This window comes from Bubalus kerabau, chromosome 5 (assembly GCF_029407905.1).
Source record: "Bubalus kerabau isolate K-KA32 ecotype Philippines breed swamp buffalo chromosome 5, PCC_UOA_SB_1v2, whole genome shotgun sequence".
NCBI classification, from domain to species: Eukaryota; Metazoa; Chordata; class Mammalia; order Artiodactyla; family Bovidae; genus Bubalus; species Bubalus kerabau.
In genome coordinates, this window is record NC_073628.1 from 93,507,338 (window position 1) to 93,568,217 (window position 60,880).

General features: G+C 40.6%; 1 protein-coding gene across 3 annotated transcripts; it reads left to right on the forward strand.

Annotated features, from left to right (window-relative positions):
- Window positions 1-686: 686 nt before the first annotated feature.
- On the forward strand, window positions 687-51,069 carry FMO1 (flavin containing dimethylaniline monoxygenase 1). Of its 3 annotated transcripts, XM_055582220.1 has the most exons (9): window positions 687-1,022; window positions 10,698-10,835; window positions 24,124-24,312; window positions 36,287-36,449; window positions 40,889-41,031; window positions 45,465-45,664; window positions 47,420-47,775; window positions 48,444-48,516; window positions 50,308-51,069. In XM_055582220.1, exons 2-9 carry the CDS (start codon window positions 10,704-10,706, stop codon window positions 50,648-50,650), a joined length of 1,599 nt encoding a protein of 532 aa, XP_055438195.1. In that variant the 5' UTR covers window positions 687-1,022; window positions 10,698-10,703; the 3' UTR covers window positions 50,651-51,069. The 3 variants fall into 3 exon arrangements, with proteins under 3 accessions (XP_055438195.1, XP_055438194.1, XP_055438196.1); XM_055582219.1 differs by lacking the exon at window positions 687-1,022 and having other exon boundaries at window positions 10,624-10,835; XM_055582221.1 differs by lacking the exons at window positions 687-1,022; window positions 24,124-24,312 and having other exon boundaries at window positions 10,624-10,835.
- Window positions 51,070-60,880: the final 9,811 nt, after the last annotated feature.

A 60,880-nucleotide genomic window follows, 5' to 3' on the forward strand; every position in this document is an offset into this window, starting at 1 on the left:
CCTTCCACACATTTGTAATATTTCCCAAGTGCTTTGGCAATGATCTGCATTCAAGTCTTTAAAGAGGAGAAGCTGGGATAGACATATACATACTACTACATATAAAACAGATAACTAATGGGGACTTCCTGTATAACAAAGGGAACTCTACTCAATACTCTGTACTGCCCTATATGGAAAAAGAATGTAAAAAAGGGTGGATATATGTAAACGTATAACTGATTCCCTTTGCTGTACACCTGAAACTGACACAACATTGTATATCAACTGTACTCCAGTAGAAATTAATTTTTTAAAAATAATAAAAACATATAAATAAATTAATTAACAGAAAAAACTGAATACTAATATGGGTGATGTATGATTTGGAAACAATAAGCATTTTCTCTAAATGAGAAATGGATCAAAATGTTTAAAAGTGACTCTTCAGTGTAGCAGCTGTTGTCAATTGCCTTATTTTATTTATCCCCTCCTCTTTTAAGAATGAAATCTAGGAACAATGAATATGCTGCTGTGACTCCCTAAAATAATTTCTCTTTTGCAGGGAAAAGAGTAAGTCTAAAGTACATATCACCAGTATTTATCTTAGCATTTCACTGTTGCAATTAATCAAGTTAAAATATAAATAATGGCTAAACTTAGACTGCAAATTCTGCATAACATTCTTTATCCTAGACAGGGTTCATCCGGTGTACCCAGGATGCGTAGGACAACATTGGCTCTGGATCATTCAGTTCCATTTCTGCAAACTGTGGCCAGGACTTGGCATCAGGAATTTCAAGTACATAAAGTAAATAACCAGATATAACCTCTGATTCTTTTGCTTTAGGGAGGTGGGGCCCAGATTTTTCCTGTTTTGTTGTTGTGCTTCAGGACAGAGTCAGTTCAGCAGAATGCCACTCCCTTGATCTGTGGAGAGGTATAAAGTCACTCCCCATCCCAAAGGACAAAGAGGGGTAAGTGCTTGAGCACTTGTATCAGGACGGTAAAGTCAGATAGTATCAAGTCTTCTGTGTACACTGGTAAGTACATTGCTGGGTAGACTACTAACTGGTTAATCAAGGGGAAAACATGTATTCCTAATGCAAAGGGCAATCAGGACTTTTTCTTAAGAGCTTTCATTAATAGCTTCTAACTTGGTGTTAGATAATGGTTTGGGGGTTTGTCTACCAAATACTGGCATGAGCTCGGAGACAGAGGCAATGACCCCTCCCTTTTGAATCTGACCAATTTATGTTGCATGTTGTCTTTTTTTCACTCCGTTAAATTCACAGGAGTATAAATTTTAAGAGTTGCAAAACTCTCTTGTAGATATCCAGTTGAATGCCATTTGATTAACAGATGGAAAGAATGTCTGTCCTTTGTTATTTGCTAGTTTCCCCCCCCCTCTGGAGAAGGCAATGGCACCCCACTCCAGTACTCTTGCCTGGAAAATCCCATGGATGGAGGAGCCTGGTGGGCTGCAGTCCATGGGGTCGCTAAGAGTCGGACACAACTGAGCGACTTCACTTTCACTTTTCACTTTCATGCATCAGAGAAGGAAATGGCAACCCACTCCAGTGTTCTTGCCTGGAGAATCCCAGGGACGGGGGAGCCTGGTGGGCTGCCATCTACGGGGTCGCACAGAGTCGAACACGACTGAAGTGACTTAGCAGCAGCAGCAGCAGTTTCCCCTCCAGCCAAGGGAATATCTGTGGCCTTGTAACTGGTATGGTGAATTTAGAACCTGGCAGAACTTTTCTTATCAAGTGGTTGTGTTTCAGAAGAAGCTGGAGGAGGGGGGAACAGCTGCTGGAGGTTAGAAATCCCAGAGCAGCAGGGCCAGGGCCATCCTCTGGGATTTCTAACCTCCAGCAGCTGTTCCCCGCTCCTCCAGCCTCTTCCGAAACACAACCACCTGATAAGAAATGTGTGTATAGGTCCATGTGTGAGAGAGAGGACAAGAGACACAACACAGGACAGAGAGACAGAAAGAGAGAAAGGGGAAGGGGCGGGTGGGTAATGTACAAATAAAGGAATGGTTACAAGCCTGTCTGGATTCCCTGGAGGCTCAGAGGCAAAGAATCTGCCTGCCAGTGCAGGAGATGAGAGTTTGATCCCTGGGTTGGGAAGATCCCTTGGAGAAGGCAATAGAAACCCTCTCCAGTATTCTTGCCTGGGAAATCCCATGGACAGAGGAGCCTGGCGGGCTACAGTCCACGGGGTCACAAAAGAGTCACGACTTAGCGACTAAACAAGAAGCCTGTCAGCACCAGGGAAGATGGCTTCCTTTGAAATACATAGATGAGTCACACCAGAAACCTTTTAACACTGGTTAACTGCTGGACTAGGTATAGGATCGGAGAAGGCAATGGCACCCCACTCCAGTACTCTTGCCTGGAAAATCCCATGGATGGAGGAGCCTGGTGGGCTGCAGTCCATGGGGTCGCAAAGAGTCGGACACAACTGAGCGACTTCACTTTCACTTTTCACTTTCATGCATCAGAGAAGGAAATGGCAACCCACTCCAGTGTTCTTGCCTGGAGAATCCCAGGGACGGGGGAGCCTGGTGGGCTGCCATCTACGGGGTCGCACAGAGTCGAACACGACTGAAGTGACTTAGCAGCAGCAGCAGCAGTTTCCCCTCCAGCCAAGGGAATATCTGTGGCCTTGTAACTGGTATGGTGAATTTAGAACCTGGCAGAACTTTTCTTATCAAGTGGTTGTGTTTCAGAAGAAGCTGGAGGAGGGGGGAACAGCTGCTGGAGGTTAGAAATCCCAGAGCAGCAGGGCCAGGGCCATCCTCTGGGATTTCTAACCTCCAGCAGCTGTTCCCCGCTCCTCCAGCCTCTTCCGAAACACAACCACCTGATAAGAAATGTGTGTATAGGTCCATGTGTGAGAGAGAGGACAAGAGACACAACACAGGACAGAGAGACAGAAAGAGAGAAAGGGGAAGGGGCGGGTGGGTAATGTACAAATAAAGGAATGGTTACAAGCCTGTCTGGATTCCCTGGAGGCTCAGAGGCAAAGAATCTGCCTGCCAGTGCAGGAGATGAGAGTTTGATCCCTGGGTTGGGAAGATCCCTTGGAGAAGGCAATAGAAACCCTCTCCAGTATTCTTGCCTGGGAAATCCCATGGACAGAGGAGCCTGGCGGGCTACAGTCCACGGGGTCACAAAAGAGTCACGACTTAGCGACTAAACAAGAAGCCTGTCAGCACCAGGGAAGATGGCTTCCTTTGAAATACATAGATGAGTCACACCAGAAACCTTTTAACACTGGTTAACTGCTGGACTAGGTATAGGATCGGAGAAGGCAATGGCACCCCACTCCAGTACTCTTGCCTGGAAAATCCCATGGATGGAGGAGCCTGGTGGGCTGCAGTCCATGGGGTCGCAAAGAGTCGGACACGACTGAGCGACTTCACTTTCACTTTTCACCTTCATGCATTGGAGAAGGAAATGGCAACCCACTCCAGTGTTCTTGCCTGGAGAATCCCAGGGATGGGGGAGCCTGGTGGGCTGCCGTCTCTGGGGTCACACAGAGTCGGACGCAACTGAAGCAACTTAGCAGCAGTAGCAGCAGCAGGTATAGGATAGTTTGCATTTCTTGACACCAATAGATAAGGTCTCCTGATCAATTAAAATATATTCAGAAGGGAAGACTATAACCCAAAGATTCCCAAACCTCCTAGGTTTAAGGGGCTCTTTAGTGTGCAAGTAATTTTGTCACAGGGCCCCCAAGCTATAGTTCCTCTTATTAAATAGTCACATCCAAACAACTTATGTATTTCTGTTCTTTGTATTTGTATTTTTATTCTGTTCTCTGTATTTATACTTTTGTTCTTTTTCAATCAACCTTGTAGTTGTTTGAAATAATAATACACAAACTTAAAGGAAAATGGTATTTTTATTTTATACCTGAATAATCGCAATTACTTAATAATGAGGTGCACACAGCACTGCTCAACTCTTGGAATCAGATCAAATATTCATTTCCTGTTCTACCTCAACTGTTCACTTTTTAACATTGCAACAGTCAGAAACCTAGCTTTGCAGAGATGTTACATCATGGAATAGAACACATCCCTATATGATAAAAAATTGTGGACTACCTCCAGCTAATACTTTGGTATTCAACAGACATGGAGTATTACTACGCTTTCCTCAAATTTTTTAAATAACTCAGTACCTCTGCACACAATTCTGGGAATGACAGCCCTAGCCTCATGTTCTAACCCCTATATCATCCTAATAAACCAACGGAGGCACTCAGTCTGACTATGGTACATTATATTTTCGCATCTTACTTCTTTTGAAGTAGAGGCAGTGATGTAAAATGCTTAGGAAAACACCAGTGGTTTGTTTGTAACCCAGTTGGTTAAAAATCGGTGACTTTGATATAACCAACAGTAATTTCTCAACTCATTTAGCAATTTTGTGTTGCTTAAGTTATTTTGCTTGATGTTTTTTATAAACTCACTTTCATCCAGTGGACACTTCAATTTGGTCATACTTTTTATTTTTATTACTTCTTTCATATTTAGTCAGCTTTGATGAGGCTTTCTTCATTGAAATAATGATGATGGTGATGATACGCTGCTTTTAAAACCTCCGGCAAAGGAATGGCCAAATTTTTATTGTGTATTCACATTAGAAGCAATAGTATTTTTAATATTCATTTTGCATTAGCATGTGAAATAACACTAATCAGTGGCATTAGAGTATTTTTCACCTTAATAAAATTTCCTACTCTGTTATCAATCACTTTGTCTAACCTACAGCAGTCACTGACTAGAAATGATTTTTAGTTAAAAGAAATAATAAAGGCAGACAATACTTTTTCTAAAAAGCACTTATTAATTTTTTTAATCACTTTGGTTTCATAGAAGTATCAATACTTGAAGAAATGGTTGGAAGCATTAATTTTCATTAGCATGTGAATGCAGTATTCACCTTGAGTGCATATGTGCTCATGTATTCTCATGTTCACTTTTCCAAACATGAGAACAATTCATGTGAGACTATGGACACACACCAAGTAGATCTGAAATGAAAACGTAAAGAAATAAAAAGAAAAGTCCTGAAGGGTGATTTGAAACCTGTTTTTTCTCCTTTTATCTTTTTCTCTCTTTCCCTTTCTCTCATCATCACTTCTTTTATTTCCCTACTCATTTCCTTTACTTGCTAGAACACAATCTTTAGCTATATATTTCTAGTTGCCCCAATACTCTTGTATTCCAAATAAATAAACCCAAAATTGTCAAGGCAGATATCTACAAAAATATCAGATTCAAGAAAATGCTCCTGAATATGTAAAAATAACATAGCAACTTCTATTCTGAGATAAGAATGTCCCAAGTACTGTGCTAAAGTGTTTTACACATCTGTTGATTCATTCCTACAACAGGTTCAACTTCTAGCTATATTTTTTATTTATTTTTATTGAAATATAATTGTTTTACAATGTTGTGTTAGTCTCTGCTGTACAGTGAAATGAATCAGCTATACGTATACATATATCACTTCCCTCTAGGGCCTCCCTCCCTGCTCTCCCAAACATCCCATCCATCTAGGTCACCACAAAGCGCCAAACTGAGTTCCCTGTGCTATACAGCCAGTTTTTGCTAGTTATGTATTTTGAGAAGGCAATGGCAACCCACTCCAGTACTCTTGCCTGGAAAATCCCATGGATGGAGGAGCCTGGTAGGCTGCAGTCCATGGGGTCTCTAAGAGTCGGACACGACTGAGCGACTTCACTTTCACTTTTCACTTTCATGCATTGGAGAAGGAAATGGCAACCCATTCCAGCGTTCTTACCTGGAGAATACCAGGGATGGGGGAGCCTGGTGGGCTGCCATCTATGGGGTCACGCAGAGTCAGACATGACTGAAGCGACTTAGCAGCAGCAGCAGTGTATATATGTTCTTGCCTGGGACAGAGGAGCCTGGAAGGCTACAGTCCATGGGGTCACAAAGAGTCAGAAAAAATCCGCCAAGCACACAGCAACACGCCAACCAAGTTTATATATGTCAGTCGCAACTAGCTTCATTTTAGAAGGAAACTGAGACACAGAAACAAATTACTTGTATAACATCATACTGCTGGCAATTAGCCAACACTAAACTTCCAGCTCAGGTCTGACTCCCAAGTACCCTGCTGCTGCTGCTGGTAAGTCACTCCAGTCGTGTCCGACTCTGTGTGACCCCATATATGGCAGCCCACCAGGCTCGCCCATCCCTGGGATTCTCCAAGCAAGACCCAAGTACCCTACTTTCCCATAAAAAATCCACAGCGATGTTTACTTCTCCAAAAAGGCTGGCTGCATCTGGCCCACACTGAGTAGCAGTGATGACCTGGGGAGGGACTTTCTATGGATTGTACATTTGATAGAAAGTCATTTTGAGGACAGACTGTCTGACCCAGGATATTAGCTCCCAGAAGATATTTACTCAATTATTTTTTTAATTAAAAAGATATAAGGTGATGAATTAATTCATTGTACCTGTCAGGAAATCAACCCATTGCCAAATATTTATGCAACTACTGTCCAGGCCAAGCATGCAGCTAGATGCTATGAGAAAATAAGAGACGAGTCACAGAAAATGGCCTTCTGTGAAGAAACATATAGGCTTATACAGAAAGAAGACTAAACACATACAATCCAGTAAATCAACACAGTAATGTAGTCATCTCATGTGGGGAACATGCTATTTCTTACAGGAGTCAAAAGAATAGCCCTCCTTAGAGTCAAGCCTCTGTAGAGTCAAATGGTCATGATGCCTCTATGGCCGATCTCTGGCCCTTACTCTCACTGCTACCTCTCTCTGGAGGGCATTTCCTCCACTCCTCTGCCCACTGGAGTTCTTTTCATCATTCAAAGCCAGGAGCAAACAGTACACTTCTGTGTTGCTTTCCTACCTCCCCAAAGTCAGTATTAGCACTTCTTTCATCATGCACTTACTGCAAAGCACACGTGAAACATATCTCTGTGTTAGCACTTGACACAGAATGTGGTACTTATTTTCAAATCTTACTTTCCCACTGAATGACAGCTAAAGAAGGCGTCATGCCTTATTGATTTTTTTGGTACCCCTGAATACCTTGCCTAGGGCTTAGCAGCATAGAAGCCCCTCATTGAGTGTTTGAAGGGTAATTAATGAGAAGGGTAATGAATCTGGCTTGATAAGACCCTATAGGGCATTAGATTCCACCCTCCACATTACCTACTAGTTTCCTTCTTATGAAATCTCCCCCAAAAACCATCCTACAGACTCTGTCTGAACAAAATAAATATCAGCTTGAAATGCTGGAAAGTGCTTATATTGACCTAAAATTTGCCTCCCTAAAACATCTTCAAATTCATAATTGGCCATAATTCTAATCTGTCCATGATGATTCTTCAAATGTTTAAAGGCAAATATTTAAAGTACTGTGTCAGGCCCTTGGAATAAGAGTCAGTACAGATACTCTCTTTTATAAAGTGAGCTCGAGGCAATTCCATAAGCAACTAGAGCATGACTTCCCCCAAAGGGAATCTACTAACTTTCCCCAGTAAATCAAATCCAGCTGAAGCAAATTGGCTCTATAACACTTTCACATGATACCTAAACAAATGGGCCTTTTCATTTCATTCAAGAAATATTTGTGGGGACTTCCTTGGCAGTGCAGTGGTTAAGACTGCACTTACACCGCACGGGGGCAAGGATTCGATCCCTGGTTGGAGATCTAAGACCCCACATGCACACGGAGTAGCCAAAAAAAATAAAATTTTTAAAAACACATATATGTATAAAAAGAAATATTTGGGGATACTAAGCATCAATTGCATTCATCTCACACACTAGTAAAGTAATGCTCAAAATTCTCCAAGCCAGACTTCAGCAATACATGAAGCATGAACTTTCAGATGTTCAAGCTGGTTTTAGAAAAGGCAGAGGAACCAGAGATCAAATTCCCAACATCTGCTGGATCATCAAAAAAGCAAGAGAGTTCCAGAAAAACATCTATTTCTGCTTTGCTGACTATGCCAAAGCCTTTGACTGTGTGGATCACAATAAACTGTGGGAAATGCTGAAAGAGATGGGAATACCAGACCACTTGACCTGCCTCTTGAGAAACCTACGTGCAGGTCAGGAAGCAACAGTTAGAACTGGACATGGAACAACAGACTGGTTCCAAATAGGAAAAGGAGTACATCAAGGCTATATATTATCACCCTGCTTATTTAACTTCTATGCAAAGTACATCATGAGAAACGCTGGGCTGGAAGAAGCACAAGCTGGAATCAAGATTGCCGGGAGAAATATCAATAACCTCAGATATGCAGATGACACCACCCTTATGGCAGAAACTGAAGAAGAACTGAAGAGCCTCTTGATGAAAGTGAAAGAGGAGAGTGAAAATTTTGGCTTAAAGCTCAACATTCAGAAAACTAAGACCATGGCATCTGGTCCCATCACTTCATGGGAAATAGATGGGGAAACAGTGGAAACAGTGCCAGACTTTATCTTTTTGGGCTCCAAAATCACTGCAGATGGTGACTGCAGCCATGAAATTAAAAGATGCTTACTCCTTGGAAGGAAAGTTACGACCAACCTAGATAGCATATTCAAAAGCAGAGACATTGCTTTGCCAACAAAGGTCCGTCTAGTCAAGGCTATGGTTTTTCCAGTGGTCATGTATGAATGTGAGAGTTGGACTGTGAAGAAAGCTGAACTGTGGTGTTGGAGAAGACTCTTGAGAGTCCCTTGTACTGCAAGGAGATCCAACCAGTCCATCCTAAAGGAGATCAGTCCTGGGATTTCTTTGGAAGGTACTTTGGCCACCTCATGTGGAGAGCTGACTCATTGGAAAAGACTCTGATGTTGGGAGGGATTGGGGGCAGGAGGAGAAGAGGATGACAGAGGATGAGATGGCTGGATGGCATCGCCGACTCGATGGACATGGGTTTGAGTGAACTCTGGGAGTTGGTGATGGACAGGGAGGCCTGGCGTGCTGCAATTTTTGGGGTCACAAAGAGTTGGACACGACTGAGTGACTGAACTGAACTGAACTGAAGCATCAATTACGTTATGTTCCAAGTGCAGCCCTAGACCCTGGGGTCAAAGCAGAGTACGAATCAGATGAAGTCTCTGTACTTGAACTACTACTCTGTGTCTCAATCCTGAAAAACAAAAGATGTATATTCAGTTTTGTGCAACAAGCTCCTCTGTGAGACAAGGAAATGCAAATGTTCAGGAAAATAGTATCTTTGAGGTAATTTTGCATCTACTCTTTGATCCATCTGGTTTAAAAATTTACTAACTTGGGGAAAGAAAAAGGTCACCAAAAAGTTGGGGAGAACAACAGCTAAAATCACATGATAAAGAGTTAAGCTTGTGTGTATTGACCAAAATGCTATAGGAATTTAAAGAACAGAGGCTCAGTAATGGGAAAGGCAAAGAGGAAGCTGATTTAGGGAAATGTTTTTATACTTAAAATAGCTTCTATTTATTGAGCATTTTCTATGTCCCAGGAGCACTTCTAAGCCAACTGTCATGTGTAATTGACTCACTTGATTCTAACAAAACCCTGCAAGGAAAACACTACTATTTTCTTCACTTTTTATGATACACAGAGGAGTAGAATAATTTGCCAAGGTCACAGACAATGTGGTCCAGAGTCTGGTTGCTTAACCCAGGGGTTTCCAACCCCCTGTGGCCTGTTAAGAACCCGGCCACACAGCAGGAGGTGAGCGGAGGGTGGGTGGGCAAGCAGGGGCAGCGACACTTCATCTGGCCCTGGCCATCGCTCCCCCATTACTTTCATTACCACCTGAACCATCCACACCTCCACCCTAATCCCTGGAAAAACTGTCTTCCACAAAATCATTCCCTGGTGCCATAAAAGTTGGAGACCACTGGCTTAACCAATACATTATATTGCCTCTCATCATTCTTACAAGTTCATGTTAACCCATGGCCAAGGTCAGATACCCCTCCATCAGTGCCGATGGTGACACGATGGTTTCCTAGAGGTGAATCAGGACCCTGTGGAGACAGGAGGAGGATTCTCCATGCCTACCTTTCCACCCGACACCTTCTCTTTCCCACTGATGACCATCCACTGGCAGCAGGTAGGAGAAGGATGACAGCGCAGCTGGAACGCTGGCAGTTTGCCAAGGACAGGGACCAGCCCAGGGCAGTGTTGTAACAGCGCCTGTGGCGGCCAGTGTCTTGGCTCTGCATCTCAACCCCACTCCACCAGCTTCTGGGGGACCTCGTATCACATCACACCAATCTGAGATTCGATTTCATGTGTTTATAAAAAACTGAGTTTGCCAAGGTGATCCTTTCCTGGGCTGCTGCTCTATTATTTCACTCAAGGGTTTGTGGAGGAAGGCTGGAGGCAGCAGCACAGTGCAGAACGCAAAATTCTGTGTACTCAAGGATCCAATTTCAACCATTCTGCCAAAAGCTACAGTCTTGACAACTGGACTGTTATTTAGCACCAGTTCTGAGAGAGGGGGTGGGAACATACGAAGCACAGGGTTAAACCAGTGACCTGAACATTGCCCTCCTCTCATGCACGACACCAGAAACCAGCTACAGAGGATTCAAAAGGAGCAAATCCCTTAATCTCTCCAATTCTTTTTCCTGGTTCGCTAGAGCAGCCAAGGATGGGGTGGGGCTTTCACTTATGAATAAATGGTTCTGCTTCATTGTCCCCACACAGGACAACATGGCCAAACGAGTTGCGATTGTGGGTGCTGGGGTCACTGGCCTGGCTTCCATCAAGTGCTGTCTGGAGGAAGGGCTAAAGCCCACCTGCTTCGAGAGGAGTGATGATCTTGGGGGGCTGTGGAGATTCACCGTAAGTAGAGTTTCTGTGACCTTGTTGTGTGTCTGTTGGAAAAGGGTTGACTGGTGCAAAAAGGGATTGAATTTCATCCACAAGGGCTGGCACCCATGAGGAGGAGCTAGAAACATCTGCTGAACAGGGAGACAAAAAGGGCCATTGAAAATTATTTTTTTAAAAAAAGCAGAAGGGCACCACCTGAATTTGGGTGGGAAGTGCCTCAGCTGCCTTATAAACTACACCCAAAGCCAAGAGGAAGAAAGATGCCCATGAAGGGTAGAAGAGGATGAAGTGGCTGAGACAAGCCAGGAAAGCTCAGGACAAGGGAGGATAAGAGCAGAACTCTGGGGGTCTGAAGCAAGAAACTGCAGTGTGGGGGCAATGGTATGAATACAGTGCAGGAATTTCTGCCTCTGCCTGCAAGACTGAGCTGCTTATACCAACTTCTTTTTCCAGCCCTGCTCTATCTGAAGTAAAGCAGCATAAGACTCAGTGTAGGGGGAGTTCTGTACTCAACGTCTTGTGGTCCAGGCAGTTCCAACCCATGCCAAGAACAATCACAAGTAAAGGATGTGAGTTTGGAGATTTTTGTTGCTGGAGGAAAATAAAAGTAATATTCTCAGGACTACAGTATGGATTGGAGAGGGGAGGAGGGAGGAGAGGCAACTATAAAGCCCACCCTTGACTGCCCTGGGACCCAGGAGAATCACAGGGGCCCTGCTGGAGGTCACTGAAACTCTGTGAACTCCACAGCTCAGCCAGAGAGATTTTTGCATCAGATTTCCTCAAATTTCTTGTTTTTCCTTCTTCTCAGAAGAACAAGAATATTTCCTATGAGCTTTAAATGTGCTAAGGAGAAAGATGTCAAAAGAATGAAAAGGAGCAAAGTCTCAGATATCCTGGCCTCAGAGCCCCTAAGAGATTAAGAGAAAGACTTAGCATTCTCTTATTATTGAAGGGTAGAACTTGGAACAGGAATAAAGCACTCATTTACTAATTCAGTGAGCAAAGCTCCAGAGAGGCCAAGGGTGCTAATTTCAATTCAGTTCAGTCACTCAGTCGTGTCCGACTCTTTGCGACCCCATGAATCGCAGCAAGCCAGGCCTCCCTGTCCATCACCAACTCCCGAAGTCTACCCAAACTCATCAAGTCAGTGATACCATCCAGCCATCTCATCCTCTGTTGTCCCCTTCTCCTCCTGCCCCCAATCCCTCCCAGCATCAGGGTCTTTTCCAATGAGTCAACTCTTCGCATGAGGTGGCGAAAGTACTGGAGTTTCAGCTTCAGCATCAGTCCTTCCAATGAATACCCAGGACTGATCTCCTTTAGGATGGACTGGTTGGATCTCCTTGCAGTCCAAGGGACTCTCAAGAGTCTTCTCCAACACCACAGTTCAAAAGCATCAATTCTTTGGCACTCAGCTTTCTTCACAGTCCAACTCTCACATCCATACATGACCACTGGAAAAACCATGTAGCCTTGACTAGACGGACCTTTGTTGGCAAAGTAATGTCTCTGCTTTTCAATATGCTATCTAGGTTGGTCATAAATTTTCTTCAAAGGAGTAAGCATCTTTTAATTTCATGGCTGCAGTCACCATCTGCAGTGATTTTGGAGCCCAAAAAAATAAAGTCTGACACTGTTTCCACTGTTTCCCCATCTATTTCCCATGAGGTGATGGGACCGGATGCCATGATCTTCGTTTTCTGAATGTTGAGCTTTAAGCCAACTTTTGCACTCTCCTCTTTCACTTTCATCAAGAGGCTTTTTAGTTCCTCTTCACTTTCTGCCATAAGGGTGGTGTCATCTGCATATCTGAAGTTATTGATATTTCTCCCAGCAATCTTGATTCCAGCTTGTCCTTCTTCCAGCCCAGCGTTTCTCATGATGTACTCTTCATAGAAGTTAAATAAGCAGGGTAATAATATATAGCCTTGATGTACTCCTTTTCCTACTTGGAATCAGTCTGTGGTTCCATGTCCAGTTCTAGCTGTTGCTTCCTGACCTGCATACAGGTTTCTCAAGAGGCAGATCAGGTGGTCTTCCCATCTCTTTCAGAATTTCCCACAGTTTATTGTGATCCACACAGTCAAAGGCTTTGGCATAGTCAGTAAAGCAGAAATAGATGTTTTTCTGGAACTCTCTTGCTTTTTCCATGATCCAGCGGATGTTGGCAATTTGATTTCTGGTTCCTCTGCCTTTTCTAAAACCAGCTTGAACATCAGGAAGTTCACGGTTCACATATTGCTGAAGCCTGGCTTGGAGAATTTTGAGCATTACTTTACTAGCATGTGAGATGAGTGCAATTGTGTGGTAGTTTGAGCATTCTTTGGCATTGCCTTTCTTTGGGATTGGAATGAAAACTGACCTTTTCCAGTCCTGTGGCCACTGCTGAGTTTTCCAAATGTGCTGGCATATTGAGTGCAGCACTTTCACAGCATCATCTTTCAGGATTTGAAATAGCTCAACTGGAATTCCGTCACCTCCACTAGCTTTGTTCGTAGTGGTGCTTTCTAAGGCCCGTTTGACTTCACATTCCAGGATGTCTGGCTCTAGGTGAGTGATCACACCATCGTGATTATCTGGGTCGTGAAAATCTTTTTTTTGTACAGTTCTGTGTATTCTTGCCACCTCTTCTTACTATCTCCTGCTTCTGTTAGGTCCATACCATTTCTGTCCTTTATCGAGCCCATCTTTGCATGAAATGTTCCCTTGGTATCTCTAATTTTCTTGAAGAGATCTCTAGTCTTTCCCATTCTGTTGCTTTCCTCTATTTCTTTGCATTGATCGCTGAGGAAAGCTTTCTTCTCTCTCCTTGCTATTCTTTGGAACTCTGCATTCAGATGCTTTTATCTTTCCTTTTCTCCTTTGCTTTTCCCTTCTCTTCTTTTCACAGCCATTTGTTTTTTTTAATATAAATTTATTTATTTTAATTGGAGGTTAATTACTTTACAATATTTTATTGGGTTTGCCATACATCAACATGAATCTACCACAGGTATACCCGTGTTTCCCATCCTGAACCCCCCCTCCTCCCTCCCCTTACCATCCCTCTGGGTCGTCCCAGTGCACCAGCCCCAAGCATCCAGTATCGTGCATCGAACCTGGACTGACGATTCGTTTCATATATGATATTATACATGTTTCGATGCCATTCTCCTAAATCATCCCACCCTCTCCCTCTCCCACAGAGTCCAAAAGACTGTTCTATACATCTGTGTCTCTTTTTCTATCTTGCTTACAGAGTTATCGTTACCATCTTTCTAAATTCCATATATATGTGTTAGTATACTGTATTGGTGTTTTTCTTTCTGGCTTACTTCACTCTGTATAATAGGCTCCAGTTTCATCCACCTCATTAGAACTGATTCAAATGTATTCTTTTTAATGGCTGAGTAATATGCCATTGTGTGTATATACCACGGCTTTTTTATCCATTCTTCTGCTGATGGACATCTAGGTTGCTTCCATGTTGGGGTACACGTGTCTCTTTCCCTTCTGGTTTCCTCAGTGTGTATGCCCAGCAGTGGGATTGCTGGGTCATATTGCAGTTCTATTTCCAGTTTTTTAAAAGATCTCCACACTGTTCTCCATAGTGGCTGTACTAGTTTGCATTCCCACCAACAGTGTAAGAGGGTTCCCTTTTCTCCACACCCTCTCCAGAATTTATTACTTGTAGACTTTTGGATCGCAGCCATTCTGACTGGCGTGAAATGGTACCTCATTGTGGTTTTGATTTGCATTTCTCTGATAATGAGTGATGTTGAGCATCTTTTCATGTGTTTTTTAACCATCTGTATGTCTTCTTTGGAGAAATGTCTATTTAGTTCTTGGGCCCATTTTTTGATTGGGTCATTTATTTTTCTGGAATTGAGCTGCAGGGTCTGCTTATATATTTTTGAGATGAGTTGTTTGTCAGTTGCATCATTTGCTATTATTTTCTCCCATTCTGAAGGCTGTCTCTTCACCTTGCTTATAGTTTCCTTTGTTGTGCAGAAGCTTTTAAGTTTAATTAGGTCCCATTTGTTTATTTTTGCTTTTATTTCCAATATTCTGGGAGGTGGGTCATAGAGGATCCTGCTGTGATGTATGTCAGAGAGTGTTTTGCCTATGTTCTCCTCTAAGAGTTTTATAGTTTCTGGTCTTACGTTTAGATCTTTAATCCATTTTGAGTTTATTTTTGTGTATGGTGTTAGAAAGTGCTCTAGTTTCATTCTTTTACAAGTGGTTTACCAGTTTTCCAAGCACCACTTTTTAAAGAGATTGTCTTTAATCCATTGTATATTCTTGCCTGCTTTGTCAAAGATAAGGTGTCCATAGGTGCGTGGATCCTCCTCAGACAGCCATTGTGCTTTTTTGCATTTCTTTTCCATAATGCTAGTTTAGTCCCAGCATAAACCAGCTTGGCTCACATAAAGAAAAACTGCATATCTTGAAATGTGTCCAACCACCAAATGTGACCATCAATGCACAGAGACCTCCCCAAGGGGCCTAGGGGAAAGAGAACTTCTGTTCCTATGATTCAAACCACATACATTCCAAAAGACAAGCAGAACCTGACATGTATGCCATAATGGCCTCTCATGGCCATTGAAGACACTGCTAATCAAACACTATTAGGACTCAGGGACTCATACTCAGACATTTGTGACTCTTTAGACTATAGCCTGCCAAGCTCCTCTGTTCATGGGATTTTCCAGGCAATACTGGAGTGGGTTGCTATTTCCTCCTCTAGAAGATCTTCCCAACTCAGGGATCAAACTCGTGTCTCCCATGTATCCCGCATTGCAGGACATTCTTTATCTCTGAGACATCAGGGAAACCCAGTCAAACACTATTCCCTTCACCTAATTAACCTCAGAATCCTTCTTAATACAACACCTCAGATTACCACTAATTAATCTGATGCGTTAGCATTAATCCATCAGAGTTGAGAGCTGGCTTGCAGAATAAATTTCCAGAATAGAGGGACAATTAGTAGAGTTGTTGGTTAAAGTAATCTCAGTCATAGCAAAATGTAAGCCCAGAGACCTTGGGATACCAGAGAAAAATGCCCCTTATGTCAATCACATATACCCAATTATTAACACACTAAAAAAAAAAAAAAAAAAACCATTGATGAAGAATCAAGAGAAATGTGTTCTAGATCCATCTGTGCCCAACTGGCTATGTAATTGGACAGATCAAACACCTATGCACAAAGCACTGTGAGGGACACAAAAATGAGAAACAGTCATCCTGCCCTGGGGAGCTACTACGAGACTGATAGAAAAGGGCAGGATCTTGCAAGTCGGGAGCAGTACTATGGGCATTTAAATGAAGTCAGGATAACATCCACTTAAGGGAAGCCAAGGAAGGCTTCATGGAGGAGATAGTGTGTGATGGACTCTGGAAGATTTCAACAGGCAAATGAGATTGAGTGGGAAATAACAGGGAGGAGATTGTAAAGAAAAAGTACTGTGCTTGTTGGAAAATAAAAATAGCTTATTGGTACATGGGGTATGTGTAAGAGAAAATATGGAAGAAGAGGACAGTGGTAGAATGTTTGAGCATTCACACTCCATTTAGAAGGAGCTTCCCTGGTGGCTCAGCTGGTAAAGAATCTGCCCGTAATGCAGGAGATGAAGGAGATGCTGATTCTATCCTCAGGTGGGGAAGATACCCTGGTGGAGGTCATGGAAACCCCCACAGTATTCTTACCTGGAGAATCCCATAGAGAGAGGAGCCTGGTGGGCTACAGTCCTTAGGGTCACAAAGAGTTGGACACAACTGAAGCAACTGAGCACACACACACACACTCCATTTAGAAAGCAATAGATAATAAGCAGAATTAATGTCTTTGTTGCTATTGTGTTTGTTTTGTTTGCATGATAGGAAGACCCATATATGTTTCTCTCAAGTAAAGAGAAAATACTCAGGATAACAGGAAATGACTGAATACATTAGCCCAAATTGAGACAAAATCCTAGCAGTAAAAGGAAGAAGTAGAATTGCAGATCCAAGTGGAAGGATTTGCCTTGGGAAAGTGCAGAGGCACACTTTCCTCAGAGACAGGCAAGGAAGGAAAAAGGGACATGGACAAGAGATATTGAGGTGGGGGAGAGAAGACACAGGAGCAAACACAATGAAGGCCTCAGTTCTTTCAGGAAAACATGGCATCTGTGGAGGCTAAAGAAGTCAGGGTGGAGAATGAAGGAAAAAAGAGGTCACTGTGAGGCAAGTGATAGCACATCAAAAGGATGAGAAAGAGGGTGACCCAGCAGTAGCCTAAGTAAAATGGTAGCCTATTAACAACTCCTTTCAGTCCCCATTACCTCATCTGTAAAATGAGAACATGGAGTCAGTTTAAAAAATAGATAAAAGCTAAATTACTAGGGTCTTGGGAGGCAGGAAAAATCACCTCCACCTTCATTCAGCAGCTGTCTCTTGATACAGAAGCCTTTTTAAGGCACCTCTGTACTACCTGGAGATTCCTCTAAAGCCTGACTGAAAAATCTCTAAACTAAGTGACCTTACAGGGGACTTTCAGTTCTAACATGCTATGAGTCTCCTGAGTCTTTCTAGAGAAATCTCTTCCAGCTCCTACCCCAGCAGATACACACACACACACACACACACAGAAGATGGTTAGAGGTGTCTTTGCAATCAAAACAAGTGGCACATTCAAAACCTGTAGAATTACAGTCTGCCCAGGCAAGGGCTGTCCTTGCCACAAAATGTACAAGGGTTATCTTTAGGACCTGTTCTGGGTGGAAGGGGCCACAAAGCAAAAATAAAAAGGCAAACTGCAGAAACCTAGTAAAACAAATATGGAGAAGGTTTCTAATAAATGGAGAGATGCCCTCAACATTATAGAGATTATGGACTACTGCTGTTTAATTCAATATTCATGTGGGCATAACTCTGGCCTCTTCTAGACCACAATCTTAAAGAGGAAGCAGACATAGGTTGCAACGGAAAAGAAAACCCATTTCTTTTCCGGGGTGGGGGAGGGGTTGGCAACATTTCAAAAGAAAACAACCCACCTGTGAGCACCAAATCCAGTGGCAGCAGGAGGCAAGTGTGGAACATCTGTTCTACAACCAACTCTCTCAGGCTCTGAATAGGGAAAGGAGGCTTAGAACAGTAATGCTAAAGGCTGATTATTCAACTGTAGAGGAATAATTGAAGAAAAACATGCCAGGAATTATCCTGTTGCTCATAACTAATATTACTCTTAGACTGTTTTAGGTTAGGAAGGAGCCTTGAGAAATAGCCTTCATGTAGAACACTGACACCATCTAGAGGTAATTATACTATGCTGATAGAAACACATTCTGCTTCACCCTTCACATCTCTGTAACAATAATCCTCCCCTGGAATGACAGTCTTCCTCTGTCCATCAGGATCTTTGCCTCCACACATGTATCCTTTTGCTTATTCCAGTTATTGAATACCCACTATGTGCTTTGTGCTGTACTGTACTTAGTCACTCAGTTGTATCAGATTCTTTGCAATTCCATGGACTGTAGTCCACCAGGCTCCTCTGTCCATGGGGATTCTCCAAGCAAGAACACTGGAGTGGGTTGCCATGCCCTCCTCCAGGGGATCTTCCCAACCCTGGGATCGAATCCAGGTCTGCTGCATTGCAGGCAGATTCTTTACCAGCTGAGCCAGCAGCGAAGCCCAAGAATACTGGAGTGGGTAGCCCATCCCTTCTCCAGGAGAACCTCCCAACCCAGGAATTGAACCGAGATCTCCTGCATTGCAGGTGGATTCTTTACCAGCTGAGCAACCCAGCAAACCCACGAGGCACCTTATGTACCACATATTTTTGGATTCAGTGAGGTCAATGATTAAGTATAATACTTCACCCCTTAAATCATTGAAGGTTTCTTTAGGTGTGTTCAGCCTAACTCTTACAGGGGTCGAAATGATCTGTTAAATGGATACCTTTTTACTTCTTCTTAAAAATTTATTTTTTAAGTTCAGTAATCTTAGTAGGTTTCACTTTATTCATATATTAAAAAAACATTTATTGAATTCATATCATCTTGGAAAAGATCCACCTGATAGGCCCCTACACTCTCATGGGGTTCCTCAAGCCTTCTCTGAGGTTTCCACAGCCCACCTGTGCTGTAGATCTGAAGACAGATCTATAGACTGTGGACAGACTATATATAGGCAGTCTGACTATAGGGAAAAGAAGTGACAAAGTAAAATGGGCTCTGACTGTTCAAAGGAGAGGAAAAGAAGGAAACAATTGTTCTTGAGAACAAGAGCTGTGAACAACCTAGCTCAGGGTTCCCCACACTCAGCATTGAGAGAAAGTCTCTAATGTGTCTATATAGTAGTCACTTCAATTATCATTTTATATCTATTTTTTAAATGAGAAAGGAGAGACCTCTGACCTGACAAAGCTTCTTCCTATTGCCAACAGTCTTATCTGGAGGACACAAAACTTGAGAAAGTAAATCTTCATGGTAATTGTAGAAGAATAATACAAAACAGTTAATATTTTTTGAGAGCTTATCAGGCAGTGTTCTAAATGCATTCAGTTGAGTTCAGTTCAGTCGCACAGTTGTGTCTGACTCTTTGCGATTAGAGCTATCATTTCATTTTATCCAAGGGTTATATGTACTATTGTTATTCCTATTTCGAGAGGAGAAAACTGAGACACAGAGAACTTAAGAAAATTCCCAAGGTCACCCAGCTAAAAATGTTCTGCTTAAATATGAACCCAGGCTGTCTGACTCCAGGACCTGTGCTGTCTAGAACTATACTCCATTCATTTCCAGAGTCTGTGCCATAGCTCAGGAATAAGGGCGTGCAAATCCTGGACTGTTCATGAAATCCCATGAAGTGTTCTACTGAATATAATATCCTTACTATTGTATTGCAGCACCAAGTGGACTAAGAAGCCAAAAACCCCTCAATTCTCGCCCTTATTATTTCTCCTTTTCCCTCCTCTCATTCGGGCTTCCCTGGTGGCTCAGAGAGTAAATAATACATCCACAATGCGGGAGACCTGAGTTCAATCCCTGGATTGGGAAGATCCCCTGGAAAAGGGGACCCACTGGAAAAGCTACCCACTCCAGTATTCTGGCCTAGAGAATTCCATGGACAGAGGAGCCTGGCAGGCTACAGTCCATGGGGTCACAAAGAGTTGGACATGACTGAGTGACTTTCACATACACACACCTCTCATTCAGTTGCCCCTTCAAGACAAAAATGTTTCCCCTAAGTGCCCTCATCAATTCTCAGGAAAAACATGAGTCCACACACAGCATACCATGGCAACTGGCAGACTAACACGGAGAGAATGCCAAGAGTGCCTGCAGCCAGGGGTCCCAGTGGGGCCTGGGAATCATTGGGACATTTTTTTCACAGAGGCAAACCCTGGAGGGGAGGGCTCAGGACTTGCAAACCTCATTCAGAAGTGCCATGGACCTGTAATCTCTGTATATACCTTAAACACATCAGACCTTGTGTTTTTACCAAGAGAAACAAGCAGAGGAGGAAAGAGACAGAGCATGTTGGATTCTACCCTATAGGCTGACATCTGTGATACATTCTTTCACAATAGGCTTCAGTGTTTCCTGTAAAGTTTTCTTCTTCCTGCCTTTACAGTTATCTTCCAAAATGTTGCAAAACAAAGTTGGTTTTGGTTTCTTTATTTTCTATTTTTGTTTGTGGGTTCATTTGTTTTAAAGTCACCATGGTTTCATGACTTATCCAGTCTCAGTGTGTCTCCACTGCTCTTTGATTTTTAACATGCCATTACTAAATGCTTTAAAGTTTCTTGAACTATTTTTATGAAAATCTTTACAACAAGATATTATACACATCTCTACCCTTCTTTAACAGTGTATATTCCAAATTTAGCCTTTTATCATTGCTAACTAGAAATCAGCAGTATTAACAAAGTATTGTTTACAATATGCTGCTCTCAGATGCCAAAGAAAATTGAATGAGCTTTGGTCACACACTGACTGATCCCAAAATGTTGATAACTGGTATTTTTCTCCTTACACTCTAGTTGTTTCCCTTGCTGTTTGCTCTCACTTCTCAATATTACAGCTCTTTAGAGCTATTCGCATTCTCTTCATTCCTATAACCCAGAAGAAACTTGATCATGTTTAACTACATCAAATCAACACTAAATTTAGTTCTAATACCTGGCTTCAAGTTTAAGGATGGTCTAAACCTGTGCTGGAGAAGGCAATGGCACCCCACTCCAGTACTCTTGCCTGGAGAATCCCATGGATGGAGGAGCCTGGTGCGCTGCAGTCCATGGGGTCGCTAAGAGTTGGACAGGACTAGGCGACTTCACTTTCACTTTTCACTTTCATACATTAGAGAAGGAAATGGCAACCCACTCCAGTGTTCTTGCCTGGAGAATCCCGGGAACGGGGGAGCCCGGTGGGCTGCCGTCTATGGAGTCGCACAGAGTCGGACATGACTGAAGTGACTTAGCAGCAGCAGCAGCAGCAAACCTGTGCTGTCCAGGAAGGTAGCCACCAGCCACATGTAACTGTGGAATGTAGTCGATTTGACTACAGAACTGAATTTTTTATTTCATTTGATTTTGATTAATTGTCATTTTAAAGCCAATACTCAATTCAGTTATTGGAGAATCTTTATGCGTTTGTGAACAATTTGGGTATGCAAATCCACTTTTTCCAGTGAAAATTTAGCATTTGGATTCAGATTTGTAAAATATACACTAGACTTAAAAGACTTAATATGAGAAGAAAAGTTCATACTTCATTAATAATTTTGATTGATTACATATTGAAATTTTGGAATTATTGAGTATCCTCTTTACCTTTTTTAATGTGGCTATTGGAAATTTTTAAAGTGCATGTGTGGCCTACATCGCACTCTTATCAGGTAGGACTGCTCTAAAGTCTTGTTACTCAAAGCATGGTCCATGACCAGTAGCATCTGCAAGTGAACTTGTTAGAAATACAGAATCTCAGGCTCACCCAGACCTACTAAGTCAACATCTACACATTAATAAGATTCCCCAGCCAATTCTTAATAAGATTTAGAAGCGCTAATCTAAAGAGCTGTGATTCTCAATCTGTGGAAAAGAATCAGATTTGTTTGTTTTAATTTCCAAGGAAGTATAGACAATTATATTTGTGAAATACAATAAAAAGAGCTATAATAAGGTGAAAATGAAACAAAACATAAATTCAAATTTCTTTGAAAGTGTGTACAAGGCAATTACTGTAGAAAATCACTATTATACTTGTGACTTTTTACTAAACAAAACATTATGTGTGAAATACCAGTTCTCCATTAAACACCTATAGCCACACTTTCTCTATGCATTGTACATATTAATACTTAAGGCTTATAATGTGGTAATTAAGCTTGCTTCTTGTTTGTCATTTTATCTAATCTGGATTGGATGGGCGACAACACTCCTCCCAAGACCTAACATATATCTAAACCGTTTCTGAGTTTTGTTTAATAGCACACATAAAGAAATGAGGCTCACAGAATATAAGAATAGAATGGAAGAAAAAAATTCAAAGCAACCTCAGCAAGCTCAGGATATTCATTTTTTTAACTGCTATCCAAAGTGAAGCAAGTGGCACTGTATTTTTAAAACTTATCTTCAGTCCTTTACCAGTAGTAGTCAGTTCTGACCATTTATTCTGTAAACTTATAATCAAATATCAATTATCTTCCAATCAAAGAAAATAGCTTATAGCTTTTATGCAGTTTTGGGTAATAGTTTTCAAACTAGCCTTGAAATGTCACACACTGTAATGGAGTCCTACTCACTTGACTACTACACAGTTCAAATCCCACACAACTCATCACACGACTTAGACAAAGCCAAGATGGATCCCGTTCATCACTAAGGAGTCCACGTGCGTGAATACTGAACAATGTCGAATTATTGCTATAAAAGTTTTAAGATGCTTACCCTCAACTTCTGTACTTACATTGTCATAAACTGGTAGCAAAGAGTTCATACCAGTCTGGCTCTTTGAACAGCACTGCTTAGATCTTCTACAGAATAAAAGGTCAGGATTTAAACAGTCATCTTTCTCAGAAGCCATTTAGATTCCAGTTTTCTAGATGTGTTCTGGATAAATAAGACTATCAGATGTGGAGCCACAAATAAGCAAGATAATAGGAACTCATCAGTTGATGAGATCTGTATCATTACTTCAAACTATAAAGATATGTTATAATTTTATTTTCTGTTATCACAACACATGTCACATTTCATGCAGCTCCAGATTCACACCTTTTGAGGGAACAAAGTACGTCCTCTCCATATGTGAGGTTTATATTCACATTTCTACTTGATCATAAAAATGATTTTTATTTCACAGGAAAAAGGAACTATACATATCCAAGGTGGCAAATAATATTAAAATGCTAAGAACTTTCCCACTGAAATTAGAACAATCCTTTATAATACACCCAAAAAACAGAGACAATGTATATACCTAAATGAGTAACTAAAACTGCCCACCATTCAGCCTTGTAGTATTAGTTGTCTGAGATGTTGTTATTTGCTGGTTATTTAAGTTCAAACTGGGATGGGAAATTCTTTAGCATTTTGCCATGCTTGCAGTTGTCCAGTCTGGAAACCCTTGACCTGCTTCTTCTCCCAAACCATAAATCTAATCAGTTTCACAATCCTATGCATTCTACCCTTCTGCTACCTAACAAATCCAATCTCTCAGTTTCAACTGTCATTGCTTTTGCTCAGGTTCTCATTGGCAATTGTATGGATTTGTGTTTCTAGTTCTTAACTAGCCTCGTTCCCTTCCTTTCCAGATCCCTTTATCTTTTGTAAAACCAGAATTATATTTTCAAAATTTAATATGAATCACTTCCATCAGTTTCTACGAAACTCAAATTCCTTAATTTTAGATACAAAATCCTTCATAATCTGAATGCCCTTTCTCCATAATCCTTTTGACAATACCTCATGAAATCAACATACCTAGCAACCGTTCATCCTCTAGAAACTACTTCCTGAGTCTGATGTATTTCCATATTTTCCTTTATTTTGCAGTGATACTGTGTAAATCTAGACAGGTAAGTTTATCCTATGTTTGTTAGCACATAATGATGAACTTGTAATTCTTATCCTGATATTCATCATTTTTCAAGTTAAGTGCAGGATACCAAATCCCATTAGAAAGTAGAAGGTCGCATACATAAATTGTCTGGGTCACCTTAATCTTAGTCAATGTTTCAAATATCTAAAAATTAGTATTCATTTCATGTGGGTGCATGCAATATGCACACATGCATACACACTCATGTGCATGCACTGCTTTTACAGGAACATGTTGAAGAAGGCAGAGCCAGCCTCTACAAGTCCGTGGTTTCCAACAGCTGCAAGGAGATGTCTTGTTACCCGGACTTTCCATTCCCAGAAGATTATCCAAACTATGTGCCAAATTCTCAATTCCTGGATTATCTCAAAATGTATGCAAACCGGTTCAACCTCCTGGAATGCATTCAATTCAAAGTAAGAAAAGCACAAAACATCAGTTAGCAGTCAGGAAATATTTCCTACCTATTTTGTGTTATCTCTCTCTACCTGGGGTTCTATAAATGAGAGAATGAACTGGCAAGACCAACAACAACTGGTTGGATTCTTTTTCCCCTTTTACTTACAATCACCCTAAGTAAATCTGGAGGTAGAAGTGAATACTTGGCTTAAGGATTCATCTGTAGAATTTTTTTAGTTTGCAATGCTTCCATCCAAGTATCCAAATGACCTTAAAAATGTCAAACTGCATTTTCAGTTTGAGCCAAATGCCTATACACAGGGACTTTGAGAACTTCCTACCAGCTCCTGGGTTCTCCCTTTTTACTGTCCGTTTATAGAAATGGATGTGTGCACTGGCTCATACACAAGAGAATCTCACTGTTTGAAGGAAAATTTTTCTAGATATCTTTGGAATTAGAAAAATCTTTGACATTGTTCTTCTCATTGACCATACCCACCTCCTTTCCCATTTTAGGGGAAGAGACAGGAGGTAGGTAGAAAGACAGAAGCAAATAAATATATCCTCTTTCTTTCTTCCTGTTTTTCCTTTCTCTCAAGAAACATATGAAAATTCATATGATTCTCTTCTCCTATTACCCTCCCTATAAGAGGTAGGGATGGTTAGGAATTCATGGAGAATTACACAGAAAAAGAAACATGCGTGGAAAGATTGACCAAAACAAGTACCATGTAAGATTCACATTCACAACCTTTAAAGTATTCCTGATCAAAATGAAATCACTGTCTATACCTCCATATTCATTACAGCATTATTTACCAAGGCCAAACTATAGAAATAACTTGTGTCCATTGATGGATAAGTGGATATAGAAATGTAATAGATGATTAATAAATAGACAGATAGACAGACAATGGAATATTATTCAGCCATGGTAAAAAAAAAAAAATTCTGTCACTTGCAAACACATGGATGAATCTTGAGGGCATTATACTAAATGAAATAACTCAGACAGAGAAAGACAAACTTGTATGATCTCATTTATATGTAGAATCCAAAAAATAAAAAGGGACCTTCCCTGGCAGTCCAGCAGTTAAGACTCTGAACTCCCAATCCAGGGGGCATGTGTTCAAACCCCAGTTGGGAAACTAGAGATTCCTCATGCCCCCAAAGTATGGCCAAAACAAACAAACAAACAAAAAAAAACCCAAACTCATAGAAACAGAGAACATACTGATGGCTGCCAGAAGTAGGCTAGGGTGTAAGGGAAGGTGGTCAAAAGGTATAAACTTCCAGTTATAAGACAAATTAGTTCTGGAGACACATTTTATATTGTGTAAATCAATTCTAGAGATGTATTGGTAATTATACCATACTGTATATTTGAAAGTTGCTGAAAGAATAGATAAATAAAAGTTCTTATCAGAAGAAAAAATTGTAACTATGTGGGGTGATAAATGTTAACTAAACTTATTGTGATAATCATGTTACAATATGCACACATGTCAAATCATTAGGTTGTACACTTTATTTTTTTCATTTTATTTTTAAACTTTACATAACTGTATTAGTTTTGCCAAATATCAAAATGAATCCACCACAGGTATACATGTGTTCCCCATCCCGAACGCCCCTCCCTCCTCCCTCCCCATTCCATCCCTCTGGGTCGTCCCAGTGCACCAGCCCCAAGCATCCAGTATCGTGCATCAAACCTGGACTGGCAACTCGTTTCATACATGATATTTTACATGTTTCAATGCCATTCTCCCAAACCTTCCCACCCTCTCCCTCTCTCACAGAGTCCATAAGACTGTTCTATACATCAGTGTCTCTTTTGCTGTCTCGTACACAGGGTTATTGTTACCATCTTTCTAAATTCCATATATATGCGTTAGTATACTGTATTGGTGTTTTTCTTCCTGGCTTACTTCACTCTGTATAATAGGCTCCAGTTTCATCCACCTCATTAGAACTGATTCAAATGTATTCTTTTTAATGGCTGAATAATACTCCATTGTGTATATGTACCACAGCTTTCTTATCCATTCATCTGCTGATGGACATCTAGGTTGCTTCCATGTCCTGGCTATTATAAACAGTGCTGCGATGAACATTGGGGTACACGTGTCTCTTTCCCTTCTGGTTTCCTCAGTGTGTATGCCCAGCAGTGGGATTGCTGGATCAGAAGGCAGTTCTATTTCCAGTTTTTTAAGGAATCTCCACACTGTTCTCCATAGTGGCTGTACTAGTTTGCATTCCCACTAACAGTGGAAGAGGGTTCCCTTTTCTCCACCCCCTCTCCAGCATTTATTACTTGTAGACTTTTGGATCGCAGCCATTCTGACTGGTGTGAAATGGTACCTCATCGTGGTTTTGATTTGCATTTCTCTGATAATGAGTGATGTTGAGCATCTTTTCATCTGTTTGTTAGCCATCTGTATGTCTTCTTTGGAGAAATGTCTATTTAGTTCTTTGGCCCATTTTTTGATTGGGTCATTTATTTTTCTGGAGTTGAGCTGTAGGAGTTGCTTGTATATTCTCGAGATTAGTTGTTTGTCAGTTGCTTCATTTGCTATTATCTTCTCCCATTCTGAAGGCTGTCTTTTCACCTTGCTAATAGTTTCCTTTGATGTGCAGAAGCTTTTAAGGTTAATTAGGTCCCATTTGTTTATTTTTGCTTTTATTTCCAATATTCTGGGAGGTGGGTCATAGAGGATCCTGCTGTGATGTATGTCAGAGAGTGTTTTGCCTATGTTCTCCTCTAGGAGTTTTATAGTTTCTGGTCTTACGTTGAGATCTTTAATCCATTTTGAGTTTATTTTTGTGTATGGTGTTAGAAAGTGTTCTAGTTTCATTCTTTTACAAGTGGTTGACCAGATTTCCCAGCACCACTTGTTAAAGAGATTGTCTTTAATCCATTGTATATTCTTGCCTCCTTTGTCAAAGATAAGGTGTCCATATGTGCGTGGACTTATCTCTGGGCTTTCTATTTTGTTCCATTGATCTATATTTCTGTCTTTGTGCCAGTACCATACTGTCTTGATAACTGTGGCTTTGTAGTAGAGCCTGAAGTCAGGTAGGTTGATTCCTCCAGTTCCATTCTTCTTTCTCAAGATCGCTTTGGCTATTCGAGGTTTTTTGTATTTCCATACAAATTGTGAAATTATTTGTTCTAGCTCTGTGAAGAATGCTGTTGGTAGCTTGATAGGGATTGCATTGAATCTATAGATTGCTTTGGGTAGTATACTCATTTTCACTATATTGATTCCTCCAATCCATGAACATGGTATATTTCTCCATCTGTTAGTGTCCTCTTTGATTTCTTTCACCAGTGTTTTATAGTTTTCTATATATAGGTCTTTAGTTTCTTTAGGTAGATATATTCCTAAGTATTTTATTCTTTCCGTTGCAATGGTGAATGGAACTGTTCCCTTAATTTCTCTTTCTGTTTTCTCATTATTAGTGTATAGGAATGCAAGGGATTTCTGTGTGTTGATTTTATATCCTGCAACTTTACTATAGTCATTGATTAGTTCTAGTAATTTTCTGGTGGAGTCTTTAGGGTTTTCTATGTAGAGGATCATGTCATCTGCAAACAGTGAGAGCTTTACTTCTTCTTTTCCAATTTGGATTCCTTTTATTTCTTTTTCTTCTCTGATTGCTGTGGCCAGAACTTCCAAAACTATGTTGAATAGTAATGGTGAAAGTGGGCACCCTTGTCTTGTTCCTGACTTTAGAGGAAATGCTTTCAATTTTTCACCATTGAGGATAATGTTTGCTGTGGGTTTGTCATATATAGCCTTTATTATGTTGAGGTATGTTCCTTCTATTCCTGCTTTCTGGAGAGTTTTTATCATAAATGGATGTTGAATTTTGTCAAAGGCTTTCTCTGCATCTATTGAGATAATCATATGGTTTTTATTTTTCAACGTGTTAATGTGGTGTATTACATTGATTGATTTGCGGATATTGAAGAATCCTTGCATCCCTGGGATAAAGCCCACTTGGTCATGGTGTATGATCTTTTTAATGTGTTGTTGGATTCTGATTGCTAGAATTTTGTTAAGGATTTTTGCATCTATGTTCATCAGTGATATTGGCCTGTAGTTTTCTTTTTTTGTGGGATCTTTGTCAGGTTTTGGTATTAGGGTGATGGTGGCCTCATAGAATGAGTTTGGAAGTTTACCATCCTCTGCAATTTTCTGGAAGAGTTTGAGCAGGATAGGTATTAGCTCTTCTCTAAATTTTTGGTAGAATTCAGCTGTGAAGCCATCTGGACCTGGGCTTTTGTTTGCTGGAAGATTTTTGATTACAGTTTCAATTTCCGTGCTTGTGATGGGTCTGTTAAAATTTTCTATTTCTTCCTGGTCGAGTTTTGGAAAGTTGTACTTTTCTAAGAATTTGTCCATTTCTTCCTCGTTGTCCATTTTATTGGCATATAATTGTTGATAGTAGTCTCTTATGATCCTTTGTATTTCTGTGTTGTCTGTTGTGATCTCTCCATTTTCATTTCTAATTTTATTGATTTGATTTTTCTCCCTTTGTTTCTTGATGAGTCTGGCTAATGGTTTGTCAATTTTATTTATCCTTTCAAAGAACCAGCTTTTGGCTTTGTTGATTTTTGCTATGGTCTCTTTTGTTTCTTTTGCATTTATTTCTGCTCTAATTTTTAAGATTTCTTTCCTTCTACTAACTCTGGGGTTCTTCATTTCTTCCTTTTCTAGTTGCTTTAGGTGTAGAGTTAGGTTATTTATTTGACTTTTTTCTTGTTTCTTGAGGTGTGCCTGTATTGCTATGAACTTTCCCCTTAGGGCTGCTTTTACAGTGTCCCACAGGTTTTGGGTTGTTGTGTTTTCATTTTCATTCGTTTCTATGCAAATTTTGATTTCTTTTTTGATTTCTTCTGTGATTTGTTGGTTATTCAGCAGCGTGTTGTTCAGCCTCCATATGTTGGATTTTTTAATAGTTTTTCTCCTGTAATTGAGATCTAGTCTTACTGCATTGTGGTCAGAAAAGATGCTTGGAATGATTTCAATTTTTTTTGAATTTACCAAGGCTAGCTTTATGGCCCAGGATGTGATCTATCCTGGAGAAGGTTCCATGTGCGCTTGAGAAGAAGGTGAAATTCAATGTTTGGGGATGAAATGTCCTATAGATATCAATTAGGTCTAACTGGTCTATTGTATCATTTAAAGTTTGTGTTTCCTTGTTAATTTTCTGTTTAGTTGATCTATCCATAGGTGTGAGTGGGGTATTAAAGTCTCCCACTATTATTGTGTTATTGTTAATTCCTTCTTTCATACTTGTTAGCATTTGTCTTACATACTGTGGTGCTCCCGTGTTGGGTGCATATATATTTATAATTGTTATATCTTCTTCTTGGATTGATCCTTTGATCATTATGTAGTGACCATCTTTGTCTCTTTTCACAGTCTTTGTTTTAAAGTCTATTTTATCTGATATGAGTATTGCTACTCCTGCTTTCTTTTGGTCCCTATTTGCATGGAAAATCTTTTTCCAGCCCTTCACTTTCAGTCTGTATGCGTCCCCTGTTTTGAGGTGGGTCTCTTGTAGACAACATATGTAGGGGTCTTGTTTTTGTATCCATTTAGTCAGTCTTTGTCTTTTGGTTGGGGCATTCAACCCATTTACGTTTAAGGTAATTACTGATAAGTATGATCCCGTTGCCATTTACTTTATTGTTTTGGGTTCGAATTTATACACCATTTTTGTGTTTCCTGTCTAGAGAATATCCTTAAGTATTTGTTGGAGAGCTGGTTTGGTGGTGCAGAATTCTCTCAGCTTTTGCTTGTCTGAAAAGCTTTTGATTTCTCCTTCATACTTGAATGAGATCCTTGCTGGGTACAATAATCTGGGCTGTAGGTTATTTTCTTTCATCATTTTAAGTATGTCTTGCCATTCCCTCCTGGTTTGAAGAGTTTCTATTGAAAGATCAGCTATTATCCTTATGGGTATCCCCTTGTGTGTTATTTGTTGTTTTTCCCTTGCTGCTTTTAATATTTGTTCTTTGTGTTTGATCTTTGTTAATTCGATTAATATGTGTCTTGGGGTGTTTCGCCTTGGGTTTATCCTGTTTGGGACTCTCTGGGTTTCTTGGACTTGGGTGATTATTTCCTTCCCCATTTTAGGGAAGTTTTCAACTATTATCTCCTCAAGTATTTTCTCATGGTCTTTCTTTTTGTCTTCTTCTTCTGGGACCCCTATGATTCGAATGTTGTAGTGTTTAATATTGTCCTGGAGGTCTCTGAGATTGTCCTCATTTCTTTTCATTCGTTTTTCTTTTGTCCTCTCTGATTGATTTATTTCTACCATTCTATCTTCTAATTCACTAATCCTATCTTCTGCCTCTGTTATTCTACTATTTGTTGCCTCCAGAGTGTTTTTAATTTCACTTATTGCATTATTCATTATATATTGACTCTTTTTTATTTCTTCTAAGTCCTTGTTAAACCTTTCTTGTATCTTCTCAATCTTTGCCTCCAGGCTATTTATCTGTGATTCCATTTTAATTTCAAGATTTTGGATCAATTTCACTATCATTATTCGGAATTCTTTATCAGGTAGATTCCCTATCTCTTCCTCTTTGGTTTGGTTTGGTGGGCATTTATCCTGTTCCTTTATCTGCTGGGTATTCCTCTGTCTCTTCATCTTGTTTAAATTGCTGAGCTTGGGGTGTCCTTTCTGTATTCTGGCAGTTTGTGGAGTTCTCTTTATTGTGGCGTTTCCTCGCTGTGTGTGGGTTTGTACAGGTGGCTTGTCAAGGTTTCCTGGTTAGGGAAGCTTGTGTCGATGTTCTGGCGGATGGAGCTGTATTTCTTCTCTCTGGAGTGTAATGAAATGTCCAGTAATGAGTTATGAGATGTTTATGGTTTTGGGGTGACTTTGGGCAGCCTGTATCTTGAAGCTCAGGGCTGTGTTCCTTTGTTGCTGGAGAATTTGCTTGGTATGTCTTGCCCTGGAACTTATTGGCCCTTGTGTGGTACTTGGTTTCAGTGTCGGTATGGAGGCGTTTGATGAGCTCCTGTCAATTAATGTTCCTTGGAGTCAGGAGTTCCCTGGAGTCAGGGTTTGGACTTAAGCCTCCTACTTCCAGTTATTGGTCTTATTTTTACAGTAGTTTCAAAACTTCTCCTTCTATACAGCACCATTGATAAAACATCTACGTTAAAGATGAAAAGTTTCTCTACTGTGAGGGTCACTCAGAGAGGTTCACAGCGTTACATAGAGAAGAGAAGTGGGAGGAGGGAGTTAGAGGTGACCCAAATGAGATGAGGTGGAATCAATAGTGGAGAGAGTGGGCTAGCCAGTAGTCACTTCCTTATGTGCACTCCACAACTGGACCGCTCAGAGATGTTCACGGAGTTATACAGAGAAGAGAAGAAGGAGGCAGGAGACAGAGGTGGCCAGAAGGATAAAAGGGGGGAATGAAAAGGAGGGAGACAGATCCAGCCAGTAATCAGTTCCCTAAGTGTTCTCCACCGTCTGGAACACACAGAAATTCACAGAGTTGGGTAGAGTAGAGAGGGGTTAGGGAGGAGATACAGGTGACCTGGTGGAGAAAATGGAGAGTCCAAAGGGAGAGGGAGCAGTCAAGCCAGTAATCTCGTACCCTAGTGAAAAATGGGTCCTGAAGATTGGGTTCTTAAAGGTACAAAATTGGTAACAAATACATAAAAGCAAAAATTAAAAATCTAGAGTAGAGTTTGGAATTTCAAAAATGCGATGTTAATGAAAAGAAGAAGGAAAAGAAAGAGAGAAAAAACGAACAATGAAAAACAAACAAGGTCGCGAAAATTATAAAGAAACTACAGGTACAAAATTGATAACTAATACCAAAAAGCAAAAATTAAAAATCTAGAGTAGAGTTTGGAATTTCAAAAATACAACGTTAAAAAAAAAAGAAGAAGAAGAAAAATAAAGAGAGAAAACAAACAAACCAACAAAAACAATGTTGCAAAAATTATAAAGAAAATACAGGTACAAAATTGATATCAAATACCAAAAAGCATAAATTAAAAATCTTGAGTACAGTTTGGAATTGCAGATATACAATGTTATAAAAGAAGAAGAGAAAGAAACAGAGGGGGGGAAGAAAAAAAAAGTCACAGAAATTATAAAAAAAACTATAGGTACAAAATTGATAACATATACCAAAAGGCTAAAATTAAAAATCTAGAGTAGAGTTTGGAATTTCAAAAATACAATGTTAAAAAAAAAGAGGAAGAAGAAAAATAAAGAGAGAAAACAAACAAACCAACAAAAACAATGTCGCAAAAATTATAAAGAAAATACAGGTACAAAATTGATATCAAATACCAAAAAGCATAAATTAAAAATCTTGAGTAGAGTTTGGAATTGCAGATATACGATGTTATATAAAAGAACAAGAGAAAGAAACAGAGGGAAAAAAAAGTCACAGAAATTATGAAAAAAACTATAGGTACAAAATTGATAACATATACCAAAAGGCTAAAATTAAAAATCTAGAGTAGAGTTTGGAATTTCAAAAATACAATGTTAAAGAAAAGAAGAAAAAGAAAAAAAAAAAAAAAACACGGTCAAAAAATTATAAATATATATATATGAAGTTTGCTGAAGAAGAAAAAAAAAATAGGGTCTTTTTTTTTTTTTGCAAAGTAATAGTTATAAAAGTGAAAATTAAAGGACAATAGAGGACTTAAAATTTAAAAAAAAAAGAAAGATTGATCGTAAAAATAGTAAAAATATATCTAGGTCTTTCTCTGGTTTTGTTGTGAGTATTGTGGGTTCAGTTCATTTTTGGCTAGTTCCTTAGTCCGACTTATATTTCTCAAGATCTATAGGCCCCTTCCTATGTAATCCGTAGTAACCACAGGGTTTTAATCTATGGCCTGTAGCTTCCAAGGCGTTTCCCTCTGTTATAGTTTCTTCTGTTTGCTGGTCTCTTCAGTGTCTGGTTCCCGCCCTGACACAAAGGACACTATTTTTTTTTTTTTTTTTTTTTTTTAGGCTCACTTGTTCAGCCGCGCTGTGGGGAGGGAGGGAGGGATGCTGCAAATAGATAACACTGGCGTGCGCTCGCAGTGCCTCAGCCACACTGGGTCTGCCCCCGCTCACGGAGCGTGTAGCCTCCCTGCCCACACTGCTCAGGCTCTAGGTTGTTGCGCCGGGAACAATCAGAGGCCGGCCCTGGGCTGAGCTCCCAGGTCCAAGCCACTCAGGTTCAGGCACTCGGGTAGTCCTCAGAGGCGCAGACTCGGTTGGGCCTGCGTTTTGTGTTCTTCCCAGATCCGAGCAGCTCAGGTGATGAGGTGTTCGGCGGGCGCCAATGCTGCGACTTATCGCCTCCCCGCCACTCGGTTATCTGTGTGTAAAACCGGCGCACCTTCTCAGGCAGATGTTGACCGTCCAGACCCCCAAGAAATTTTAGTTAGCAAAGAAGCCTGCTTACAGTTTTATAGATAGTGTCTCTCTGGGGCTGCGATTGCCCCCTTCCGGCTCTGGCTGCCTGTCACCGGAGGGGGAAGGTCTGCAGCCGGCTATCTCTGTTCAGTCCTTTGTTCTGTGCGCGGGCCTGGCGGTGTCTTAGGATAGGGCTGGCTTTTCGCGTGGTAGATATCCCACAGTCTGGTTTGCTAGCCCAAATTATTTCGCTCAGATAGCGCTCAGAACATTCGGCCCGATTCTTACTCTAAGGGACACAGCCCGCGCCGCACTTCCCTGTCCAGCCCCCGCTTGCTAATGCCGTGTGCAGGCGTCTGCGCTGCTTCTCCGCTGGGGGAGTTACCGTAGGGCTCACAATCTGCGATTTTTAATTGTTTATTTTCTTTTTTTTCCTCCCTTTTATGTTGCCCTCTGTGCTTCCAAAGCTCGGCACAGATTCGGCAGTGAGAAGGTTTCCTGGTGTTTGGAAACTTCTCTCTTTTTAAGACTCCCTTCCTGGGACGGAACTCCGTCCCTCCCTCTTTTGTCTCTTTTTTTGCCTTTTATATTTTTTCCTATCTCCTTTCGAAGAGTTGGGCTGCTTTTCTGGGTGCCTGATGTCCTCTGCCGGCATTCAGAAGTTGTTTTGTGGAATTTACTCGACGTTTAAATGCTCTTTTGATGAATTTGTGGGGGAGAAAGTGTTCTCCCCGTCCTACTCCTCCGCCATCTTGGCTCCTCCCTAGGTTGTACACTTTAAACGTGGAGAAGGCAATGGCACCCCACTCCAGTACTCTTGCCTGGAGAATCCCATGGATGGAGGAGCCTGGTAGGCTGCAGTTCATGGGGTCGCTAAGAGTCGGACACGACTGAGCGACTTCACTTTTACTTTTCACTTTCCTGCATTGGAGAAGGAACTGGCAACCCACTCCAGTGTTCTTGCCTGGAGAATCCCAAGGATGGGGGAGCCTGGTGGGCTGCCGTCTATGGGGTCGCACAGAGTCGGACACAACTGAAGTGACTTAGCAGCACACTTTAAACTTATACAGTGTTATATGTCAATTATATCTCAATAAAACTGGAGAAAATTAAAAGCACTCAAGTTGTCCAAAGAATATTTCACCCCACTTCCTTATTTCCCATGGGGTAGAGTAAAAATAAAACAGTACCATAATCTATGGATATAATCCACAAAAATATTTTTAATGTATCAGAATTTCTGAACCTGAAGCATTTCCTTTGCTACATACTTTCCAGGCCTGTTTTAAATATATATATATATAACTGAATGTTCACCAAAGTTTTAAGAAAGTACACACAAGCAGCTGTCTGTGAGAGGTTTTGTTTTTCCTTCCTCTCTATACATTCCAAATTTTCAGTGATAAATTCAGTATTTTCAAGATAAAGATAAATTTTATTTTGAATGATTTTTTAATTAGCTGAAAATTTATGTTTTAAAAAGATGATTGCTAATACAAATGTAGACCCCCAACAAGCACTTCCAGTATGATAAACCAGACAGTGAATCATTAAGTTGGACTTGAGAAGTCTGTCTTCTTTGAAACCTGAAGAGGAAAATGAGGCAGCAAAGTCTCTTTTATGCTTTTAAATTTGACTTGTAAATTTCTTTTATATTTTTTCTGAATCAGAACCTCATACCCATGGACATACATGTACTCGAAGAGAATAAAAATAGACCACAGTTGACCCTGGAGCAACATGGGTGATTAGAGGTGCCAACTCTACAATGGAAATCTCCCATTTCCTCCATTTCTGTGCTGTCTCTGTATCCACAGTTCCACATCCATGGATTCAAACACTTATAAATCCTATTTACTGTAATATTTACTGTTTTTTAAAAATACACATATAAGTGTACCTGCACAGTTCAAACCCATGTTGTTCAAGAATCAACTGTATTTGAAATTCAGACAACTCCACAGAAATTCACCCATAAAACGAGCACTTTTCCATAGTTGCCTCAGTCTGGGCAAACTTCAGTACCATAGCCTCTAAGGCCTTTCATAAGCTAAGATACTTGTGACCAGATTTATATTTTCAATTATATACTATCCATGTCTCTATTAAAGGAACTGTTGAAAAGAATTGTCTCTTGAGTCCCTTTGCTGTTCACCTGAAACTACCACACCATTTTTAATTGGCCATACTCCAATACAAAATAAAAAGTTTAAAGTTAAAAAAAGAGTTGTTTCTATAGGAACTAGACATGGCAGAAAAAGAATTTCAAAAACACAGAAATATATAACCTAGGTTATATATATAACCTAGGTTATAATCTTGGTTCTATTACTCATTGTGAGACTTGGAGCAAATCACTTAAAATTTTTGGACCTTATCACCTCTCTTCAATACCCCTCTACAACTTTAAGTTTAGAATACTTCCATCCAGAAAATTGTGATTAACCTGAGAGCCCAATTCAATGTCTAGGGTTATGCTTATTATATTTAGTCTGTGCTCGAGAACATTTGAAATAATTGGCATGTCAGCCAGCAAGCCCTTTCTGGAATCTTGAAAACTATTAACCATGTCTATGATTCTTTTTTCAGACGAAAGTCTGCAGTGTAAGAAAACGCCCAGATTTTACTGCCACGGGCCAGTGGGAGGTAGTCACTCTGTGCGAAGGGAAGCAAGAGTCAGCCATCTTTGATGCTGTCATGGTCTGCACTGGTTTTCTTACTAATCCGTATCTACCACTGGACTCCTTTCCAGGTATAGCCCTTTCTACAACTGACTTTAATTTGTCTTATGTGAGCCAACCTGATACTGGATTGTTCTGATTGATTTCCTCCATTAAATAGTTAAAGTAGTGAGGTAAGAGGGTTTTTTCCCCTGACCAGCGCTATTTGGCCAGATTTTGGCTTTCATCAGTAACAAGTTATGAGTACCAAAGAGGAGAATGAAAAACTATGAAGCAGTTTTATGCTTCACTGAAGTTCAGTGTCCATCTCTAAGTAACTGGCAGCACCAGAAAGACTTTTAAGACTTGGGAGACCTCGACAGTTTGCTAGCCTCAGCAGTAGTGCATTGACAAAGGTGAGAGTAGAGGTCACAAGCGTCAATCTGTGAATAAAGCAAACAATAACTTGATTTTTGTTTGTTTGTGTCTATGGGTCATGGTAGTTACCTAGATCAAAGGTTTACAGCACTGGTTAATAGTCACCAGGGGCATGAGTCTTGGGAGGCAAATTAAGACATCTTTGGGCCTCAGTTTCTTCATCTGGCTTTTGCAACCATGATTCATTTATGTCAAATTTCAATTGGATTACAACTCAGAGGGAATAGAAAATCCAGAGGTTTGGTTTATTTAATCTGTAGCAAAGGATTCAAAAGGTTCAAATTTTAGCAAAATTTTCTCTGAATCATCTAAATATTACTTACAGTGATCACAAGGCTCAGTTCACAATTAACTCATCTACCTCCAGTGATACTTGGTCTGCCCCCAGCTGTTACTGAAGTCAGGCCACGTTAAGATAAAACACATCCTGAAAACTGTCATAGACTATAATCATTGAATTGGAAAGCAGTTCAGCCTTCTTCCTGGTGCAGGAAACTCTTCAGCATCCCTGAGAAGACTCAACAGCCTTGGCTTAAATGCATTCAACTATGAATTCTTTCCACCTCACCCATTTCTTGCTTACAGAGAAAATCCCTGAGTAGGCAAGTTACTCCAACTCCCACGTAGGAGTGCCTGGTACAGGATCACTCCAAGAATCCAGAAAATTTCATGACATAGAGAGTACACTGTGTTTATTGCTAAGAATACAGAAGTGGATAAGACAACACATAGCCTGCACAAAAGGAATGAAAAGAGTTTTATAGGGGTCCAGTGGAGGAATCGCAGTCTACATATGACCTGTAGTGACAGCAATACTTACTTTACAACAAATCCATGTACTTGAAATGGTCCTAGACCTGCCCTGCAGATGTTACTCAAGTCAGGTCAGATTAGGATAACGTATAGCTTGAAAGCAATGGAGCCAATGTGCTCAGTTTAAATAAGATGAGCTTGGGACCCAAGTATCTATACCCAAGGTATAGATTCCAGGCTATACAATTAAGAAGCTATGATCCTTTTGAAGTTCATAAGTGTGATCATTGGGTGTTCACACTGTTGCATAACCTGTTCAGTTCAGTCACTCAGTTGTGTCCGACTCTTTGCGACCCCATGAATCGCAGCACGCCAGGCCTCCTGTCCATCACCAACTCCCAGAATTCACCCAGACTCACGTTCATCGAGTCAGTGATGCCATGCAGCCATCTCATCCTCTGTCGTCCCCTTCTCCTCCTGCCCCCAATCCCTCCCAGCATCAGGGTCTTTTCCAATGAGTCAACTCTTTGCATGAGGTGGCCAAAGTATTGGAGTTTCAGCTTCAGCATCAGTCCTTCCAATGAATACCCAGGACTGATCTCCTTTAGGATGGACTGGTTGGATTTCCTTGCAGTCCAAGGGACTCTCAAGAGTCTTCTCCAACTCCACAGTTCAAAAGCATCAATTCTTCGGTGCTCAGCTTCCTTCACAGTACAACTCTCACATCCATACATGACCACTGGAAAAACCATAGCCTTGACTAGACAGGCCTTTGTTGGCAAAGTAATATCTCTGCTTTTGAATATGCTATCTAGGTTGGTCATAACTTTCCTTCCAAGGAATAAGCGTCTTTTAATTTCATGGCAGCAATCACCATCTGCAGTGATTTGGGGCCCCAAAGAAATAAAGTCTGACACTGTTTCCCCATCTATTTCCCATGAAGTGATGGGACCAGATGCCATGATCTTAGTTTTCTGAATGTTGAGCTTTAAGCCAACTTTTGCACTCTCCTCTTTCACTTTCATCAAGAGGCTTTTTAGTTCCTCTTCACTTTCTGCCATAAGGGTGGTGTCATGTGCATATCTGAGGTTACTGATATTTCTCCCAGAAATCTTGATTCCAGCTTGTGCTTCTTCCAGCCAGCATGACATGTACTCCCTCCTAAACCTTGTTAGGACACTGGCACATTACCCATCAGACGTTAAAAAAAAAAAAAAAAAAAACTATATCATCTTGGGCTTTCCACTTAACCTTTCTAAACCTCTGTTTTCCTTCCTAGAAACTGAGGGGTTTGAGCTACCTTACCCAACAGCATATATCACAAATCAAGCAAACAGAACTCTATCAGTATTTGCCATCTTTCTCAATATCCATATTACTAGCCACTACCAATTGGTTATTTCAAATCCATGGCTAAATTATTATTAAGGAGCCTTTGAGCACTAAAATTTCATGACTTTAGACTTGAAATGGAGTCCTCCAAACCTCATCATCTCTCTCTCTCTGCCCCACAGCAGACTTACATACACCCTGGAGTAGTTGTTAATTGTCACAAAAATTAAATTTGTTGAAGTTATTAAAAAAAAAAAATGTCATGAGTTCTGGAGGCAATTCCAGAAGACAGTGTTCCAAAAAGTCTTAGTAAATATAATAGGTATTACAGCTGGAATAAATATTTAACTTCCCAAGGTAACTTATTTTATTAATTCAGAAACCATATACATTCAGCTGTGTTTACTAACACAGCCACTTCACCTAACAAAAGTTCTTGCTCTGTTCTCCTGTAATATAAGTGGGGAAAGTATTAGTCTGATAGAAGACTCAGCCACAGAGTCTCATATTTGTCCACTTGTGATCCAAAAAAGCCTGATCCAGAGAGAATCTAAGACAATATAACATTCACAGATAATTCTATTATTCTAATTAAACTTGTCCAGCTCTCCATTCCTGGCAGTTCTTGAATCCATATTGGGTCAAATGTTGAGCTAAGTCAATATTTGAATTTGATTGCATCATTGCTAAATTCAAAATGATCTAGATTGTGGTTGGGTTTTAACTGAGATTCATGTTAGACTTCTAAATATTTAAGGTGAAATAGAGTTACTGGCCTTGGTTAAGGCCCAGTAATGTGCCACTAATGTGCCACAGCATCCATATCCTGAGAATTCACTGAGAATCTAGATTTGCTATCATATTTTCTTTAAAAAAAAAAAAGTTCTTTGCACAGGATGTAGTACTTTTGACTGTTTTATGCAACCTAAGAGTACTTTCCGAAACCCTCCACAAGCATTTGATGTTTCAGTGAGATTTGGCATCAACTGAGATGTCTTATCTAGTTCAAACAGCGCTGATCCCAGTATAACTAACATAACCCCTTTTTCTCTGAGCCAACTCTGGCTGACTCAGCAAACATAGCCAAGTTACCATCAGTCACCACAGTAAACACACAAGGATCTTTCAAATAGGGACTATAATTTTATTTCCTTTTAAAAACAAAGTTTGTTTGCACTAGGTCTTTGCTGTGGCGCTCAAGCTTCTCTTGTTGCATCACATGGGCTTAGTAACCCTGCAGCATGTGGGATCTTAGTTCCCGAGCAGGGATCGAACCTGCATCCCCTGCACTGGAAGGCAGATTCTTAGCCCCTGGATAACCAGGAAAGTCCCATATTTTTATTTCTTATTTCCCATATCATCTAGCACAGTGTCTGGCACATAAGAGGTGTCCAAAAAGTTTGCTGAATAGAGTGGAAGCACTGACTCATAGTTCACTTTAACTTCTCTGCTCTTTCTCCTTGCTTACAAAAAGTTCTAAATAATCAAATTAGTAAATAGAGTATTTCTGTCCCATTCATTTCTATCAAATTTTTTAAAGTAATGACTTCTTGTACTTCAGCTTAATAAGTCTTAATGCCATGATTTTTTTTTCTTTCTTTCCTTTTTTTAGTGTTTTGTTTTGTTTTGTTTTTCGTTTTTAGCAGAAAATGGTTTACTGCAGGGCAAAGCAAGGATGGGTGGCTCATGCTCAAAAACTTTGAAATCCCTAGTGGGTTGGCGGGGTGGATTTTTTTACAGTGCCATGATATTTTAACTTAGTAATCATCTAGTAAGTAAAACTAGAGGGCCATCTAGTGAGATGGAGTAAGTATCTCCATAAAATAATCACTCACCAATTTCTGTATCTTGCATAATTATGTATCCATGTTTAAGATTTTCTTAAAATTGAGTATGCTATTAAAACAACCTAAGTCACCCATCAAAAGGATGTTATTAGCTAAATAATATGTGTGTTTCATTCACAGATCTTGTAAACTTTCTATTTGACTTCCTTTTTTTTCTATAGGTATAAATACTTTTAAAGGCCAGTATTTCCACAGCCGAGAGTATAAACATCCAGATATATTTAGGGACAAGAGCGTTCTTGTTATTGGAATGGGAAATTCCGGCACAGACATTGCTGTGGAGGCCAGCCACCTGGCAAAGAAGGTATTGTTCTTGGTGTTACCTAATGAGGGGCTTTATCTTAAGATGCATGCCTCAAACAAACTGTGTTTGACACCATGATAAATGATGAAAAGAAAAAGAATTCCTAAAACACACACACACAAACAGATTTTTTAGGTACTTTTTTCTTGAATGTTCATAAATGTTATTATAAATTCCAGGTGTCATATATCATGTCATTTTTCCTCAAAAATTCAGTTCTCTGACTTCCTATTTGTGCTATTTTCCCAGCCAAAGTGAGTTACAGGAAGCATCTGTTTCTTACTCAGTCCCATAGGTCAGAAAATTCTGGCTAATTTTTTCTTACTAAGATCTTCCATTTGCTCCTTCCTTTCCTTATTGGTTGTCACCATCCTCATCAGGTCCATACCACCTCACGTGGGATCTATTACACAGTCCTCCTCACAACAATTATGGAAAGAGTTACTATTACTGGGGCTTGCTTATTCTGTACCAAGAACAGCACTAAAGGCTTTACTGCATGACCTCAGCCAATCATCAAAACAAGCCATGAAGTAGGTACAAGACTCCTTAACCACAAGTGAAGAAACTGAAACCTAGAGTTAAACAAGCTGCCTACAGGCACACTACCAGCAGCTGGTAGAGCCAGTCCTCAAACCCAAGTCTCTTCCATTCAAAGCTCCTGCTCCTAATTCTACCTTAAGTGCCTGTACTCCTATCCCAGTCCACCCCCCACACACGACAATCCATCCAGACCCCCAACCACCAACAAACAAATCCTCTGAAAAGCCTGCTCTCCTTATGACACTCATGTTAAAAAGCTAACAACTCCTCCTTACCTGAAAAAAAAAAATCATAAATTACAGGGCTCTCCATCACCTGGTCCAGATCTGCCATTTTAACTTTATCCTACACTACTTTCCCACACGATCATCAACTGAACGCTGACTGGTCTGCTCTGTGACCTTTCCCACCCCCAAGTCTCTATTTTCCCCTTCATTCACACCATAGCCCTCCCTTCTGCAGTGCCCTTTTCTCTTTTATTACAATTTACATTTACATTCCCAGATACCTCTACCCAACACAAAATCATCTCTCTAGTATGAATTTATGTAATAATTGAAATTTACACTCCTCAGATGGCACTTTTAATTCTTGGTATTGCTCATTACCTTTTATGAGGTTTCTCAGTTGGCACTAGTGATAAAGAACCTGCCTGCCAAATGCAAAAGACTTAAGAAGCGCGGGTTCAGTCCCTGAGTCGGGAAAATCCCCTGGAGGAGGGCATGGCAACCCACTCCAGTATTCTTCCCTGGAGAATCCCCATGGATGGAGGAGACTGGTGGGCTCCGTCCATAGGGTCACACAGAGTCAGACATGATTGAAGCAACTTAGCATGGCACGGTAATTACCTTTTATATATAGGTAAAATATATAGTATGTATTATTTATAGTATGTATTTTCTTTCCAACTATGCTATAAACTCATTGAAAGCCATCAGGCAACAAATCAATATTAGTCATTGAATTCTGCTATACCAAATGTTGTGCCAGGCATGGAAGCTACACGAAAGAACAGAATAATCAAACAGGATTCCTGCTGTCATAGATGGTATGCTGCTGCTGCTGCTAAGTCGCATCAGTCATGTCCGACTCTGTGCAACCCCATAGATGGAAGTCCACCAGGCTCCTCCGTCCCTGAGATTCTCCAGGCAAGAACACTGGAGTGGGTTGCCATTTCCTTCTCCAATGCATGAAAGTGAAAAATGAAAGTGAAGTCACTCAGTCGTGTCCGACTCTTAGCGACCCCATGGACTGTAGCCTACCAGGCTCCTCCGTCCATGGGATTTCCCAGGCAAGAGTACTGGAGTGGGGTGCCATTGCCTTCTCTGATAGATGGTATAGTCATGGGGAAAACAGATGTCAAGTAAATAAGTATAAATAATTAGGTCAATAATTGCAAGAATGAAAATAGGTATGAGGAAGAAAAATTAGGAGTGTGTTCCTTTCTGGAACTTTAAGGAAGGAACTTGATGATTGATTGACTGATTTGGAGAAACTTGGCAATTTGGTAGAGTTATCCTGAAGGAAGGGAAAGGAGGTTCTGAAGCAAAAATCAGCACAGGCCCATTCACAATGACCACCACATGTGAGTCATGCATTACTACTTCTATTTCTCTAACCGCTGGAAATTTCTTCAGTCTGAAAACATGCTTTGGCACACACCATTTCTTTTTTTTTTTTTTTAATTTTATTTTATTTTTAAACTTTACATAATTGTATTAGTTTTGCCAAATATCAAAATGAATCCGCCACAGGTATACATGTGTTCCCCATCCTGAACCCTCCTCCCTCCTCCCTCCCCATTCCATCCCTCTGGGTCGTCCCAGTGCACCAGCCCCAAGCATCCAGTATCGTGCATCGAACCTGGACTGGCAACTCGTTTCATACATGATATTTTACATGTTTCAATGCCATTCTCCCAAATCTTCCCACCCTCTCCCTCTCTCACAGAGTCCATAAGACTGTTCTATACATCAGTGTCTCTTTTGCTGTCTCGTACACAGGGTTATTGTTACCATCTTTCTAAATTCCATATATATGCGTTAGTATACTGTATTGGTGTTTTTCTTCCTGGCTTACTTCACTCTGTATAATAGGCTCCAGTTTCATCCACCTCATTAGAACTGATTCAAATGTATTCTTTTTAATGGCTGAGTAATACTCCATTGTGTATATGTACCACAGCTTTCTTATCCATTCATCTGCTGATGGACATCTAGGTTGCTTCCATGTCCTGGCTATTATAAACAGTGCTGCGATGAACATTGGGGTACACGTGTCTCTTTCCCTTCTGGTTTCCTCAGTGTGTATGCCCAGCAGTGGGATTGCTGGATCAGAGGGATGGAATGGGGAGGGAGGAGGGAGGAGGGTTCAGGATGGGGAACACATGTATACCTGTGGCGGATTCATTTTGATATTTGGCAAAACTAATACAGTTATGTAAAGTTTAAAAATAAAATTAAATTAAAAAAAAAAAAAAGAAGAAGGCAGTTCTATTTCCAGTTTTTTAAGGAATCTCCACACTGTTCTCCATAGTGGCTGTACTAGTTTGCATTCCCACCAACAGTGTAAGAGGGTTCCCTTTTCTCCACACCCTCTCCAGCATTTATTACCTGTAGACTTGGATTGCAGCCTTTCTGACTGGTGTGAAATGGTACCTCATAGTGGTTTTGATTTGCATTTCTCTGATAATGAGTGATGCTGAGCATCTTTTCATGTGTTTGTTAACCATGGCACACACCATTTCTATACTGACAAAGAAACTCCCCTTGTTTCAGAATATAATTCATTTCTACCAAAATATCATATCTGATTCTGCATCATGATGAAGAAAGGCAGGTGCAAATATGTCTAATGTCAGAATTACTGATGTGTTCATAATTCTTGCCACCATAAGGCTCCATCATATTATTAGGCTTCCCTGGTGGCTCAGATGGTAAACAATCTGCCTGCAAGGCAGGAGATCCAGGTTCTATCTCTGGGTGGGGAATATCCCCTGGAGAAGAGAATGGCTACCCCACTCCAGTATTATAAGGTCAAACAAAATGTATCATAAAAACACTAACACTGCAGCTATGGCCACCATGCCCCAGTTTATTGGAAGAAAAACCAGGCATTAAACCAGTTGTTTTGTATTTGCAAAGCAACAGATGGGTTGACTAAATTTTTCAACTTTTAAAAAGTTATACAGACAACTCCTTGTTGTATAGGTTCCAAAGCAACTATTAGCTTAACAAACTTGGTCAGCTGGTAAACTCAAATAGTTAAATAATCTGTTTTTTAAAAATCCACTAAAACTAGTTGTATTACTAAATTTTACTGTCAGTTCTAACAATGTTTATGTTGAAACTCTTTGCAGACATCTTTTTTTTTTTCAGCTGCACTGCGCAGCATATGGTATCTTAGTTCCCTGGATAAAACCCATGCTTCCTGCATGGGTTTTGATCCAGGAAGGCAGAGTCTTAACCACTGGACCACCAGGGAAGTCCCTGCAGACAACTTTCAGTTGGATCCTTGCCCTGCTCTTGTTTATAGTCACTAGCATACAAAGTTGTTATCACCTGAGATAACACTATCTTCTCACACGAGATTCTAAGTTCCTATGGCCAACCACAATATATAATTCACCATGGTGTCTAGCACTGAGCCTGGCAGATAAAAGTGCTCAATAATATGTGCTAAGGCATTTTAATACTCTAGATACTCAAACCATTATCTCAAAAGAAACACTTTAAAGTGGGAGTTAGAGAAGCCAAAACTGTCTTGTCAGGGAGGTATTTTGGGGGTGGCTGGCTATTTGGTGCCTTTCAATTCATGAAACTTCTCTCATCTCTGACAGAACCAGCCCTCTTCACTGTGTCAAACTGAGTGACCTCTTTGATTGCTTCTAGGTGTTCCTCAGCACCACCAGAGGGGCATGGGTGATCAGCCGTGTCTTTGACTCAGGGTACCCATGGGACATGATTTTCATGACACGATTTCAGAACAAGTTCAGAAATTCTCTTCCAACTCCAATTGTGAACTGGTTGATAGCGAGAAGGATGAACAGCTGGTTCAATCATGCAAATTACGGCTTAGTACCAGAAGACAGGTAAATACGGAGGGTCTGCAGAAGGCTGTTAGGGAGAAGGGGCATTGGTCCTTCCAGCAACCATAATACAGCAACAAGACCGAGTATGAAGGAAAACTTCATATGAATTACTTAGTCATAATGGCTAACTGTTTTTAGTGCTTGGTAAGTAGAATTATGTGATACATAACTGTCAACAACCCTTTAAAGTAAGCCATATAACCTCCCTTTCAGAATGGGTATACTAAGACTTAGGGAAGTTCAGTCACTTGCCCAAGTTAATCTAGTACCAAGCAGACTCTGTGACCTTGGCAAGTTACATAAACCTTAGTTGCATCAATCAAAAGAGAAAAATTTGTCTATGACTCTTCCAGCAAAAGCAACAATTTGCCTATTTCACAGTGTGGGAAAAACTTAATCCTTCACCATCTTTCAAAGGACAGTGTCTTCTTCCCCTTGCCAAGATGACCTTGATTTCAGCCTTGTCCTTTCAGTTACAACCCATTACTTATCCCATTAACGAGAACCAGTGGTTTTATTTTACTTCCTCATTCATTGACTCTGTACAATGATATTCCATTGCCAGGGTAACACCACAGCCTGGAGATCCTGTCTGTTCTTCCCCCAGATTCCACTCTGGACCAGGATGGATCAGGTGGCACCCAAGCCGCCAGGGTTGGCAGGCAGCCCCCTTCCTGCTACATGTACTTCATTCCTCTGGGTCTCTTCATCCTTCTCTCATATACCTTCCTCTCTCCCTGCTTGTCTAGTCCTGCTATTGTGTCCATTTTTTTCCTTTTTACCTACCCTCTTCTGTTGCCTAACTCCAAGTCCCCCAGGAGTTTTAAACTTTTCACCAGAGCCTTTCCTACCATAAGCTTGATTTAGCCTAAATGGCCACTCAAAAGACTTTATTTAATCCCACAAAGCCTAGAAAATGTAAAAGAAGCCCGAGGAATTATAATATCTTCCCCGTTAGATTTAGCTAATCCTTTTTCATTTCCAAAGTTCTTAGAAATACAGTATTTCATATGTTCTTCAACCTACCCAATCAACTAACAAGGATGGCAAGTATTAGCATCCCTGTTTTACAAGTGAATACAAGAAAGCCTACAAAGACGAAATGGTTTTCCCAAGCTCTGTTAAGTATAAACATTTGGACACAAAGCCACCCTAACTACCTCCTGCTCCAGAGCACCTTCATTTTATCACATTGTCTGTTTCTGTGCATTCACCATAAGCCCAAAATGACTCAGCTTACTTAAAATCATCTTGCAAAGCATTTGCTTTGTGATTCCAACAACAGCCAGAAAAAGGTGATTCCAAAGGCATAGCCAGAAAAAGCTAATTCTTCCCTGGTTCCTTTTAAACACATGCATGTTTTCCTTATACAATTGCTTCCAAGGAGGAAAGAGTTTCTAGCATTTCTCAGCAGATAGAGAAGTCCCTGGTTTCCCTTGTGGTCCTTCAGCATTCAGCTATCTCTAAAATGACAGGGATAGCTGAATGCTAGAATTCAGCAGGAGAAGCAGAGCTAGAGAAAACTCTGACCTCCTTCTTCCCAGGCTTCTAAATTCTTGTCAATGGTAAGCATGGTTCCATCATCCCTCTTGGCCATTCATGAATCCACTGCCACAGAGGTAACTTCCCACAGTACTATCACCTCCTGCCTAGCTGAGGGGCGAGTCACAGAATGAAGAGGAGAAGGGGAGGAGGAGAGCGGGCTGGCCCCATCGGTCCCTGGCAGATCTCTTCCTTATCCATTTTAATGTCTAGGGTACAGCTAAGAGAGCCTGTGCTAAATGACGAGCTCCCGGGCCGTATCATCACTGGGAAAGTACTCATCAAGCCAAGCGTTAAGGAAGTGAAGGAAAACTCTGTCATATTCAGCAACACCCCGAAGGAAGAGCCCATCGATATCATTGTTTTTGCCACTGGATACACTTTTGCTTTCCCCTTCCTTGACGAGACCGTAGTGAAAGTCGAAGATGGCCAGGCATCGCTATACAAGTACATCTTTCCTGCACATCTGCCAAAGCCAACCCTGGCTGTCATTGGTCTCATCAAACCCTTGGGCTCCTTACTACCCACAGGGGATACGCAAGCTCGATGGGCTGTTCGGGTCCTGAAAGGTAAGTGTATAAGAAATAGGAGAACATGGGAATTCCCCGGCAGTCCAGGGGTTACAACTCCTCATTTCACAGTGGAGGGCTCAGGTTCAATCTCTGATTGGGAAACTAACATCTCACAAGCCACATGGTGTGGCCAAAGTAAAATAATTAAATTTTTAAAAAGAAATAATAGGATATATGTGTTCAGTTTACCATGTCATTTTAGATACTGGAAATTTTGAGACTTTTCCCACCTCCCATCTAAAATAATAGAATTTTTTTTAAGCAAATCCATCTATTGTTCACTGAATTACAATATCACAATGAATTTGTGCCAGTACAAGCACAGAAGATAAATTATGGATCAAAAAATATCAGCTGCTATTCTGATTCAATCAACTGGTTCAATTAACATTTTAGCATTTTAAAAGCTTAATCAATTGAATGACAAATTCAGTCAAGCCAGTTGTGAGGTTCTGCAACATCAAATAAGTAGTAAGGGGATCTGATTCTTATCTCTTCAACTGGTGGCATAATCACCAGGAGTTAACGTTACTCTGCTATCATTTCTGCCAAAAGAATAGATGACTAGCTGGGTACTAGAAATAAAAGATGTGCAGTAGTAAAGCATCTCTGCCTGCTAAGTAAGCACTGAAGTTACATTGCATTTTTACTTGTTTGCTTTATAGGTGTGATTAAGTTACCACCATCAAGCATAATGATCGAGGAAGTTAATGAAAGAAAAAAAAACAAGCCCAGTGGGTAAGTTAAGTGCTATGGATTCTTTTTGAATCATAACTAAAACTGGTAAAGCAAGAGCAAAGAATTGTGTGAGTTACATTGGAGAAAAAAGAAGCGGCTAAGACTCAAAAGGGGGGAAAAAGACTAAGCTAGCCTGTTTAAGGAAAGAAAGGCAAAGGAAATTGAGGTTTTAATGTCCTAAACCATCACTTTAGACCGTGGTCATCTAGCACGACATGGAGACGTGGAGTTTAGAGTCTAAACCAAATGTAATTAATCCTTATCCACCAGATATTACTCTATACTTCTATCCATAATCAGAAGGCAAACTGTTGTGTTTATCCACTCTGACACCAAAGGGTCTGCTCATTCACTCATTTCAGCAAATCTACGTTCAGCTCTCCAGTTTTTATTCAGACAGCCACTCTAGAACAGGAGTCAAAACAGGGCCAATGGACCAAATCTGCCAACCACCTATTTTCCTATTTTAAATCATTGGAAAGAAGAAGATTTTATAATATGTATAATTCAAATTATGTAAAATTCAGATCACTGTGGCCATAAATAAAGCTTTATTAGCACACAGCCCCACTCAAGTTTGGGCTTCCCTGGTGGCTCACTGGTAAAGAATCTGCCTGCCAATACGGAGGACACAGGTTTGATTCCTGGGTGGGGAAGATCCCCTGGAGAAGGAAATGGCCACCCACTCCAGAATTCTTGTCTGGGAAATCCCATGGACAGAGGAGCCTGGCGGGCTACAGTCCATGGGGTTGCAAAGAGTCAGACACGACTGAGCGACTGAGCAGACTCAATTTACATATTGTTTAAGACTGCTTTCATGTTAGGACAGCAAAGTTGACTAGCTGAGGTAGAAACTGTAACATGGCCCTCATACACCTTAAATAGTTAGCATCTAGTCTTCTGAAGAACAAGTTTGTCAGCCCTTCTCCAGAGAGAGGTCTCCACTTGTGCTCTGCTTTTTGGCTACCACAAAGGGCCAGGACAGTGGAAGGCAGACGGCCAGCTGGCAGGGACTCTTGCTCTCCCCAACTCCTAATCCTAAAGCACCTATGATTTTCTCTATTTTACTATTTATGTTTCAGACTTTGACATATATTTTTCACTTGGGAAAAAGAAGGGGTTTGTAGCCGAGAAAAAAGTCTTAAAATCACTGCATTTAAGAAACACCAATTTTCTCCTTCATATATATTTCCAAAATTCAAATGTTGTTCTATCCTTGTCAAAGTCCTAAATCCCAAAATTATAAAAGCACTTTTCAGTGTCTCTCAACCTGGGATATGATTTGATCTCCATTAGGCAATTCTAGTATAACATAAATCACTAATTAGAACTACATGAAGCAAAAGCTTTTGTCACTTTGGTCAGTCAAAGGATTCATTAATTAAGGATTAATACCAGCATTACACAGAATTTCACCCTACTGAGTTTTGTGATTTTTCACATTATACAAATCAAGCAATAATTGAGTTTCAGGAAGATGTAGGAATAGTAAAATTATATAAAACCTTTTTTCTAGAAGTTGCTAATCATTTGACAATAGGACTAAAGTAATACTAGATTCATTATCAGCATTTGACGAACCATGTGTACAGAGTGTTTTTTCAAAGGATCTATCTTGTATTTAAACAATACCATGAGACCATTAGACAGCTATGGGCGTGGAGGGAAGAATACAGAAACCAGTTCAAATTTTGCAGCCTATTGTTTACTTCTGGCACTTTTACTTGTTCTAAGGTTACCATTATTTAATCTTTTTGTTTTCTCCTTTATCCCAATCTTCCTTTTATAAAGGTTTGGCTTGTGTTACTGCAAAGCTTTGGAAACTGATTATATCACATATATAGATGAACTCCTGACCGCTATCAATGCAAAGCCCAACCTGTTCTCTCTGCTCCTGACGGATCCACGCCTGGCTTTGGCCATCTTCTTTGGCCCATGCACACCATACCAGTTCCGTTTGACTGGTCCAGGGAAATGGGAAGGAGCCCGAAATGCTATCATGACCCAGTGGGACCGAACATTCAAGGCCACCAAAACTCGAATTGTACAAGAATCCCCGTCTCTCTTTGCAAGCTTACTTAAAGTCTTCAGCTTTCTAGCTTTGCTTGTGGCCATTTTCCTGATTTTCCTATAAATAAAAAATTACCTAAATAAACTATCAAATGCACAGAGTAGATGGACAGCGATCTGGTTCCCCCACTGCAACAGCTTTGCCTTCATGACTATAACCTATATCTGAGCAATGAAAGTCACCCCTTCCCCTTCCCTGGCTGGCTCGAAGGCCCACTAGTATTCCTGAGTATCTCCCAGCTCCACCTGCTTCTAATGCTAGAGAAAGATAACCAAGATTTCTGTGCATTTGAAGGCTGCTGGAATGTTCAAGGTTCATTTTAGAAGAGAGAGCTGTCTCAGACACCACTCTGAGCAATTAGACCTCTTTCCTATTTTCATAGATCTTGATTAAAACTCAATATTTCACGAAAGAAATACTAAATGGTTGTACTAAAATGGCACTCTTATGGTATCAGCTGATTAAAAATAAAAAGAAAGCAAAAGCCTAGGATTATTTTTGAGTGGTCTTTAATTCTCTTTTTAAGAGCTGGGGAAAAGAGAGAAGAGGATGAGAAGTCTATTAATAAAGACTATAAAAGGATGGGAGCTGTCAACGACTTGGTTGGAGTGTTTCTAAAGGAATGTACCTGCCTAGAAGTCCCCATCCCCCTAGAATGCACTCTTCAACCAAACAGGGTCTCCAGCTGACATAAGAACAAACCCAGTCAGATCTATTGCACAGAAAGCAACCACCTCCACCCACTCTTGGAACCAGCCTCCAGCACCCAAAGGAAAAACACCTTCCACTCACATACACCTTTACAATTCTGCTTAAAGAGGCAAACGGCTGCCTCTTCTAACAGTCAACAAAATCCAGTTGGAAAAGACAGAACTGAGAAGTCTTTCACAGAGAGATAATAGAAGAAAAGATAGGAAAAGAAGAGCAAAGGCAAACACCATGTCAAAAGCAGTTTTTGACCAAGCTATACCAACCCTGGATCCTCTCTCAGTTACACATTTGAGAACGTGACTCAGCCATAAAAGGTGTTGCCTTCACATTATCTCACTGAGGGGGCTTAGATGGCCAACTTCTCCTCAAAGAGAGGCCCATGGTTTTCACACTGGAGGAAATTCAAAACCTACGGAATCAGGAGTAAGTGAGTTGTGTAGGTAAGAAGAGATGTAGTTTGTGGCTCTTCCACTCTGGTCCACTCTTGCAACTCCTCTTTTTTGTTCCATTTTTTAACACTTCTAACCAATTTCCAATTTCACTTCTTGACATATGTGATATTGTGATATATAATAACAACTGTATATTTGGTCTTCCTCATTTCCAGCACAGAACTCCTAAGACTTTTGAAATCTCCTAAGTGATGAGAACATAAAGATATCTTTTGTTAATGAGGTGACTTTTGGAAAACACCTAAAGATGGGGGCCAATCACCAGAAGAACCATCCATGTGATTAGAGGATTGAAACTTTCCTTCCCACCCCTTTGATCTGTGGGGAGGGGAGAGGCAGGCTGGAGGTTGAATCAGTAACCAATGGTTAGTGACTTAATCAATCATGCCTATGTAATGAGTATTAGTATTAGTATTAATATTAGTTGCTCAGTCGTGTCTGACTTTTTGCAACCCCATGGACTGTAGCCCGCCAGGCTCCTCTGTCCATGGGATTCTCTAGGCAAAAATACTGGAGTGGGTTGCCATTTCCTCCTCCAGGGGACCTTAAATAGCAAAATTTGAACCACGTCTTCCAAGTGCCATTCTTCATAAATCTATTTAAAATCAAGCTTAAAAATCACCACCAGCAAATAATTTTCATAGCCTATATGGCAACTGAACATTCCTCTATTTAATTTTTCAGTACTGCTTTATTATAAGACATAGGTTGCAAAAAATAATAAGCTATTTGTATCGTAAGCTGAAAAGAATGAGACTCATAGAGTAGATCTGCAGCAATCTCTTCTGAGGATGGCAAGAAAAATAGACATTTCAACTGCGCCTTTAGATTTGCAGTCAGGTTGATGGAAACAAATAGCCCCAAGTCATTTACCTTAAAACCTAAATAAACAAACAAAACCCAAATAAAGAAACCAGCCATAGGTGTAGAATTGGTATAGAATTTAAAGGCTCAAGAGACAGTTTTCTATGACAGTTAACCTGGGGTATCCTCTAATGCACATTAATGAAACCGCTGTAAAAACCAAAAAGGATGAGGTTCAGAGAGCTTCCGAGTTGGTGAACACACAGAGATTCAGGGAGAATGGTGCCCTTGAGAGGACATAGAAATTCCATTCCCTTCCCACCTACCTTGCCCTGTGTATCTCTTCTATCTGGCTATTCCTAAATTATATCATCCTTTTATAATAAACTAGTAATCTAGTAAATAGAATGTTTCTCTGAGTTCTGGGAGCCAAACTAGTTCACAAAAGCACTGATTATTTTAGCAAATTCGGGGCTCATTGAAACTTCCTACCTACAACTGGCTCTCAGATGCACAGGTGACAACCTGGGCTCATGATTGACATCTGAAGAGAAGGCAATCTTGTAGGACCAAGCCTTTAATGTGTAGAACCTGATACTATCTCTAGGTAGATAGTGTCAGAATCGAGTTCAACTGTAGGAAACCTAGCTGGTCTCCAAGAACTGCTCAATGGTGTGGGGGGAAAACCCACACACACATTGGAATTGGAAGCAGAGCACTTAATATAGGAACTCATAGTGAAAAACTGCTCTGCTGAATATAATAAAAATGACTTTGGGAAATGCTTTTCTCTCCTGTGAAGCAGAGCTGACACTTTAGTATTCCTCATGAAGTTGGCTGGGAAAGTTGGGTACCCAGGATGAAGCATGGCAAGGTAAACTATCCAAGCAACCATGGGGCAAATTATGGGATCACAAGCTGGAGCCTGAATCTAATCTCATCTGCTGAACACATTGTGCCAAGAGACTGAATACACAAACAGATTATTGCCAAACCATCTACAACAATAGAACTCTGACCCATACCTCTGCAGCAATCAGATTAGAACATTCAGGACCAGGACTTGGTCACAATAGAACTCTGACCCATAACCTCTGCAGCAATCAGATTAGAACATTCAGGACCAGGACTTGGTCAATAAGTGCCAGCTTCTCTAACTCTTGCCTTAGTTCCAACTCATGAACAACAAAGAAAATCAAATATAATCCCCAAACACAGGCACATGTGATGCCTTGCTTCTCATTAACCCACCTCCACCTTTCCCATGCAAACAATCTCCAATAAGAGTATGTCTGAATGCCTCTCATTTTCTAATTTTTTTAAAAAATTCCCCTTCCTGCCTTTGAATCTCTGCCAAATGTAATGATGGTAGCTGAGTTTCTTACTATGGCAAGCTCTGTCTTCATGGGGAGGTCAGTACTACACAATTTAACAAGAAACAGACAAGGAAATATCAGTTGATTACTCCAAAGTTGTTGTTGTTTGTGGTTTAGTTGCTAAGTCATGTCCAACTCTTTTGTGACCCCCTGGACTGTAGCCTGCCAGGCTCCTTTGTCCATGAGATTTCCCAGGCAAGAATACCCAAGTGGGTTGCCATTTCCTTCTCCTGGGGATCTTCCCGCCCCAGGGATTGAACCTGTATCTCCTACATTGGCAGGCGGATTCTTTACCACTGAGTCACCTGGGAATCCCCTAGTCCAAGGTAACAGAGCTAATAAGTGGCTGAGCGAAGACATGGATCTGCAAAACATACATCCAGGGATCTTCTTAACTCCAGCATTTAAGCCTGTGGTTTCCAATGTAAAAATGACTTCAGAATTCTTAATAGTGATATCATGAAAATCATATTACAAGGATATTGCTCCACAAAAGCATCCATATGTCTCCCTTTCCCACTCTGCCTGAGTGTGTGTATAGACCTGCCTCTCTATCCAAGCACATCTGCCCTGCTGTGTCTTGGATTTTGCAGCTAATTTCCTCAATGTAGACCACTATGTTTCTGAATCTCCACATGCATCTTTTTCACTGTTCATCCCTCCCTTTTCTCTGACCATGGCTATTCTAGGCCTACTCTGTGGCCATAGTGTAGAACAAGTTCAATAAGAGGAAGGGGTCTCATTCCTCACCTTGGAATTAGTCCATAAATCATACTGGGAAACAGCTGTCAATTATAGTTTTACAGAGTTTCCAAACAAGTCTCAGAATCAAAATTAGATAACCTTGAAAGGAATGCTCTTGACAATGCTTACTCATTTATTTAACTATTAAAGAAGAAAACAAATATTTATTGAGTACTGTTTATTTTTAAACTGTGCAATTCTACATCAGTTCAGTTTAGTCACTCAGTCATGTCCAACTCTTTGCAATCCCATGGGCTTTCCTGTCCATCATCAACTCCTGGAGCTTACTCAAATGCATGTCCATCAAGTCAGTGATGCCATCCAACCATCCATCCTTTGTTGTCCCCTTCTCCTCCTGCCTTCAATCTTTCCCAGCATCAGGGTCTTCTCTAGTGAGTCAATTCTTCACATCAGGTGGCCAAAGTTTTGGAACTTCAGCTTCAGCATCAGTCCTTCCAATGAATATTCAGGACTGATTTCCTTTAGGATAGACTGGTTGAATCTCCTTGCAGTCCAAGGGACTCAACAGTCTTCTCCAACACCACTGTTCAAAAGCATCAATTCTTCAGTTCAGTCGCTCGGTCATGTCTGACTCTTAGTGACCCCATGAACTACAGCATGCCAGACCTCCCTGTCCATTACCAACTCCTAGAGTCCACACAAACCCATGTCCATTGAGTCAGTGATGTCATCCAACCATCTCATCCTCTGTCGTCCCCTTCTCCTCCTGCCCTCAATCCCTCCCAGCATCAGGGTCTTTTCAAATTAGTCAGCTCTTCACATCAGGTGGCCAAAGTATTGGAGTTTCAGCTTCAACATCAGTCATTCCAATGAACACCCAGGACTGATCTCCTTTAGGATGGACTGGTTGGACCTCCTTGCAGTCAAAGGGACTCTCAAGAGTCTTCTCCAACACCACAGTTCAAAAGCATCAATTCTTTGGCACTCAGCTTTCTTCACAGTCTGACTCTCACATCCATACATGAACACTACAAAAACCATAGCCTTGACTAGACAGACCTTTGTTGACAAAGTGATGTCTCTGCCTTTTAATATGCTGTCTAGGTTGGTCATAACTTTCCTTCTAAGGAGTAAGCATTTTTTAACTTATGGCTGCAATCACCATCTGCAGTGATTTTGGAGTCCAGAAAAATTCTACATAATTGCCAATTTAATTCTACATAATTACCTATTGAGATACATTTTTTCAATTACTGATTGAAACACAAGCCATGCATAAAAACAAATGAATTTAGTTACTGTTGCCCTAATAGTCCAGGAGCGAGCAAGGAGAATGAAGACAGAACACGAAATCTGGTGCAATGGGTCAGGGGACCTCTGAGTGTGCAGAGTCCACTCTGAGTCCAGCTTTTATTCCTAATTGCTGACTACAAGACTTTCTCAGAACTTATCTTTCTCAAGACACATGCTGTGTTGTTGATCACCTACTCCTAAATGTCATGGACTACACTGACATAGTCCAGATCTCTTTGTGTTTACCCCAGGCCATTCCCTGGTCTGGGCTAGTCTTGGGAACAATTAGCAAGTAGGCAGTGTTCATGTCTGGCGCCAACCCGGTGTTCCAAAGTCCATGCTTTCACGATCCCAGTCATACTCCCTTCTGGATCTGGCCTTGGGGTTTGTAACAAGGCAATTATTCTTAAGAAAAACATGAAAGATAATCATTAACTTAATTTCTTAATATATGCTGTTTTCCCAGGTGCTATTTCTGTGAAATTTCTCAAGGCTGTGAAAGTACATTATAAGGAATTCCCACCACAAGTTAGGTCCCAGAAACCTAGCAAAAGGGAAAACATATTAAACACTTTGGCCTTCAGCACATCCTTTAAATCAGAAAGACTGGTAAGGCATTTCAACTCAAGGGTAATTTTACATTGTCAGAAATTCTTTTTAGTGTACACAAATAGTACCCCCTACTGGACCTATCTTTTTTTTACAGTCCAACACTCCAGATCTTTCAATACACCCTGCTGTAGGGGCTGCTTAGAGAACTGAAATGAGTGCAGAAGTCCTGCCATTTACTAGCTGTGTGAACCTGAGCAAGTAATGTACTTTTCTGAAGCTACAGTTTTCTTTCCTATTGCATAGAAGTTATAACACATCCTACCTTGTAGAGTCTCATAAGGATTAAATAGTGTAATCCACCATTCCAGAAAGAATGAAGAGATGGAGTCAAAGCAAAAACAACACCCAGTTGTGGATGTGACTGGTGATAAAGTCTGATGCTGTGAAGAGCAATATTGCATAGGAACCTGAAATGTTAGGTCCATGAATTAAGGCAAATGGTAAGCGGTCAAACAGCAGATGGCAAGAGTGACATTGACATTTTAGGAATCAGCGAACTAAAATGGACTGGAATGGGTGAATTTAACTCAGATGACCATTATATCTACTACTGTGGGCAAGAATCCCTTAAAAGAAATGGAGTAGCCATCATAGTCAACAAGAGAGTCCAAAATGCAGTACTTGAATGCAATCTCAAAAACAACAGAATGATCTCTGTTCATTTCCAAGGCAAACCATTCAGTATCACAGTAATCCAAGTCTATGACCCGACCAATAATGCTGAAGAAGCTGAAGTTGAACAGTTCTATGAAGACCTACAAGACCTTCTAGGATTAACACCCCCAAAAGATGTCCTTTTCATTATAGGAGACTGGAATGCAAAAGTAAGAAGTCAAGAAACACCTGGAGTTAACAAGCAAATTTGGCTTTGGAGTACAGAATGAAGCAGGGCAAAGACTAATAGAGTTTTGCCAAGAGAAGGCACTGGTCACAGCAAACACCCTCTTACAACAACACAAGAGAAGACTCTACACATGGACATCACCAGATGGTCAACACCAAAATCAGATTGATTATATTCTTTGCAGCCAAAGATGGAGAAGCTCTATACAGTCAACAAAAACAAAACTGGGAGCTGACTGTGGCTCAGATCATGAACTCCTTATTGCCAAATTCAGACTTAAATTGAAGAAAGTGGGGAAAACCACTAGACCATTCAGGTATGACCTAAATCAAACCCCTTACGCTTATACAGTTGAAGTGACAAATAGATTCAAAGGATTAGATCTGATAGACAGAGTGCCTGATGAACTATGGATGGAGGTTCATGACATTGTACAGGAGACGGGGATCAAGACCATCCCCAAGAAAAAGAATGCAAAAAGGCAAAATGGTTGTCTGAGGAGGCCTTACAAACCACTATGAAAAGAAAGAGGTGAAAAGCAAGGAGAAAAGGAAAGATATACCCATTTGAATGCAGAGTTCCAAAGAATAGCAAGGAGAGATAAGAAAGCCTTCCTCAGTGATCAATGCAAAAAAATAGAGCCTATTTACTGTACCTAACGTACAGTAAATACTCACATACAGGTAACTATTATTAAACTCACAGACTCTGTTCCTTATCTTCCCCCTTTCCTCACTGCCTAGTTCAGGCCTATTTCATTTCCTGTCTAGGTTACTGATTCCTGTTCCATTGGTCCCCTGGCCCCATCTCCCCTCCTCCACCCATAGAATAATGTGAGGGTCTCCCCATTCCCTGTAGTGATCATTGTAAGAGGATATCAATTAAAGAAAGAGCTTCTGTGTTCTCCCAGTCCTAGTGAAAGTCGCTCAGTTGTGTTCGCCTCTTTGTGACCCCATGGACTGTAGCCCACCAGGCTCCTCTGTCCATGGGATTTCCCAGGCAAGATTACTGGAGTGGGTAGCAGTTCCCTTCTCTAGGGGATCTTTCCAACCCAGGGATTGAACCCAGGTTTCCTGCACTGCAGGCAGATTCTTTACCATCTAAGGTACCAGGGAAGCCCAGTTCTAGTGCCTATTCCCAATCACTGCTTCCCAGTGTAGACAGTTTCACATGAAAACTGTGACAACTGAGAAAAATAACACCCTCCACAGTTGTCCTGTCCTTAACACAGTATATCATTATTTTAAAACAGTCTCTAACTTCAGAGAATTTTGATTTTTTTTAAAGTCTACACTTACTCCTTTCTCTTAAAAAAAAAAACTTGCTAGATAATTAAAAATAGATTTCAAAATTTTAGGGCAAAAGGGAAAATATAATGAGACAACTAGCTTGTATCAATAGGATAAGACTATGGAGCACATTTTCCTACAGAGTAAAAGTTATACTATGTAACTATGTCATATTTTTATTTCTGACATCTGTTTTCATGGAAGTGCCAGCAGACTTATAAAGAGTGTAACTATGATTAGTCATGGCTAGATTGGTGAACAGTAAAGGAGCAAGAGCAGTATGTGAATGGAGAAAGAAACTAAGCCTTGGATTTCCCTGGTGGCTCAGTGGATAAAAATCTGCCTGCCAATGCAGGGATCACTAGTTCAATCCCTGCTGCAGGAAGATTCCATGTGCCCCAGAGAAACGAAACCCACAAGCCACAACTACTGAGCCTGCACACCTAGAGCCTGAGCTCCGCAACAAGAGAAGCTACTGCAATGAGCAGTCCGTGCACCTTTCCTGTGTCCAGCACAGCAGCTAGGGATCGAACGTGGTCAACGCACAGTTTGGGAAAAAGAAACTAGAGACAGAATTAAAGTTTTAAAGATGGGACCGGGCAACTCAACTCTTGGGTCAAGAGCCCTATTCCTCAGAGCCACATCACTTTTATTTAGTGTCTTGGCAAGCAGAAAGTATCTGTTGTGTTACGATGAAGTCAGCCTCCTATGTCCCCAGTCACGACTCCCATTTTATTAATTACTTTAAACTGTCTTTGTTATTTTCTTGTACAAGGGCTATCACCTAGCTGGAGGTCATAGACCCACATATGCCTTGGGAAAACATCTTAGTGTGTGCACAGGCAGGGTTCTGAACTTGTGCTGACCCAGCGTTCCAAGGTTCACACTATGTTCTTCCTTAGCTTAGCAGGGCATGACGACCCCAACTGATAAACCCAATGTACTTTTATTTGGGTTATGCTCTATTGCTATATTTTGCTTGTATTCTTTTCCCATGGAGATTTTCTCATGGCTTAGCCAGAGCAACAGGTGGCTATTAACCCCTGTGCACCACAACGAAAAGTAGCCCCTGCTCATCACAACCAGAGAAAGCCCACACAAAAAATCAACAACGACCCACACAGCCAAAAATAAAAGAATAAAATAAAAAAAAAATTTTTTTTAAGAATCTAAGCCTCAACATCAGCAGAGGAGAACACATCACCAAAATCCTCTTCTGTAAAAGCTATCCTACAAAATCTAGACAAAAGGAGACATCTCAGAACATTAGAGGAGGGTGGTGATTGTGAAATGTAAATGTTATTAAACATAGGTTGGGGCAACTTGGTAGTGTTCACCAAAATGTTAAATGCACATATTCTTTGGCACAGCAAAGACACATCTTAGACTCTATCCTATAGAAATGGTCATGTGTACAAAGATGTTTATTGCATTGCTTGTAACAATGACAAAGATAAATAGTGTCAGCAGTGGAATGGTTAAATAAATTGGGGTGCATCCTAACTGCAAGAAACAGAAACTCAATTCCAACTGGCATAACAAGAAAACGTTGTGGCTCATCTAACTGGAGTCCAGAGGTAACGTGGGCTTCAGGATTGCCCAATCCAGTGGCTCTAGTGCCATTTCTCCGGTTTCCTTGGCTTTGCCCTTCTGCCTTGACTCAGCTCATCCTTAGCATGCTAAGAAAACAGCTGCTGCAATTCCAGACTAAAACCTGTATAAAAAGAAAGAATTGCCTCCAGAATTCCTTCAGAAGCAGAATATGGCAGACAGCAACTTGTACTTTAAAAGTCTGTTTACCTCTTCTTCCTGGTCACATGGCTGCCTAACTAAGGACAACCTTTCCCTGTCTTTCTTGCAGCTGGTGTGGCCATGTGATCATTTTCTTGTGAATGGAAATTATGCGTGTGGTTTCTCCTTCAATTACTTAAAAGGGAATTGCTTACTCTGGACTTCCTCACTCTCTCCTTTCTGAGACCTGTATCATGGTCTTGGCAGCAACCCAGTTTCAACCATGTAAAGTCCTCAGAGATGACAGAATAACAAGAGTGAGTCAGGCAAGAAAGTCTCCTTACCAGCCTAGAGTGGGCAAATGGTTGCATGGCAGAGAAATAAAATTTTGTCTTATTTGTTCCATTTTATTTAAGAGTCTCTGCTACATCAGCTTCCCTTTGCACTATACAAACAAATTAAAATCTCCAGTGCAT

What these genes read in the sequence shown, in the direction of transcription:
- FMO1 (XM_055582219.1), top strand. Translation starts at nt 10,662, where the DNA reads ATGAATAAATGGTTCTGCTTCATTGTCCCCACACAGGACAACATGGCC. An exon ending in CCAGCCACCTGGCAAAGAAG is followed by an intron (nt 41,032 to 45,464) that starts GTATTGTTCTTG and finishes GATTGCTTCTAG; the next exon opens with GTGTTCCTCAGCACCACCAG. An exon ending in GGCTGTTCGGGTCCTGAAAG is followed by an intron (nt 47,776 to 48,443) that starts GTAAGTGTATAA and finishes TTTGCTTTATAG; the next exon opens with GTGTGATTAAGTTACCACCA.